This window comes from Oncorhynchus masou, chromosome 30, assembly GCF_036934945.1.
Source record: "Oncorhynchus masou masou isolate Uvic2021 chromosome 30, UVic_Omas_1.1, whole genome shotgun sequence".
NCBI lineage: Eukaryota > Metazoa > Chordata > Actinopteri > Salmoniformes > Salmonidae > Oncorhynchus > Oncorhynchus masou.
This window is the reverse complement of record NC_088241.1, coordinates 50,355,398-50,427,486: the sequence shown is the minus strand read 5'-3', so window position 1 is coordinate 50,427,486 and position 72,089 is coordinate 50,355,398. Positions and strand designations below refer to the sequence as shown.

At 40.7% G+C, this 72,089-nt stretch overlaps 2 protein-coding genes across 3 annotated transcripts; one reads left to right on the top strand and one right to left on the bottom strand.

Annotated features, from left to right (window-relative positions):
- Positions 1-18,818: 18,818 nt before the first annotated feature.
- On the bottom strand, positions 18,819-42,085 carry fbxo15 (F-box protein 15). 2 transcript variants are annotated; one of them, XM_064949242.1, is made up of 12 exons: positions 41,929-42,085; positions 41,461-41,637; positions 36,147-36,251; positions 35,972-36,044; positions 32,416-32,582; positions 23,181-23,381; positions 22,862-22,991; positions 22,496-22,578; positions 21,229-21,374; positions 21,007-21,047; positions 20,334-20,492; positions 18,819-20,212 (listed from the first exon to the last, which is right to left on the bottom strand). In XM_064949242.1, exons 1-12 carry the CDS (start codon positions 41,961-41,963, stop codon positions 20,102-20,104), a joined length of 1,428 nt encoding a protein of 475 aa, XP_064805314.1. In that variant the 5' UTR covers positions 41,964-42,085; the 3' UTR covers positions 18,819-20,101. The 2 variants fall into 2 exon arrangements, with proteins under 2 accessions (XP_064805314.1, XP_064805313.1); XM_064949241.1 differs by lacking the exon at positions 21,007-21,047 and adding an exon at positions 20,667-20,791.
- A 7,901-nt stretch (positions 42,086-49,986) lies between these two features.
- Positions 49,987-53,509, top strand: LOC135523172 (cerebellin-2-like). The gene is made up of 4 exons (XM_064949895.1): positions 49,987-50,295; positions 50,713-51,296; positions 52,083-52,202; positions 52,408-53,509. Exons 2-4 carry the CDS (start codon positions 51,003-51,005, stop codon positions 52,603-52,605), a joined length of 612 nt encoding a protein of 203 aa, XP_064805967.1. The 5' UTR covers positions 49,987-50,295; positions 50,713-51,002; the 3' UTR covers positions 52,606-53,509.
- The last annotated feature ends 18,580 nt before the right edge of the window (positions 53,510-72,089 follow it).

The following is a 72,089-nucleotide window of genomic DNA, read 5'->3' as shown; positions in this document are numbered from 1 at the left end:
TGCACACTAAGTGTTGGCTGTAGTGGTGTAAAGCTCGCTGCCATTGGACTCTGGAGCAGTGGAAACACGTTCTCTGGAGTGATCTGTAGTTGTTAGCCATTGAACAGTCTTATGGCAAGGGTACAGAAGCTGTTTAGGAGTCTGTTGGTTTGAGCCTTGATACACCACTACCTGTTGCCGGACGGGAGCAAGGAGAACAGTCCATGTCTCGGATGGCTGGAGTCTTTGGCAATATTTTGTTGCCTTTCTCAGACACCACCTGGCATGTAAGTCCTGGATGACTGGGAGATCATCCCCAGTGATGTGCTGGGCCATCCACACCACCCTCTGTAGGGCCTTTCAGTCAAGGGCAGTGCAGTTGCCATACCAGACGGTGATACAATCAATAAGAATGCTCTTAATGGTGCAGCTGCATAGGTTGTGAACTTGTGAACAGGGCAGTTTCAGATTTACTTTGAGACAAAGTTTAATTAATTCAGCCAGCATAAACAGCCTTTTATTTTTTTGTGTGTGTATGGTGGTTCAGCATAATGACTTCTTATCCACTGCCATAGATAGACAAATCTTTAAGTTGCACTGACGTGTTTTCTATTTACTTTTGTATAGATAGAGGATATTGTTGCTTTTTAGTGGTTATCATGTAAACCTCAAATCAAATGTTCTTAATGAAATAATGTTCATTTTAATATTTTGTTTAAAAAAATCCTCATTTAGAGTATCTGTTAATACTTTGGAGCTCATTTTGTGAGAAAAAAAGGGTCAGTTTTTCATTCCACCTCTAAAAAACAATATATTGGTAATCGGTGACTTTGCCTCCCTAAAATCGGTATCGGACCCAAAAATACCATATCTGTCGGACTCTAGTTTCAGAGAGTGGATGTGCAACTGCATTATCATACAGTAATACAATACAGTTTCCCTTTTCCTATATGTGCACTTTCACACTGTCTTCATAAAATACCAAATTGTGTTGAGATGTATTGTTCTGGAAATACACAAATTCTAATGATTTCATTATGTTGATGACTCATTCACACTCTAAATTGTGTGTTGGTAATATTCTTGATCTCCATGGCCACAGCTCCATTCCACCACGCACCTAATCTCTTGTTGTCAGAAATGAGGTAATGTGATACACAAGGCAGGGTCATTGCCATGACAACATTGGTGGAAGACTTGGCCAAAATATATTTACGTTTTTAATGTAAATTAGTGAAACGACACAGCGCAGTTTTTGTGTTTCACAAACAAAGGACAAAGTGGTTTAGCGGTTCAGCACATGCGACAAACTTCATTTTATGTTGGGGGAATACAGTATGTGACACATTTCATTGCATTTCAGAACCAAAATAGGAATTGTGTACTACTCCACTGGTTGGGGAGGATATGTATCAAAGCTGTGAGCTGCCAAACGTATCTGTCTTTGTTTGCTGTGTGACAGGTGCAAGCATGCAGAAATGTTCTCTCAGCCTCAGTGATCGCAGTCATCTCTAATGGGTGTCAGCACACAGGTGGCCCTACCACAGCCACAGATGTGATTAAAATGCAATCATCCCCTGCCAGCTAGGGCTGGGTGAGGCCCGGAGTGTGTGTGTGTTTGTGGGTGTGTTTACAGTATACAGTTAACAGGCTGCCCAAATGATGCACAACTATGCAGCACAACAAACTGCTGTAGGCACAAAACATACCTAAACTTCCCAGTTTATAACATTTTGAAATAATGCAGTTAATATATTGGTTGAAGTGCTGCAGGTGACAGAGACCTCAAGACACTAAAACAGCCAAATCAAAACATGTCAGTTCAGGTAAATATCTGAAATTCACCTGATGTGAAAAACATGTAACAAACTAGCATGATCATGAGATCAGGAAACTACTCCTCATAGTCCCTCTTCACTGTTGCCGTCAGAGTTTTACTGTCGATTTAACATAATTCAGCCTGACTACGGAGGGTTGCACTGGCACTTAGGTACTGTATCGTACATCACAGTAGCAAAACACACATGCTATGTCTGTCTCAGAGGTCTCGGGGGCCTAAAAATTGCACCTCACCCCCTATCTCTGTCTATCTCAGTATTATTATTGGTGCAGATCAATGGAGCTAGCCTCAGGCACAGACCTTTGGACAAAAACAATTGTTCAAGGAGACCCTCTACTGGAGAGACGTCTCTGCTGAGAAGAAGCCTGCCTTGAAGTCTCAGCACACAGACGGCAGTCAACCAATGTGTTTGCAGAGGTTATGGGAGAATATTGTTCTCTTTCTTTTTATAACCTCTACATACTGTTACCTTTATCTCATTTAGGCCATGCTGTACTTTAAGTATCATCATTTTTCCTGTAACTTACCTTGGTATGGATTTAGAATCTCACCAGTTGGTTCAGATGTGGCCATAATCGAATTGTTCTAAGTGGATTAAACAGTTAGAATGGGGATTTCTCCTGATGGAACAGCCAGCAGCTGCTCTGATTCAGACCTATTTCCATTTTAGTCTTATCCAGAGCAATTGGGGTTAAGTGCCTTGCTCAAGGGCACATGGACACATTTTTCACCTAGTCGGATCAGGGATTCAAACCAGCGGCCTTTCGGTTACTGGGCCAACACGCTTAACCACTAAGCTATCTGCCACACCAACAGACCTTACATGCGGATGATGATATGAATAATCTTCCTAAGAATTCAAAGAGAGTTTGATTTTTTGGGCTTAAGTGATAATGTACGGACTCTGATCTCTGTCAAATTCAATTCAATTCAATTTAAGGGATTTATTGGCATGGGAAACATATGTTTACATTGCCAAAGCAAGTGAAATAGATCAACAAAAGTGAAATGAACAATAAATTGCCAAAGCAAGTGAAATAGATAATAAACAAAAGTGAAATAAATAATAAAAAAGTAACAGTAAACATTACACTCCCAAAGGATCCAAAAGAATAAAGACATTTCAAATGTCATATTTGTGGAATTTCTTTCCTTTTTAATGCAATTAAGCCAATCAGTTGTGTTGTGACAAGGTACTTTAAAACATGAAAGTCAGTCAATACGGAACATTTCATGAACTTTGAAAGTTTCTTCAAGGGAAGTTGCAAAAACTATCAAGTGCTATAATGAAACTGGCTCTCATGAGGACCGCCACAGGAAAAGAAGACCCAGAGTTACCTCTGCTGCAGAGGATAAGTTCATTAGAGTTACCAGCCTCAGAAATTGCAGCCCAAATAAATGCTTCACAAAGTTCAAGTAACAGACACATGTCAACATCAACTGTTCAGAGGAGAATGTGTAAAATCAGGCATTCATGGTCAAAATGCTGCAAAGAAACCACTAATAAAGGACACAAATAAGAAGAGACTTGTTTGGGCCAAGAAACATGAGTAATGGACATTAGAACGGTGGAAATATGTCCTTTGGTCTGATGAGTCCAAATTTGAGATCTTTGGTTCCAACCGGCGTGTATTTGTGAGATGCAGAGTAGGGGAACGGATGGTCTCTGCATGTATTTTTCCCACTGTGAAGCATAGAGGAGGAGGTGTGATGATGTGGCGGTGCTTTGCTGGTGACACTGTCTGTGATTTATTTAGAATTCAAGACACACTTAACCAACGTGGCTACCACAGCATTCTGCAGCGATACGCCATCCCATCTGGTTTGCGCTTAGTGGGACTATAATTTGTTTTTCAACAGGACAATGACACAACACACCTCTAGGCTGTGTAAAGGCTATCTTACCAAGAAGGAGAGTGATGGAGTGCTGCATCAGATGACCTGGACTCCACAGTCACCCGACCATAACCCAAATGAGATCGTTTTGAATGAGTTCGACCGCAGAGTGAAAGAAAAGCAGCCAACAAGTGCTTAGCATATGTGGGAACTCCTTCAAGGCTGTTGGAAAAGCTTTCCAGGTGAAGCTGGTTGAGAAAATGCCAAGAGTGTGCAAAGCTGTCATCAAGGCAAAGGGTGGCTACATTGAAGAATCTAAAATCTATTTGATTTGTTTAACACTTTTTTGGTTACTACATGATTCCATATGTGTTATTTCATTGTTTTGATGTCTTCACTATTATTCTACCATGTAGAAAATTGTAAAAAAAAAAGAAAAAAAAAAAAAGAAAGAAAAACCTTTGAATGAGTACAGTAGGTGTGTCCAAACTTTTGACTGGTACCACTGTAGGTTGTATTTACAATGGTGTTTGTTCTTCACTGGTTGCCCTTTTCTTGTTGCAACAGTTAACAAATCTTGCTGCTGTCATTGCACACTGTGGTATTTCACCCAATAGATATGGGAGTTAATCAAAATTGTTTTTGTTTTCAAGTTCTTTGTGGCTCTGTGTAATCTGCAGGAAATGTGTCTCTAATATGGTCATACATTTGGCAGGAGGTTAGGAAGTGCAGCTCAGTTTCCACCTAATTTTGTGGGCAGTGTGCAAATAGCAGTGTACACATAGCCTGTCTTCTCTTGAGTGCCAGATCTGTCTTTGGCGGCCTTTTTCAAAAGCACTGTCTGTACATAGCCAAAGATATTCTTAATTTTGCATCAGTCACTATGGTCAGGTATTCTGCCACTGTGTACTCTCTGCTTAGGGCCAAATAGCATTCTAGTTTGCTCTGTGTTTTTGTAAATTCTTTCCAATGTGTCAAGTAATTATCTTTTTGTTTTCTCATTATTTGTTTGGGTCTGGTTCTGTTGCTATCCTGGGGCTCTGTGGGGTGTGTTTGTCTTTGTGAACAGCCCCAGGACCAGCTTGCTTAGGGGGCTCTTCTCGAGGTTCATTTCTCTGTAGGTGATGGCTTTGTTATGGAAGGTTTGGGAATCGCTTCCTTTTAGGTGGTTGTAGAATTTAATGACTCTTTTTTGGATTTTGATCATTAGCAGGTATAGGCCTAATTCTGTTCTGCATTATTTCGTTTTTTACATTGTACACAGAATATTTTAGCAGAATTCTGCAAGCAGAGTCTCAATTCATTGTTTGTCCCATTTTGTAAATTCTTGGTTGGTGAGCAGACCCCAGACCTCACAACCATAAAGGGCAATGTGTTCTACAACTGATTCAAGTATTTTTAGCCAGATCCTAATTGGTATGTTAAATGTTATGTTACTTTTGATGGCATAGAAGTCCCTTCTTGCCTTGTCTCTCAGATAGTGCACATCTTTATGGAAGTTACCTGTGGCGCTGATGTTTAGGCCGAGGTATGTATAGTTTTTGTGTGCTCGAGGGCAATAGTGTCTAGATGGAATGTGTATGTGTGGTCCTGGCAAATCTCTGTCTCTTACTCTGCCTCTCTTCCTGTCTCTCTCTCTCTGCCTATCCCCTCGCTCTCTTTCTGTGTCTCTGCATGCTCGCTCTCTCTCTTTCCTCTCAGAATGGCTGAGGCTGTGACAATGGCAGAGATTCAATTGCAGGCCAGAGTAACATATGTAATGTATTTATCTTCCCACTGCCACTCCAGACACGAAATGGAACTGCTGCTCATCCCTCAGAAAGCCGTCGGTGTTATCATCAATAACATACAAACAGACGCGAATACGTGCCATTACAGATTACAACGGCTCAATAATAATAATATCAGAATCCTGGGAGGTGTTCCAGGGACACACCATATGCATTCTAAGAACATAACATAAGCATTTCAGAAACACTACAGGTACATTCTAAGAACATAACATAAGCATTTCAGAAACACTACAGGTACATTCTAAGAACATAACATAAGCATTTCAGAAACACTACAGGTACATTCTAAGAACATAACATAAGCATTCTAGAAACACTACAGGTACATTCTAAGAACATAACATAAGCATTCTAGAAACACTACAGGTACATTCAAAGAACATAACATAAGCATTCTAGAAACACTACAGGTACATTCTAAGAACATAACATAAGAATTCTAGAAACAATACAGGTACATTCTAAGAACATAACATAAGCATTCTAGAAACACTACAGGTACATTCTAAGAACATAACATAAGAATTCTAGAAACACTACAGGTACATTCTAAGAACATATCATAAGCATTCTAGAAACACTACAGGTACATTCTAAGAACATATCATAAGCATTCTAGAAACGCCACAGGTACAGTCTAAGAACACGACATAGGTATTCTAAGAACTCATAGAGAGCAGCAGGGGAGAGAAGGGAAGGAGGCAGAGTGATGGTGGGTAACTGAAGTCCTACTAAAGATATTACAACCAGGTTGCCTGAGTTACGCTCAGTGTTATGTTATAGCCTACCTCTACGTCTTTAGAGGCGATGGATAAAGTGAATGTCTTACATTAAAAACACCCTTGCAGCTCTCACATACATCCCTCCCCCTTCCCTCCCTTCCCCTCATCCTGTGGAAGCCACAGGATGAGTAGAAGCTTTGATATAATGGGATTGCTCACACTCGTATGGCCTGATGCTGTGTTTATAAGCTGGGATAAATCTGGAATCACTTTGAGCATAATAAGCCTATTACAATAGAGAAGACCCAATCACCCCTGCACCTAGGGATCTGGATTGGAGAGGCAGAGGGAGGAGGGGAACGAGGTAGGGAGAAGAGGGAGAGAGACAGAGGAAGGAATAGAGAAGGGGGGCATGGACTCAGGGCAATGGGTTCAAATGCGGGGCAGAGAGGCTGCGAACTGTGATCTAGCAGCAGCACAAGCTGGGTTACTGCACTATACGTCAGAGACACGCTATTTCACAGGATGCAGTATTTCACAAAACACCAGCCAGTGGCAGAATGAATGGATGTACTTCAGAAGCACACTAGTTCAGACAACACAATATTACAGAACACTTTGTCATAATTGGAGAATGGGGAACTCCCCCGCTCTCTATGCTACTCCCTTATTATCATCTCCACAGTATTTAACGTACAGTATGATTGTGACCTCAGTGGCCTTCCCTTTAAAAAGTCCAGCTTGAGATTAGAGTGTGTGTCAATGGAGTCATTAACACAGTGTCTGTTGTCTGTACATTCATTAACACATTGTCTGCTGTCTGTACATTCATTAACACATTGTCTGCTGTCTGTACATTCATTAACACATTGTCTGTTGTCTGTACATTCATTAACACATTGTCTGCTGTCTGTACATTCATTAACACATTGTCTGCTGTCTGTACATTCATTAACACATTGTCTGTTGTCTGTACATTCATTAACACATTGTCTGCTGTCTGTACATTCATTAACACATTGTCTGCTGTCTGTACATTCATTAACACATTGTCTGTTGTCTGTACATTCATTAACACATTGTCTGCTGTCTGTACATTCATTAACACATTGTCTGTTGTCTGTACATTCATTAACACATTGTCTGCTGTCTGTACATTCATTAACACATTGTCTGCTGTCTGTACATTCATTAACACATTGTCTGTTGTCTGTACATTCATTAACACATTGTCTGCTGTCTGTACATTCATTAACACATTGTCTGCTGTCTGTACATTCATTAACACATGCCTAAAGTTTGGGATTATTTTTTAAATGCTGAATCAAGGTCTGGCCTAAATTAGACTAACGCTAATCAGACAATTCAAGATGAGACTTTTTAAGTCTTGAGAAGCATCTTTGACAGTGTCATAAAGCCACCTCAGACAACACACTGGGGAGCACAACATACAGAGTTACCGGGGTGCAATTATGAACATAATGCATTTTTTTTTCTCAGGTAGCATCTGGTCTCAAATGTGTTTCCCTCATACAGTTAGTGCCCTCTACCTGATAAGGAGTGAAACAGCTACCGTACTACTACTGCTATAAGCTTATTGATACAATAACAACACTGCCACACAAACACACACAGATACCCAACAAGACCACCACCCCCCCAACACACCTACACCACCATATACTAAAAAACATGTATATTCCTAATAGATTTCAAGTGTCTTGTATGCTGTCAATGAGGTGATGTGAATAGAAGAGATCGCAACTCCAGTCTCAGCTGGTCAGTCACCTGGGACAGAATTAGGGGCTAAAAATGGAAGCAATTTTCCTCTAAGATGAGTCAGTTGAGAGTCTCAGGGAGCTGGGTTTAATGATGCTCTAATGTGGATAAATTTACCCATTTCAATGGGAGGCCATGGAGGGGATAATTTTTTAAATTATAATCGGTGGTTAAGTTAATTTGATCCTGAAGTAAGGCCACAATCAGACATACAGTATGTCACTGAAGAACTTATGTCTGTCGGGAGGGAGGGAGGGAGGGAGGGAGGGAGGGAGGGAGGGAGGGAGGGAGGGAGGGGGAGGGAGGGAGGGAGGGAGGGAGGGAGGGAGGGAGGGAGGGAGGGAGGGAGGGAGGGACTGGGACAAAAATTCTGCCCTGGACTGCACTGGCTGTGCTGGACCCAGCAACATCCTAGGGTAACACTTTATTTAATGGTCCATAATAAAACATTTATATCACATTTTTAAATGTTAGCATGCTAGTTATTCACACATGTGTATATATATATATATATTTCCTTATAAATATTGTGTTGTGTGCTAATTCTTTTACTAGGTACTACTTGAATGTTTTCCAATGGCATGGCCATCTTTTTGTGAGAAATTACACTGGTCACTCAAAACATTTATAAAGTATAAATAGCACTCACTTTAGATTAGGGACTGCAAAAATACTTTACCAATGATTAGTAAATAGTTTATTAATGTGGGAGTAATGATTAATAAATGGTGAACACTATTTATAAATGTCTTAAATGTTTTTTTACAGACTCTTAACATTAAGTTACCCATCCTAGTTGTGACAGGATAAACACATATTAGACAAATAAGAAAATCATAGAAATGATAAATGACCATTGGCTTTTTTAATACCTTAACAGCCTAACTACACATTTTAAATTATTGCCGTTCATGTGTTCCCCACTGCCCACTTAGCTAAGTGTATAAATATGAGTCTAAATATAATGCAATGGAAGAAAACAGAGAGAGAGAGAGAGAGAGAGAGAGAGAGAGAGAGAGAGAGAGAGAGAGACAGTTCTTCTAAAGTGGCCATTGGCTGTATCATGCAGCCAAAACATTAAGGAACTGTCTCTCTCTCTCTCTCTCTCTCTCTCTCTCTTTCTCTCTTTCTCTCCCTCTCGCTCCCTCTGTTTTCATCTATTGAATTCAATATAAAACCTTCTGTGTTTGTCATAGATCGATGCCAGAAATAGTTGATGTGGCTGCGGATAGATTTCCAGCATTGTGCTTCATTTGACATTGCTGCGAATGCAGATATTTCTGCCAAGATGTGATGGGCCTTTCAGTTATTGAAATAGGACGGAAAATGGTGGGACTTTCCAGCCCCCAACAGTGGAGGCTATGTAATGTAATCTGACACCAGAGTCACGTTACTACAGCTCATAAACTTAGACCCACTCGCTGGCTGAAGAGAGAGATTCAGAAGCGAATAAACATTGATAAAACAATTAAAATAAACAGACAGTCCCCGAATTGACCTTAAGCAGAGAATCATTTAGCAAGACTGCACTGTCTTTTGCAGCAGCAGCTGATGTGTCTGTGCTAAGCCTAGCATAATGTCTCGGCACAGACAGTCACAGTCGTTGCCCGCTGATCAGACAAATGCTCAAATATATTACTATCACAACAGACAAATTGCACAAAACTCATTAAAACAAAGTCTTAAGAGGCCCATAGGCCAATTCCGACCAGTCCACCCAACTAAAAGATGGTCCGGCATTTGCCAGATGGCCAATCCGCCTTGTCTGTGGGCCCATGGTCTTTGTTGGATTTTGAAGAGGGCAGGAATTTATTTATGTCCTTTTATTGCATTGTAAAGGTGAGGTGGGGTGGAAACAATGTGAATCACAAAAGGGCAAACTAATTAACGATGTAGAGAATTAATTGTTCCTGGTCATTGATCCCTTGTTCTGAATCTTGCTCTGGTTGGCATACCATTCCAAAATGCTGTCTTCATGCAATTCAATTGAAACAGAAGAAAAGTAATTAAAAACTGCAATCATCCATCATCAAATATTTTTTGTCTAGGACAAAACGACTTCAGCAAAGATGAGTTTCGTCTTCTTTCTATGATAATAGTCATAATAAGCAATGGTCTTCTCTCACAATGACCTACCAACGAGAGCCTTCTACTGGGTTTGAGCAAAAGTGCATTTTACTGTGCAACGGTGTTCAACTATGAATTAATGAATCACATTTTGTTTTCGTGTCAAATCGGCAGTTGGTAACTCATCCCTTATGGGATTAATTGACACATAAACAAACTATAGACCTGTTTGACGTGGACATTTTAACCAGGTAGTATGTACTGTATTGTAAAGCAAGTTCGACAAACATAAGCTTTCACTGCTTGTATTGTGAATGCATGTTGGGACTGGACATCATGCAGTACAGATATATTCAAGTTCCCCTCCTTTTGCTGCAATGTGCTCATAGGTCTATATCACTCAAAACCATTGGAGCCAGTGACTCACATAAACCATCATATCACCCCTGGGAAGACACTATGCAGTTCAGTGACATCCAATGAAAAGATCCATCTCCACTAGTTAGTGATTTCGTTGACTGGCCAAGATGACTGTGAGTGGCATATAATAGGCAGAGTGTTCTTGTGAGGCCATTACTACATCTCATTGTCCTTGAGATCCTGGATTTAGCTCATCAATTGCGGTGAAAGATTGCACATTTCAAAGGGTTTGATGTTTGAAGCGACACTAGATTGGTGGTGAAGGTCGTAGCGGTGGAATGGTGGTGTACCGTACCTTAAATTGACTATACTATTACCATAGATTTAGCATGAATTGTATGCCATTTAATAAAGGAAAGGATCTCTATGATTGATCAATTGGATGAAAGCTTGTATTGGTATAGTAGTAGCAGAACTGTATATGGAAAGACAAGGCCGTGAGTTTTTCCAGACCAAGTCAGAAACTCTGGGACCTTCAGTGAGGATTTGTTCCAAGTCAGGTCACATGGTCATGGAAAAACTAAGGGTCCAATAATAGAATTGGTTCTAATACAGTTAAACCCAGGGATTGTGTTTGAAAGTCCATCCGCAACACACCAGATGCCCACACACTGTGGGTGCCTCCAAAATGGCATCCTATTCGCCTGGTCAAAAGCAGTGCACTATATAGGGATTAGGTTGCAATGGCTGTTACTGGTTCCAATGACTGACCTGAGGTCATAATTCTAACTCAACTAGTAGACTGAATCTTCAGTCAGCATTAAACACGGTTTTCATCTGAAAGGAATTGCATAATGGTTAGCAATGTAATTGGGGTAATAGCTATTAGCATTCAGGTATATGGGGATGATAAGGCTTAAACAATGACAGAATAAAAAAAACGAATCAGAAACTTGAATACTCAAATGTGTAACAAGCAAAAAAGCTTATAGGGATTCAGTCCTGTGGGCTCTCAAAGATTAACAAAAAGATTGGAATCACAAAAACCATACACAAATAAAGACCAGTATTGATTAGTTGCATTCTGCTAGTTTAATGTGACTTTAGTTGAAACTTTATTCACAAAACTGCCCTTGTTTCTTTGCTCACATTCTGGGCTCTATTTTCAGCTGGGATTATGGTAGCGCTTAGTGTCAAACGCACGTTAGTTTGCAAGTTCGTTATGTATAAACTTTCCAGCCCTAACACCAAAGTTGGCAATGTACCTGTCCTATATCAGCTCGCAGGCGTTGAGGTGTGTCCTTAAAAACGTGCGCCAATAATTCAGTGAGCACAACTAGGGACATTTAAAACCGACCAAAATCTTAGGGATAACGCAATTGGTTATGGCACTGATTTTGCCAGCGGAGACCCACACAGTAGCCTTATGTAGGCTACATCACCAATGTTTTATTAAAATATCACGAGCAGAAAACATTCAACAGAGATTGTGCTTTTTATATAGGTCGTTCTCATTAGAACATCACAATACGGTGCAGAGCGTTCGATTTGGCTGCTGGAGGGCAACGAGACCCCAGCTCCACTAAAACCATTGACAACTGTCAAGACCTGGTTACGAACTCGGGTCTCCGGTGGGAGAAACAGTCACTTAGCAAACTGAGCCATTAATAGTCGGCAGAACCCAGAAGATGAGGCAGACACAGCAGTACTTGAGACGGTGTTTTAATAAAGTAAAAAGGAAAGTTCAGGCAAAAATATAAATCCACAACATCAAAAGTAATTCCAAGAGAAAAAGGAAATCCTCCAAGTCAAAAGGTAAATCCACCAGGTGGTAGGTACAGCAGAAAAAAAAGCCTCAATTTTTTTTTAAAGAAAAACCAAAACAGAGTACCACAAGCGAGTCCAACTGGCGCAACAACTGTTCACAGCATCACTGGGGCTGTGTGCTAACATTCAAACACAGAGCAAAGAACTGAGGAAAACTACGGGTTTAAATACATTCAAGGGAAACGAGGCACAGGTGCAAATAATAACTGGAATCAAGGGAAAACAAAAGGGTCAAAATGCACAATGGGGGCATCTAGTGGCCAAAACCGGAACAATCCTGGCTAAATCCTGACAGACAACTACTATTTTCAAGGGATTGTTTAATAAATGTTAACTATTTGGTTTAATATCATCACCTCTTGAAGAGCTGTCAGAACTACACATTTCCAATTATTCCATGTTTAGCTCTATCATCTGTGTTATACAGCAAGTAACTGCATGCTTTCATGATCAGTAAACATCAATTGATCATGTAATTTATGATAGGTGAGGGAAGCCTATCCATTTGGCATGTAGCTAGCTAGATAGTAAAGCAAACATGTCATTTAGCTTGCTTCATCAGAGATTAGTCTTTTGGAAAGAGCTTGACATCGTCAAGTCCTCGTCATGGTTAAGTTGTCAGTCGGACATCTGTCATCACCATTACAGATGACATGAAAATCAGAAAATATTTGGATATAGCCCTGTAGTTTATCCCCTGACAGTTACCTTAACTAGCCATATTGATGTGATCTGTTATTAGAGAGCTAGCCAATTTACTGCGGTCAAACTACCCTGGAAATGAAAAAAAATCTGTCAAGCCATCTGCCCTATCAAATTTGCATGCAAGCAGAATATGCTTGACATGGAGAGACGCTCCAATATCTGAACCTCTCAAGAGATTTAGTGTCAACACACGCTAGTGAATTGTGATATGATGATGTGATATGTTCATACCCAGTAACTTCATTCAAAAAGTGAGACAAATTGATTTGACTTGATTCACTTCAATTGGATGTTTGAGTGATATAAAATAAAAGTGAACCATACCTGCCGAGTGGTTTAGGTTAATTTCCCAGGCTCTGCCTGTCAAGCGCATTTGCCGATGTACTGTTAGTTGATGTTTACTTTGCAAGCTACTGGTAGAAACTTTGTACAGTTGACTAAACATAGTGGTAATTAGACCCAATGCACCTTTTTCTCCAAACAACGTAGGCCAACCTAGCGGGGTTAGCTAACATTATCCCCTTTTCAACATTGTTTTTAAAGAGTGTTTAATTCCCATAGCTTTTGCTGACAGACATGATAGTCTACTTCGACTGATGGACAAAGTCAAATTGGCACTGCGGTCAACCTAAATGGAAACCTCGGTAAAGCCATCTGCACTGTAGAATTTGCATGAACATTATGGTATTATGGGAAATGCTTAACAAGGAGAGACGCTCCGATCTCTCAACCTCTTCTAAACAGATTTAGTGTCGCCAGTGAATTGTGTGATGTGATATGTTTATACCCAGTAAGTTCATTCAAAAAGTGAGACAAATTGTATTGACTTACTCAATTTGTTTTATTTTTTGGTTCGGTAGCAATGCACAGCATACGCGGAAGTATATGCCTTCAGACGGAAGTACAGTTGAAGTCACAAATTTACAGACACCTTAGCCAAATAGATTTAAACTCAGTTTTTCACAATTCCTGACATTTAATCCTGATAAAAATTCCCTGTCTTTGGTCAGTTAGGATCACCACTTTATTTTAAGAATGTGAAATGTCAGAATAATAGAAGGGAGAATGATTTATTTCAGCTTTTATTTATTTCATCACATCCCCAGGGTGCTTTGCTGCAGTAGGGAATGGTGCACTTCCCCGAATGCACTGTATATACACTGAGTGTACAAAATATTAAGAACACCTTCCAAATATTGAGTTGCACCCCCCTCATACCCTCAGAACAGCCTCAATTTGTTGGGGCATGAACTCTACAAGGTGTCAAGCGTTCCACAGGGATGCTGGGCCATGTTGACTCCAATGCTTCCCGCAATTATGTCAAGTTGGCTGGATGTCCTTTGGGTTGCAGACCATTCTTGATACACATGGGAAACTGTTGAGTGTGAAAAAATAAACAGCAGCTCTTGACTCTCTCAAACCAGTGCGCCCAGCCCCTACCACCATACCCCATTCAAAGGCACTTAAATCTTTTGTCTTGCCCATTCACCTTCTGAATGGCACACATACAGAATCCATGTCAGCAAACTCAATGGATTAATAGAGAACAACTACTCATCTGTCTATGTTATGGACTAGAAATATTTTTACTGTACCATTTTTAAAAAGATTGGCCTCTAAACTACTTACATCACATACACGATAATGGCATTTGCAGTGCCTTAAGAAAGTATTCATAGACATTGATGTATTGAACATTTTGTTGTGTTACCACCTGAATTAAATCCATAAAAAAAAAAAAATTGGACCCACCTACACACAAAACACCATGATGACAAAGTGAAAACATGTTTTAGACATCTTTTCAAATGTATTGAAAAAGAAACACAGAAAATATTAATTTACATAAGTATCACCCTTGAGTCAATACGTTGTAGAAGCACATTTGGCAGTGATTACAGCTGAGTCTGTCTGGTTAAGTCTCTAAGAGCTTTTCACACCTGGATTGTGCAACATTTACCCATTATTATTTTCAACATTGTTCAAGCTCTGTCAAATTGGTTGTTGATCATTGTTAGACAAACATTTTCAGGTCTTGCCATAGATTTTCAAGTAGATTTAAGTCAAAACTGTAACTTGGCCACTCAGGAACATTCAATGTCCTCTTGGTAAGCAACTCCAGTGTAAATTTGGCCTTGTATTTTAGGTTAGTGTCCTGCTGAAAGGTGAATTCATCTAACAGTGTCTGGTAGAAAGCTGCCTGAACAAGGTATTCCTCTAGGATTTTGCCTGTGCTTAGATCAATTCCATTTATTTTTTGTCCTGAAAAACTCCCCAGTCCTTAACGACTGCAAGCATACCCATAACATGATGCAGCCACCACTATGCTTGAAAATATTGGGAGGGGTACTCAGTAATGTGTTGTATTGGATTTGACCCAAACACTTTTATTCAGGACAAAAAGAGAATTGCTTGGTGACATTTTTTTGCAGTATTACTTTAGTGCCTTGTTGCAAACAGGATGCATGTTTTGGAATATTTCTATTCTGTACCAGCCTTCTTTTCGCTCTGTCAATTACGTTAGTATTGTGGAGCAACTACCATGTTGTTGATCCATCCTCTGTTTTCTCCTATCACATTCATTAAATTGTAACTGTTTTAAAGTCACCATTGGCCTCATGGTGAAATCCCTGAGGGATTTCCTTCCTCTCTTGCAAATGAGTTGGGAAGGATGCCTCTATCATTGTAGTGATTGGGTGTATTGATACACCACCCAAAGTGTAATCAATAACTTCACCATGCTCAACAGAACATTCAATGTCAGTTTAAATGTTTTTACCCATCTACCAATAGGTGTCCTTCTTTGCGAGGCATTGGAAAACCTCCCTGGTCTTTGTGGTTGAATCTGGATTTGAAATTCAGTGCTGGACTGAGGGACCTCAGATAATTGCATGTGTGGGGTACATTATTATTGCGCACATAGTGAGTCCATTTAACTTATTATGTCTTGTAAAGCACATTTTTACTCCTGAACTTATTTAGGCTTGCCATAACAAAGGGGTTGAATACTAATTGACTCAAGCCATCCGTTTTTTTGTAATGAATTAGTATTTAAAAAAATAAATAAAACACAATTCCACTCTGACATTATGGGGTATTGTGTGTAGGCCAGTGACCCCCCAAAAAATCTAAATTGAATCTATTTTAAATTCAGGTTATAACACACCAAAATGTGGAAAAAGTCAAGGGCTGTGAATACTTTCTGAAGGCACTGTATATTTTGGAGCAGTAATAGCGAGTAGGCGTTCCACTTGCTCTTTATATTGGACCGTTTCCAGCTCACGTGAAAAGTTTGGGGATGTGCATAAAACCCTCCACAGTCTACGTAGTTTTAGGCCTAAAATTATATGCCCACGGGAAGCAATTATGGTGCCTGTAACTTTATTTAGACATAGGCTATTTCAAACCAGTTGTTTTATTTTATTCTAATTTGATTAGGATTATTTGCTGTCTTTAGGTTTTATCATAAATTGCCTGGATTGATGCGCCAACGATTAATAATGACACATTTATAACATTAATGTGCACCAGTTTTATTAAATGATCCTTTCAACTACTACTACTAGTTTTATTGTATTAGCCATCAATTGTCCCATTAACAACCACCCATATTAGCAAACTTATTTAATTCCAAACTTCACATTTCTCTGGTATAAGCTACTTATTGTAATGAATGATATCAGTAAAATGCCTGCAATAAGTGGTCGGTATGGTCGGTGTTGATAATTTTCGTTTAGTCTTATCAATAGTGAATTCAATCTTGCTTTTGACAACGTTAGGCATGTCCATGGCTCAGACATAATGCACTTTACAGTAGGCCAATATTCGTGTGAATGCTATGTTATCAATATATTTCCATATGGAAGCCATGCAATTACTGTTCAAAAACATTTAACATGTTTTGCAAATATGGGATACATTTTGTTTCTGTAGGCTATTTAACAAACTAAACTACAACGGACTAACATTCAAATAGGAGTTGATGACAATGCAATACATAAAAGACCGTAAATACACAACTTGAAGCAACCACATATTTAGCCATGGAGCACGTCCCGATTGGCCCGTGAGGCGTCAAGCCTCGACACACCTTCAACTTGCTTACACACTTACCTTGTTTATTCAAGTTGCTGCGCCCCTAATTCTGGTTGTGAAAATAACACAAGTATTTGACACACCCCTGAAGCTATAGCGACCGCCAGAGCTTAAAACTTGACCAAACCGGCCCCACGCGTGCATCGGCCACCTTGCCATTTTTGTCTATCCCCACCAGACGCATTCATGCAGATTAAAATACCAAAACCAACTGAGAAGCAACTCTTATTAACTTTGGGACAGGTCGGAACACACAAAACATTCATGGACATTTAGCTAGCTTACTGTATATAGCTAATTTGTCCTGGGAGATAAACAGTGGGTTGTTATTTTACCTGAAATGCATATGGTCCTTTTTTTTCGCTGGATCTTTGTAAGCAGTTTGGATGAAACAATGAAATAACGCTTGGACATGTAATGTGGCCGGTCTAGTCAGCATGTTAGATTTACCATTACATTGGGTTTGTTCAAATAGAACCCCCCATGTCTGAACCATGGTAACTTAGTCTGGCACTTGTATTGAAATATAATATCATTTAGCATGAAACATTCAGCAAGTATTCCAACAGGGCTATGATATTATCTGCTGTCACCATGACAAACACATTGTGCCTCCCACAAAGGACAAGAAACACACAAACACATAACAGATGAAGTATTTTTAAAGATCTTTTGGGGCATTGGTAGGGCTGTGGCTGTCACGAAATTGTCGGCAGGGGATTGTCAAGCAAACAACTGGTCTGTCTCAGGTAATTGACCTGTTAATTAACATAAAGACATTTAGCCTCTCCTGGCTTCCACACATAGCCTACAAGCCATTTTAAAATGACTATGCCAAATTGTTGTGGGCTACACTAGTTCATTTATCTGACAAGATTTGCTTATAATTCTGTGGCATTATTTTATATTATGAAGAATACAATTAAACAAAGCTGAATAAAATAGGACATTTTCTCCAAACAATTTGAGGGAGTGTCACATGCGTCTATTGTGTGTTGAGCGGTTAACAAAGAAACAGGTCCTCCTATCTGCTTCATTTAGAGTTACTAATGTAACTTTAGTTGTACAAACGTTGGGCTATATGTTTTGATTTATAATACATTGTACTTCTTCATGATGAGACTAATGATGATTTGAAAAAAGTTGCTTGAAAGGCATGAGCTCTGCTGTTTTTTGTGCAGGCTGTACACACTCCAATAGTCACTTATTCACAATTTGACAAGCACTTGAAAATGCCTCGAAGTTCAGCTTTACCGACAAAGACATGGTTCCACCAGTGGTGGTATACACACCCCACTTTGGGTGGAGTCTCCTCCTTCTCGCTAAACATTGTATCTTTATTGCTAGGCAGGAAACTAAGTGATACGGGCAATAAACTGTTCCTTACCCCTTAACGTGACCTGGACACCCTTCATCGCTAATTCATGGCTCTCTCCCCTTATCAATGCCGGCCACATGTGATCGTTTTCCCTACACTCAGTACATTCCAAGCTTAATTGCACCTTAATATACCTTCCTCCTAACTTCTGGTGTAGACCCTAGACTATGGCACCCCTCATGTCTCTAGCATAACTAATGATTAATAATATTTGAAGTTTAGAAATCCAAATTCATCACCTCCATAGTACAAAAATCAACCTATTCTATTCTGTGCAAGAAATAAATATTCCAAACATAGTCTGGGGCAGTTGTGGGATGTGATAGTGGTTGTATTAATTTGGGATCTAACATCCCAAAAATATTTTTATGCAATGTGGCTGACACAACAGATCAGCACTTTTAGCTTAAAATGTTGATAAACTATTAGGCTCTCTCTTCACATTATATGTGCAGCAATGCACACATGGTAGTAGGCTATAAGCACAAATGTTCCACTAGCGGAAAACACCATTATCAAAAGTGACCACAAATGCAGTTATGAATGTAATGTTTTTAACTTTAGTTTTGATACAAACCCTATTAAAACATACAGGCCTATAGGCTAGGCTACTCTGTCATGTACTTCTAGAAGTAGTGGTTGGAGGAGTCAGGCGCAGAGAGCAGGGTAGTTGATATGTGGAATGTTTATTCCCAAAACCACAGTGTCGGTCAACGCCACACACACGGGCGCAATAAGACCCAATCCAAAACAACAAGACAAAACGGTTCGAGAACAAAATGCTTCCACAGAAATCACACACATTAAATAACAGAAAACAAGCCCGCACAAAAGCCCAAAAACAAAACAAGAAACAGGTGCAACTAATCAGACAAAACTAAATGAAACAGAAAAGGGGATCGGTGGCAGTTAGTAGGCCGGGGCTCGGCGGTCCGAACAGGAAGAGGCACCATTTTCAGCGAGATTCGTGACATACATGAGGTGTGCGACTATGACTCGAAACATAGGGGGCATCATTCAAAAGTAATAATTTAGAATTCACAAGTGATAGGCTAATATTGTCACTCATCAGACTATTCTTGATTTAATCTGGTCTTTACATATACTAAATAATACATGTGTGACATTTGTTTGGATTTAGAATGGACCATTATCATGCACCTGTATGGAAACAGGCAGCGGGAAAAAATATGTCATCTATGCACTTAAATAGGGAATGGAGGACACTTTTCCACGTGGTTTATTTTCAATTTAAGCAAAGTTCTTAATATTAAGAAAGTTGAGAAATAAATATAGTAGGCCTAGCTTATAGAAAGCTGATGGGATCCTCCTCTTTTAATTTGCTGTTTTCTCCCACAATTGCATAGCCTATAGAAATGTTGCGTAACATGAGCTGATGGGCTCTCATGAAGTGTTTGATTAGATTTTCGAAATATATTTGCATTGATGTCAGAGTGATTAGAGAGACAATGAGTGCTGAGTACCAGGCAGTTAGCAAGTTTGGTAGGCTACTAATGACCAGCAGCAGCATCAGAGCTTTGAGAAGCCTAATTACCGTGACTAAACAGTCACGTAGAATTTGACTGGCTTCATGACTCGTGTCCGCCGGTGTGGCGGTAATATGGTCACCACAACAGCTCTAGGCATAGGGAAATGTACCTTAAAAAAACTAGGTAGAGATCATATAGTACAAACTTACAGTACCCCCTAAACAGTCGCCTTAGTAGGCTCTCCCAAAGTGCTGGTTGACTTTGACTGTGCTGATGTAGACAACCAGATTAATAAGGAAGAACTGTCTCTGTTCCTCCAGCAGCACCACGTCCATCTGTACCTACACACAACCATATGAAATAATACATAAATTAGTATAATTATTATTCACTTTGGTAGAGAAACAAAAGTCACGGCGGCATCTGCCAATAACTGATAATTGAATCAAGCTAAAAATACACCTTTCCCTCTGCATCCTTGTACTTGATCAGGAAGTGCTGGCCCTGGTAGTCATAGGAGAAAGGCTCCTCATTGGCCAGCACCATGGAGACAGGCGTGCTGACACACCAGAAGGGTATCTGGGACTCATCCAGCAGAGTCAGGCTCATCATGCAGCAGTTCTACACACAGAGAGGAGAGAAGAGAGAAAAACACAGACAAATGCTGCTTTAGCTAAAAATAAGTGTTGATGGTTTATGCCATCTGTTATTTCATTGCTATGTCAACGTTAGGTAGGCCTTATGACAGGTGGTTGCTGTAAACTAAACAAGTGAGTCAGTGTTCCTTTCCTGTACCTTCACAGTCCCCTCCAGAGCATCAGACCTCCAGGGCAGGCTGACCCTGGCAGAGAGAGGGGTCTGCCGAGACTGGTTACTCCTGATGATGGCATTCAGCTGGATGAAACCTTCATTGATTTGACCTGTGATAACCACAAGGTTCACATCAAGACATCAACAGCCTATGGTCAAGTAGCTGTGTAGAGCAACTACAAGGCAGAGGAATGAAGACTTGACTCAGTAACTTGATCGAGGGCACACAGTACTGTAGGAAGTTTCAGTAGACATGATATTAAACAGTGTCACTAAGCTAAAAACAACCCAACTATCATTCTCCTCAGGAGCCCAGGCTTCTCACCTTCTGTTTGAACGCCTGGGGAATTTCTCCACAGTAAGAAGCTACAAAGGGGTAGAGTACGGTGTCTAGATGGAAAATGAATGCCAGCTCTTCCATTCAAATGTAAAATACAACACTTAAGCTCGCCAGACCTCCAATAGACGAGTCAATGAGACGAGATTTGGAAGGGCGGCCACGCGAGACTATGATAACCCTGAGCCCTGTGGACAGTGGTTTATTAACCTTTCCGGCAGAAGAGCTGAGGGAAGTGGCCAGACATGATCTCCGTCACAGTGTTGTGGAGGGTAATGTGTAGCGTGTAACCATGGAGACCGTAGTTTGGGTCCACGTCGTCAAAAAGAGGCCTGGTCTCTGGAATGGTGTAGGGGCTGGGAGAAAAAGTGATAGAGAGAGACAGAGACACAGACGAGAGAGAATTAATGTAAAACAGAGGCCTATAAGACCATTCCCACCTGTCACCAGGAGAGGGAGATAGCACACCATCTGCAAGTCTACAGCTCTGTCACATCAACCCAAAGAACCAACGTAGAAGCAGTGTGCAGTAGGCACAAATCATCTTAGACATTTCTTATTTTATTCGGATCCCCATTAGCTGTTGAAGCAGCAGCTGTTCTTCCTGGGGTCCACACAAAACATGACAAAATACAGACCACTAATAAAAAAAGAACAGCAACAGAAATATAAAACAAAATAACATTTTAAAAAATCATGGGAGTGCGTGTGTCTCTTCACAGTCCGCATTGTTCCTTGTGTTGTTGTTTTATATGTTTTATTTCCAATTTATTTTATTTCTTGCCTCGAGTTACTTTGCTCTATACAGTACCATGCGTTTCCCTGCCTCTGTTCTGGCTTGGGGACTGTGAAGAGACCCCTGATTGAGTGTCTTGTGGAGTATGTATGGGTTTTTGAGCTGTGTGTTAGCTGACTGAACATACAATTCGGTACATTCCTCACGTCAATACTACTTACAAAGCAGTGATGCAGTCAATCTCTCCTCCACTCTGTGCCAGGAGAGACTGTCATGCATGTTATTGACATTGGTCCTAAGTGTACATTTGAGGGCCAGAAGAAGTGACTGATTGTGTGCCATTAGTTTATCATTGTCAACAGCTGAACTCAAATTAGTTTATAGATGTTAAATATTGAAATTAACTATTTTCTTGACTCTCAAGAGTTTGAGGGTAGAGTGCCTAGAGTACACTTGGCAATGGGAACTGCAACAACACAAGCATTATATAGAAACTAACAGACTAATGTACTTTTAACAAATAAGCAGCAAAAATAATATATGAATAATGTATAACTCCGGGTTAAATAGTGGAACAAAGAATCTGACCCTTAGTCATTTTAGGGGACATCGGTCTTCAAAGACACTTTGAAGCAGCCAGCGGGCCATCTGTGGGTAATAAAGCTATGGAAAAAGGTGAATACAGAGAGTTGCGGCTGGCCTGGACCCGGGTGGGGGCGGGGGAAGCCAGGGGCTGCATACCAAACAGACGAGCCCAGGAGACTCCTTTCCAACAGCCTGTGGTAGTGGAAGGTGGCCATCACAAAGGCTATGGACGACTGGCCCTGTGGTGAGAAACGGGGTTTAGACGTCATCATTATTCAATCATTAAGATCATATTATTCCCCTCCTAATCATCATCCTCTTCCTGATCATCATAATTATTATCATCAGGGAATAGAGAAACACCATCATTACTCAATATCTTCCTTTCCCTCCGAATTATCCTCATCATCATTGGGGAATAGACCAATACCATCATTATCACCCTCGTTATCGTTCTCCTCTTCCATCATTATCAGCAACAGATCAACTCATCATCAGCACATACTGTGAATGTTGGCCTACCCTCCAGATGCCGATGACGATGCCTGGCGACAGCAGCACCAACTTGACCAGTCTGTCTCCACCAATCACCTGGCTGCTCTTAGAGATGGTGTCAATATCCAACTGAGCCATCAGAGACTTCCAGCCTGGCCTGAAGGGTGGAGGTGACAGAGGGGACAGAGGGGGAAGGGGAGAGGGCAGTTGAAAGACGAGAGCTCTTTTCACTCAAAGGACCAAAACCTCCCAAATATGATTTGATATTGGATGGCTAGAAACACGGGTGGTAGGAGATGGAGGGAACAAGAAAGAAATGGTGAGGAGGGAAAGAAAGCAAACTCACTTGATGGCGCTGGGACATTTGAGGGGAACTCTCTTGACACCGTGAAGCTGTATGGTAGAGAGTTGGTGGAAGGCGGGCCATGAACCGTTGGTCCAGCACAATGTCACTGACGAGTCACTGTAGTAGGTGTGGCTCTGTTCAAAAGTCCCCTCACAGACTGACCTGTCACACACTGTGATCTCCCAGGCCACATGCTGCTCTCTGAAACAGAGAACAAGAGGAGAACAATTTAATGAAGTGATACTGACATGGTTTTCATACATTTTAGTAGTTTTCAATACGGTATGTTGCCAAAACAAAGTTTATTGGTCACGTGCACATGGTGCAGTGAAATGCTTACTTGCTAACCCTCCTCCTCAACGATGCAGTACAATATCAATCAAGAATCAAATACCAAATAGAGAAGTCCAAATATAACAAGTAATAAAAAGAAGGAAAAAATAAAAAGTTATGAGAAGTACAGCATGTACATAATAGAATATACAAAGCATGATTCAGTGTCAAGTCACTAGATCTCGAGTCCGAGTCCTTAGCATTCCAGTCCAAGTCCGAGTCCTTTATGCTCGAATCATCAGTTCTTTGTTACTAGTCAAAGATGCATTTTGTAACGTAGAAAGTTGGATAAATGACTGTTTTGAACAGCTAATACAGTAGCCATCTGACATTTGCCGTTGTAGCTATAATGTTGAATAATGCAAGGGAGAGAGACTTTCTGACAACAAAGTCACTACTGGTTGAGTCTGGGTCCAAGCCATCACTGGTCGAGTCCGAGTCGAATCACGAATCCGAGTCAAGTCCGAATCTTGGACTCGAGTACTACAACAATGATATGATTTCTAAAATGTGTCAAATTATGATGACTGTTTCTGTATATGTTGTTCTGACTATGTCAGTATTACTTAATGGAAAACATATCTATCTTTCTGTAAACTGTTTATGACTGAGCCCATACAATGTAAGCCAAATAAATTCCCATTCTACCCTCATTGTTCAATAAAGCATTTGAAGGAAGAAACCAACCAATGTGTTTTTGGCTATTGAAATCACAGCACTGACAATGACCCACTAAAACTGAAATGACTTGCAGATAGCTGAAATTAAATCGCATGTATTAGGATACATTTCTGACCCAGTTCTTTCTACAAACACAGCCCAGGGATACCCCCACATGATGATGTATACGGTGTCTGCTGGCAGCAGCCCCATCATCCAACATAAATTAAATAACAGAATAAAACGAAGAACCCCAACAGCCAGGAAGCCCTGGGAGAATTCCATTGACTCTGTGTTGTTTTGTTCATCTGACTGTTGTCATATGAAATTATCATTACCTGGGTAAATCGCAACCTCCTGCATTGCAAGAACCCACAGGTCTCCAGAGGTAGTAGTCTGGGCAGGTGGAGATGTAGGGAGGGGTGGGGGTCAAGTCATTTATTTAAGCAGAAACACAATTATTTCTCCATATGCTGCAGCCACTGCCATGGAACTCTGAAGTTGAGTGCCAGCGTTGCTTCTAATCAGAGGTTAAAAAAATAAATAAATAAGAGCTGAAAACAGCAGAGGAAATGCTAAGTGAGCTTTCACCCATGTGTGTTCTTATCAGTATTCCCCATAGCACGGATCTCATTTCAGACAGAAACTCCCTCCCTGTGCTTTAATAACTTGGTCATTAACAGAGAGGAGAAAAACAAATGGAAGCGGATTGATCTCAGATTGTTATGAAAACGTTTCTGTAGTTAGAAACATATAAGATTAGCATTCCCACAACATTTTGTTGAAATAAAATTTGATCTGAGAAATTAAGCTCATTGATTGCACCCAAATTGAAACAGCACCATCTAGTGGTCAAAATCTGGTAATATCAGGATGAAGGATGTGATAACTTCAATGACAAATCTCTCTGAATAAGGAATAAATAAACTGAGAATACTTTACATAGGATGAAGAAACAATACCCAGAACCGCAACTCCATACTCCACGTCAGTCATAGAGAACTGATACTATATAGTCACTGTTGGGGTGGGATTGGTGTGGGGCGGGGCGTGGCGTGGGTCCTTGGGTGGCTTTTGACCATGTCTTTGGATTCCTCATGTCTTACTCATTGTTAGAAAAAATGTTTGGTCCAAATCTGATTATTTAATTGATTATGGCCAATCTGGATGCAATCATTTATCGTCATTTCTCAGATCAAATAATATTTCAACTAAATAATGTTGCAGGAACAATTTCAGAACAATCTGAGATGGTGGGAGTCGAAATCCTCTTTCTTGTGCTTTTCGAGGTGGAACGACCAAGGCGTTTTATATTTCGGAGGCTCGTATCATCTCCATTAGGGGTGTGCCGACATGGCCATAGACGTATTCGTAATTGGATCTGTAAATTGACAGTTGATAGTCAGATTGGATATGCCTAAATAGATGTTGTCAAAATACCTAAATAGACGTTGTCAAAATCCCCCCCTGCATGTTTATAGACCAAACAACTGCAGATTAGGAGCAGCACGCGGAGGGATGTCTGTGTCCTAAACTTGCAGTGGGCAGACAAGCTTGCTGTCACTTAGTCAGCCTGTGCAGTTCACATTTTTACCCTACCCGCTTGTTAGATATTATGCACATTGATAGCTTGGTAGGCTAGCAAACGTCCTTCGCCATTTGATTTATCATAGCATCAGGCTAATACAAGGCAGCAGCAATCTAAATGATCAGACCGAAACAAGTGAGAAGTGAACGGATTCAGGTGAAGTTATGAAGAGAAGTGAGTGAACTGAGAAATACACCTTCGCTCTACCCAATCAAAGCAGCAGGATCAATGTACAGCCCGCCCTTCTCTTTACAAACAACTCAACTGCTTAGTTTGCCTATTTAGTCCACATAGCACCTCGCACTTGATTGAAAGACGCACGCTGGCACCCGAAATACCTTTACTCGTTGTCTGACTATTCAGCACAACCCTAATCCCCATGCTTTAACCTGAACCCCGAATAACAGGGAAGCGCTTCAAAATACACCGTTTTTAACTTGGCAGAGAGAATATGAGATTACCTTGACAGCGCTGAATGAAGCCTGGAAATCCCACGGTGTTATAGCTATGTAAATACTTGGGATGCACGATATAAAAATCTGTGAACATATCGGAATCGGCCGATATTAGCTAAAAATGTCAACATCAGTATCGGCCCGATGTCTATTTTAAAGCCGATGCGCAAAACCGATGTCAAAGCTGACGTGCATACCTATATAAACATAGGTACATTAAGTAATAACGGCATGTAAAATTTTGCGCTACACTTGCAACACAGCATTCCTAACCTAGCCCACAATGTCTGCTGTGTGGATCGAGCAGTCATCAAGTCGAGCAGTTATTTGAAAGAGTTTCAGCGAGACAACTCATTGCCCTTGACAATCAGCCGTTCTCTGTCGTGGGAGATGTTGGCTTTCGCCGACTGGTCGAGCCCCGATACACATGTTGCCCTTCCGGAGTTACACAGTAATAGCGTCACTGCTATTATCTTCACGACATACAATGGAACACCGTTTGGGTCTTTGCGTGTCAAAAAAGACACGTCAAATAACACTATTTGAAGCGTTAAATAAGCTTTTAATTTGACACATCAAATAACACATTTCTATTATAGAATGTTGTGCGTCATGAATTTGCACGTGCAAGCCAAGCTATTTGTTCGACTACAACATCTGGGGTAGCTAGCTTTAGCTTGGTACCTAGCTAGCACCAATACAACCAGCTTGAAAACAATGACCAGTAGAAACTGCAGTCATTTTCATTATTCTTAGCCATGATTTAGGAATCGTTGTAAGTATTAGCTAGGTAGCCATTAGCTAGGTTGTTCACCTATTGAAATTGAACTTCAGTTCATGAAAATAAATAGCTAGCCAGCTACTTAACCCTGTTGCCCAAAACTAATGTTATAAGCAGCCAGCTAGCTTCATCTGGCTAGTGATGCTCGACAAGACCGGGTTAGGTGTTGTGAAGCTAGCCACAATAAGGATTAGGCACAATAGTGGAATTTGCAGTTTGCCTTCAAAATAAAAGTACCTCTGTGAAAGTGATGCAGAAGGTTACATTTGGTGGAATCGTGCTATATTTAGACTAGATAATGCTAAACAAGGTTGGAATGTGAAGCAATGAAAAGGGGTAACAGTCTACTCAATACCCACAATATTTTTTTCCAACATCTTCCTCAGAGTTAACAGACTCAGAGTTAACATCCACGCAGTATTGCTTTTCCTCGGGAATGGTGTTCAATACACATAGGTTGACAATAAATGTGGCTAAAGTCACAGTTGTTTCAGAGTCCCACAATAAGAGCTACGATGCTAATGTTCTCTGTGTGTCAGAGAGTAGACTGATAACCCATGTCATTGATCCACAATCCATAGGTAAGGCTGTACAGTGAAATAAGTATGCCCCCAATGCAATTCTAAAGTATAATACATCCAGTGTGATTTCAACTGATTTTTGGCAAATTAAAAAAAAGTATTCTGTTGATTTTATATAACATTCCAACCTCGTTAGCATGATCTATTCAATTATGGCATAATTCGACCATTTGTATTCATTTGCGTCACTGTCAATAACACACTTTTATTTCGAAGGCTAACCGCAAAGTCCACTATTGTGGCTAATCCTTATTGTGGCTAGCTTCACATAGATGGGTCTGACCACCATTAATCAAATAAGAACTGTCTTATAAATTAGGGTTATTTTAGATGAAGACACCTAGCTATATAATTAGCTAGCTAACTATAGCTACTGAAACAGATTGTCGTTTTGCTATGTTTTGGGGGAAGAACATTCTTTGCATCCATGAGAGCTAGCTAGCTTTTTTTTATGACCAGCACTGTAGGTGCATGAACTTTACCAACATCATAGCATACGTATCTATGAATTGTTGTGACATATGAAATACGAGTGCTAGTGTAATCAACGTGTAATAACTACGTAAAACATTTATGAAAGCGTTAAAATATTATGTGACGTGCAGTCATATTCAGGTCCTGATTGGTCAACAAGCTTATTTAAATAGCAGACCCAAACGGCGTTCCGTAGTATGAGAAACGACTGAACAAATGAACAACGAAACAGCACAGCAAGTAAGTGAAAGAAATAGGCTTTGATTATGTTTTACTGGTAATGTGGGCATACGTAAATACCAACAAAATAACTTTTTGGTCAGTGTGGTGTGTGTAACCTTGATTTAACTAGGCAAGTCAGTTAAGAACAAATTATTATTTACAATGACAGCCTACACAGGCCAAACCCGGACGACTCTGGACCAATTGTGCACCGCCCTATTCACGGCCGGATGTGATACAGTCTGGATTCGAACCAGGGACTGTAGTGACACCTCTTGCACTGAGATGCAGTGCCTTTGACTGCTGCGTCCATGTGTGTTTTAACTATTTAACTGAACTAGAATGCTTAAAAGGCCGCTAAAATGTTTGTTTTTTTGGTAAGGAAAATATTGGATATTGGTATTGGCCAAAAATGTCATATCGGTGCAGGCATAGAAAATAGCAGCCAAATAACTGGTTGATGTGTAATAAGTTCTTAAAGGCCCAGTGCAGTCAAAAATGTGATTTTTCTTTATGTTTTATATATATTTCCACACTATGAGGTTGAATAATCCTGTGAAGTTGTGAAAATTATGATAATGCCCCTTTTTTTGTTAGAGCTATTTAAAAAGACTGCCTGAAATTGCAGCCTGTTTTGGAGGGATGGAGTTTTGGTATGCCTGGTGATACAGTAAATTAGTTAATACCAATAAGACAATTCCAAACCCCTCTGCCAATAACAGCTAGTTTTCAATTTTCCCCTCCTCACTCAAAACACTCCCAGACAGTCCGAGCAACATTTTTGCTCGAGAAATTACTCCTTGCTCAGCCAAAGCATTTTTTTTTTTTTTAAAGCAATCACAGTAAGGTACAGTTAAACTTCCCTTATTAATAGGCGATTATTAGAGACAGGCTTCTATTTTCTTAATCACACAGCTTTTGCTCATTTGCATAGTTAAAACTGCAATATGTAACTTTTTGGGTGACCTGACCAAATTCACATACATCTATTCACATACACATTTCTAGCATTCTCATTGAAAGCAAGTCTCAGAAGTGGTAGATCTGTTCTATGTATTTTTATGCTTCTATGTTTAAGTTTAGTTTTACTTTCAATTTTGTACACCAGCTTCAAACAGCTGAAAATACACCATTTCTGGTTATGGAAAATATATTTCAGTGGGTTTAGATGGTACAATGATTCTACACTATATTTCCTTGTTTTGTCACAAACAGAAATTAGGCAAACTATTAGATTTTTTGCAACCAGGAAATAGCAGAGCGATTTCTGCATAGTGCATCTTTAATTGTTTAATTCCAGCATTCACTTCCAGCATTTTAATACATTTCTTCATTTCCAGCACTAATGTGTTATCATTTACACACTGTAACCACATTTACAACCACAATTACATATCGTAGAAAAACAAATCCAGAAAGATGTGATTGAAATGCAGACAGATAATTTGTTCATTTGACATGGTGGGATCGATTTGTCTCTGTACAATTAATAATGTCATCAAATGAAGGTGGAAAAACCATTATGCGCAACTATTGATATAACAGCCATCATATTGAAGTCAACTTGGAGTCACGCGACAATATGGTGTGTGGTCTTCCCATTACAACTCAGGATATGCAGTATATTAGGCTACAGATTAAATAAGTGATGAACTTCACAGGGAGTGTGGGAGAAAGATGTACATATAGGGAGAAACCTAATACTGTACCACAAGAGAAAGATACATTTGCCATTCTGGTAAAATGCATTGTCTATTATATAGGACAGGAGGCCAGAGTAAGGCCATGAGAGCATAGGACAGCTGGACAAACCAAGGTCAGAGGGACATACAAAGGAGGGGGTCAGCCAAATGACCAACGGATGGACTATAGACATAGGGCATATATTTTTAGGACATGAAGAGAAGAGACACAGTCTATGAGTCCTAATAAGGACAGACATACCAAAGAACACACCAGGCTGAACGTAAGGGGGCCCATAGCATAAGATGGGCATGTATTATTTTTGGGACATGAAGACGTCCTGCCACTATTATAACTTAACTGAAAGCAGATATGGGTGTTATCGAGCTGAACAAGCAGGATGCACAGATTGGGATATAATGGTGGCAGATGGACTGAGGGAAGTAACTTCATTTGCATGTGGGATGGACTCACATGTTGTATGTGTATATATCAAAGCCAGTGCTCTGGAAAAGTGTGTGTTCCGCGGACCATCTAGGCTTCTGATATGTTTTGTATTAAAAGCCTATATTGAATTCACAAGTTCTTGTAAGTGTTACATTTTGTTACGATTATCCACGACAGGAGGTGAAAGTGCAAGGTGATGAGGTTGATGCTCATTTCCAATAAATATTGAGGATCTTATTCTGGTGACATGATGATCGATGCTTGACTACCGTTTGACAAATACAAATATTCTCCCCCTTATCCGGAATAATAATAATCTCAACATGTAGACTGTATCTGCGAGCTGTTGGCTAGAGTGCACGTAAGACTAGAGTAGGCACATTTGCGACAAACCTATCGGTAGAGATGAAAATGCGATGGAAACACATTGAACTTTAGAATTTTATTCAGTCCATGAAAATGAAAAAGTACATTGTGTGTGCACTAGGACATCACATGCTGATTTTTTATCCACAACCTGAAACACACCACTGGTGGGAAAATGCACATATTTTCTATGTGGATTTTAGGATATTCGCATGAAAATCTGTCACCAATTGGATGGAACCCTAGCTTGTGTCGCATTTATTTTGTCTTAATATTCCTCTATATCCTTGACAGGATAATTATTTTCCTCTTTCGCTACATCCGCAATAACATCTGCTAAACATGTGTATGTGTCAAAAACATATTTTTTTTACTTTCGCCACTAGAGGTCAATCAGCTGATGTCTGGGGGTTTGTACCACAATCTATGGTCTGTACTCCCGAAGTAGACTCTTTTTGTGCTAGGTGATTTCAGCTGTTAGCAGCCAATGGCTGGAAACTACAAGTGTCATGGAACTTACAAATGTAGATCCTTCAAAACAGGGAAACAGATCCCAATCAAAGGTGTTATCATGTGCTCCACTAAGGCAGTTATTTATCTTATAAAAATGATGTGGGCGAGCGCAAATTAAAAGTACGAATCTTGGAGCACCATTAGGTGCAAAACTCGATTTACCCAGTTGCGGCCCACTTTTTAGAAGCGAACCACTCGATTTCGTCCCTGCGTTATATCGGTATTGAACATGTCACCCTCCCCGGGAGCAGGGGTGACCACGACAATTATTTGCTAAACGAGAGGCTGTCTGGATCTTTAATTTTCAGACCCTTGCTCCCTTCGGTCTCAACGTAGACTTTGATCTGAAGCCATTCATTTAAAAATATATATATTTTACCTTTATTTAACTAGGCAAGTCAGTTCTCACTCTTATGTTCTACAAACTAATAGTTTGTAGGTCTATGTAGCCAAATTGTATCTATGATCGTATGCTATCCATTCATGTTTTTTGTATGTTATTCTTATATCTGAGAATTAACCAATGATATCAGGCCACACCTGGCCATGATTACAGACACGTTTCCTTTGACACTATATAAACTAGTGACCCGCAGTGTTTGTCATTAAACCCTGACGAAGATGTTGGATATTAGGTTAGTGTGCGGCTCTCCTTTTCTTTTTCAAGCAGCCAATGGTTAGCAGCTTCCTACTCGCGATAAAAATGGATGACTGCCTTCATTTTTTGGAGTCATTACTGAATTATTTAATGTAACAAATAAAAACATTAAACCTTGTAAACAATTCATGGTAATTCAATGGTAACGTCGTAAACAATTAATTTAGACCCAGGCGTGTATTTTCTACAGCGTGCTGTTGGCCAGCTATTAAAAGGGACAGGTGGCTATTTGAGACTGCGATTAAAACAAGTTTCACAGTACTTCAATCGTTAGCCAGAAATGATTTGATATTGAGATAAAAAAAACGGCTGCATTGGACCTTCAACAAAGGTATTGCATAGTCCAAACATGACATTATTATCATTCTGGCTCGGGAGTTTCAAATAGTATGTTCTGACAATACTGGTATTGGAGTCTGTTTGTTTCTGTACCTACAGTGTAGCCCCAGCTACTGAGCCAGTTCAGTTACTAACCTGAGGACTTTCTCTGTGTGGCTGGGAAGACCTGTGAAGGGATTGATGGTTCTCAGCTCCTTCAACCACTTGGTGTGGTTATAGCCAGCTACGGTCCTAAAGTACAGCCTTCTCCAGTAGCCCCCTGGTCTCTCCTGAACTTTCATCACACTCAACTTCTCCACAACCTAAATGGAGGAGCAGACACATGATAATACATTTGGTTCATAATGCTATATTAGTACATACAAGCATACAGTATTCACTTACATACTAAATCATGAACTATTCACATACTCAATACATTGAGGGGGAAAAAAACTGCTGTATTATGTATATACACTGTGTGTACAAAACATTAGGAACACCTGCTCTTTCCATGACAGACTGATCAGGTGAATCAAAACCAATTTTATTGGTCACATACTAGGGTTGCACATTTTGGGGAATATTCTGAGGTGGAAACTTTCCGTGGGAATTAACAGGAATATACGCAAATTAATATTAATACCATTTAAATGTAGATGTTTTTTTGCATTGGATATATTTACCATATCATATGGAGACAGAAACATAAACATTTTACCTTATCTTAATAAGTAGACGTCATTGCAAATGATTAAATCCTTCCAAATGGAAAATAAATAAATACATGTAGTTACTAATTGAACTTTAATTGAATGGAAGGATTTCACTGAACAACAAAATAAAAGGGAATATTGAATGATCCCCAATGATCCATCGCATCTCCCAAAAACATTTTCAAGATAAAATTATAATCTATAAACTAAGCTTTGGTTGTCTTCTATGTCTTCTCCCTGAACTTCCTCAATGTCCACCTCTTGAACATCAGACTCTGAGGCCTCATCTTCACTGTCACTTTCCAATCTTGTTGAGGATGGCTCATTGTCCGGCTAAAAAAAAAACTCAAATTTGCCCGGACGGCCACCAATTTTCAACCCTTGTATTGGTCAGCTTGTTGCATGCTTTGGTGTGTGTTCCCAAACAAGGACCAGTTGCACTCTGAGGCAGCTGATGTTGGTGGGATTTGGAGGATGATGATCGATGCAACAGAGGAATAAGTCTTAGATCCACAAAGTCCCTTCCACCAGGTGTTATGATATGTTGGCACGACTGCCATATTGCATCTCAATCCCAAAGCCCTTGCTTGGAAGTGTACTTCGCCAGACTGCCAAGAACCTTGCCCTCATCCAGGCCAAGGTGGCGAGACACGGTAGTGATGACACCATAGGCCTTGATCTCCGCACCTGACAGGATGCTCTTGCCAGCATACGTGGGGTCCAACATGTACGCTGCGGCGTATATGGGCTTCAGGCAAAAGTCTTCACACTTTTTGATACATTTCAGAACTGCAGTTTCCTCTGCTTGGAGCAACGGTGAAGTGGTCAGGGCAGGACCGATTTCTTCTCTTACATTTGCACACTCAAAATTAATGTGGAAAACCACACTACAGACTGATCCAACTTTGATGTAATGTCCTTAAAACAAGTCAAAATGAGGCTCAGTAGTGTGTGTGGCCTCCACGTGCCTGTATGACCTCCCTGCAACGCCTGGGCATGCTCCTGATGAGGTGGCAGATGGTCTTCTGAGCGTCTGCCAAATGACTTAAATGTAAATGTAAATGGATCTCCTCCCAGACCTGGACTAAAGCATCCGAAATGCCACCCCACACCATGACTGACCCACCGCCAAACCGGTCATGCTGGAGGATGTTACAGGCAGCAGAACGTTCTCCACGACGTCTCCAGACTCCAGTCACATGTGCTCAGTGTGAACCTGCTTTCATCTGTGAAGAGCACAGGGCACCAGTGGCGAATTTGCCAATCTTGGTGTTCTCTGGCAAATGCCAAACGTCCTGCATGGTGTTGTGCTGTAAGCACAACCCTCACCTGTGAACGTCGGGCCCTCATATCATCCTCATGGAGTCTGTTTCTGACCGTTTGAGCAGACACATGCACATTTGTGGCCTGCTGGAGGTCATTATGTAGGGCTCTGGCAGTGCTCCTCCTGCTCCTCCTTGCACAAAGGCGGAGGTAGCGGTCCTGCTGCTGGGTTGTTGCCCTCCTACGGCCTCCTCCACGTCTCCTGATGTACTGGCCTGTCTCCTGGTAGCGCCTCCATGCTCTGGACACTACGCTGACAGACACAGCAAACTTTCTTGCCACAGCTCGCATTGATGTGCCATCCTGGATGAGCTGCACTTCCTGAGCCACTTGTGTGGGTTGTAGACTCCGTCTCATGCTACCACTAGAGTGAAAGCACCGCCAGCATTCAAAAGTGACCAAAACATCAGCCAGAAAGCATAGGAACTGAGAAGTGGTCTGTGGTCACCACCTGCAGAATCACTCCTTTATTGGGGGTGTCTTGCGAATTGCCAAAAATTTTCACCTGTTGTCTTCCCATTTGCACAACAGCATGTGAAAATTATTGTCAATCAGTGTTGCTTCCTAAGTGGACAGTTTGATTTCACAGAAGTGTGATTGACTTGGAGTTACATTGTGTTGTTTAAGTCTTCCCTTTATTTTTGTTGAGCAGTGTACATATGAGATGAGTAATGCGAGATATGTAAACATTCTTAAAGTGACTAGTGTTCCATTTATTAAAGTGGCCAATGATATCAAGTGTGTAGGTAGGCAGCCGCCTCCCTGTGCTAGTGATGGCTGTTTAACAGTGTGATGGCCTTGAGATATAAGCTGTTTTCAATCAACCGGTCCCAGCTTTGATGCACCTGTACTGACCTCGGCTTCTGGATGGAAGTGGGGTGAATAGGCAGTGGCTCGGGTGGATATTGTCCTTGATGATCTTTTTTGGCTTCCTGTGATCGGGTGTTGTAGGTGTCCAGTGGAGGGCAGGTAGTTTCCCAGGTGAAAGCAGGTAGAATCCAGGTGAAAGCTATGATCCCTTATTGATATCACTTGTTAAATCCACTTCAAATCAGTGTAGATGAAGGGGAGGAGACAGGTTAAAGAAATATTTTTAAGCCTTGAGACAATTGAGACATGGATTGTGTATGTGTGCCATTCAGAGGGTGAATGGGCAAGGCAAAATATTTGAACAAGGGATGGTGGTAGGTGATAGGTGCATCGGATTGAGTGTGTCAAGAACTGGCGCACCAGATTGTGTGTCAAGAAGCGCAATGCTGCTGGGTTTCACGCTCAACAGTTTCCTGTGTGTTTCAAGAATGGTCCACCACCAAAAGGACATCCAGCCAACTTGACACTACTGTGGGAAGCATTGGAGTCAACATGGGCCAGCACCCCTGTAGAATGCTTTCGACACCTTGTAGAGACCATACCCCTAAAAATTGGGCTGTTCTGAGGGCAAAAGGGTGTGCAACTCAACGGTAGGAAGGTGTTCCTAATGTATTGTACACTCAGTGTAGATTGGGTATGTAAATTTTTCATGTTGTAAAGTAAATAAGTAGTGTGTAATATGTATGCTGTGCATGTTTGTATCTGCTTCTTGTATTTGAATTCACACTGCTTTGCAAGCTTGCCCTCTACTTTGTCCCTAGTGGGATAATTAAAAGTGTTATTCAATTGAAATTATACTGAACCTCGTCCATGTGCTTGGCCTTCAATTTCTTACTCTCCCCATATTTTGCAGAATAGATTTTACGCCACATTGCACTGCAAGAAAATTAGACAACATATTCAACTATTATGTGATTGAATAGGGTCGATAGATAGTGAAGAACAGTCTTACTGCCTCCGGATATAAAGTATCCTTACTTGTTTTTGGCCAGCTTATATAATAGCTTGTTGACGTAGCCAATGCAGTAGAGAGAAGATGCATCCAGGTTCCACAGGATCTTCATTAGGATCTCAGGTGGCAGTCTAATAGAACACAAATTACAATAAGGCTGGGTCAAAAAAAGGCATGAACTGGACACTTGCTAGCTGTCTCCTTGCCTAAATAAATATACTTTTATACCAATACTTGATATAGTCTAAAACAGCAATGCAAAATTGTCAAAGTTTTCCATACAACCCAGAATATTTAATAACATTACATTTGAACTTACTCTACTGGTTTGTCCTTCAGCCGCTTGAAATTTGAGACAAAATATCCACAGGAAAGTCTTGCTCACCCAACATTTAGAGTGCCGGTACTGCCGTTTTAAATGTATATAACCAGGCACATGCTCAAAACCATGTAAACACATGCAGACTTTGGTTACATGCATGCGCTGCCTGTACTTCTGTCTTGCGCATGCGCCTTTGGTCAGGAGCAAACAAATATTGATTATCACACAGAGAGATGCGTATTCATGTCGGGTTAATAACACTTTCCTGTGCATATTTTGTAAAAAAATTCGACCAAAACCACAGACAATAGGCAAAGTAGGTTCAAATGAAGTTTATTCAACATTCTGACTTGTAAAGGGACTGCTTGGAATTTTTTTAGGGAAATGAGTCAGTAGTAATTTGAATGCATCACCACGTTTCGTACCTAGCGGTCTCCAAGTCCACACAGCCAAACACGTTGTACTCAGGATACTTACAGCTAACACATTAATACAAACACAGACTGGATAGATTTGTCAACTGTTTATGAACACCATTTTGAATAATTAAATAAAATACTGTATAAAATACATTTATTCTAATTTCAATTCTAACCGTGGGACTTGGAGACAGTAGCAACTCTGCCCTTTCTCTCTGCAGATTACAGAACAGGACATGGATCATAGGAAACAGGTGGAGGTGCATTCTTGTCATACCTGCAACCAATCAGAGCATGCAAACAATTAATTCAAATGGACTAAAGCTCACACTTCCAAAGCACATGATGATTACTGTAATGCACAAGGCACCTACACTCTGTTACACATTAATTAAGTGTCAAAGTAGTTTGCTAGCTACTGTAACAAATGATGGAGAAGATGGCGGGAAGAGGATGTGGAACTTAAATCGGATAGCGGTGGAAATGAGGAAGAAAGGACTTTTGTACAAAATAATGGTAAAAGAAGCTAAATTGAAGGGGGAAAGGAAACTAGTGTTGATAATAACCCATCATATATCTGGTACGACTACATTTTCTGGGAATATTGGTGCCAAAACGTGGTGAATCCGTTGAAAATATGAAAGCTCTGGGTAAAGTAAAGTTGGTGAAGATCACAAAAATTGTTTTGATTTTTTTTGTTGGGTCTCAGGCAAGTTTGTGATTATGATGTGTCATGTTTTGAGCTACAGAAAAGAGCACCTGTCAAGGGAGTAATTTCTGGAGTCTTGAAAGAAAATTGACAGTAATGTACTGAAGAATATTCTTGGAAGTGGTCAATGAACATAGGATGAATTGTTTGGTTAATGGCAGTCCCACCTGACCCCAGTGAACTATGTCCTATCCAGTCAGAGCTTTTCTATCCAGGTCTTTGCAATGTCATCATTTTAAAATGTTTGGACATGTAGAAAGTGTCCCCAGTAAGAAGAAAGCCCGAGATGTGAGAAAGATCACTTTGAAGGGGTTTCCGAATGTGTAGCAGAAGATAACAGTCAAGGAGCAAGGTGTTGTAACTGTAGTGGAGAACATGTGGCGACATTCTTGGAATAACTGAATTGGGTGAAAGAGACTGAGGTTGCCAAACTCAGGGCAGTTGAGTCTCCTATGCAGAGGCGGTCAAAAGGGTAGAAAGAATGAGTATCTCTGAAGTTCTGGTGGTAGTGAATAACGAGCAAGACCCAAAAATAATTAATGTGAAGAAAGTGGACTGTCTCTCTTTTATAGTGATGAATCAATTGCAGCTGAAATATTTCTGGATTAAAAGGTTTCACATCTGAGGAAAGGATGGTCATGGCTCACATCAACACCATTATCCCAGAAACCCTAGACCCACTCCAATTTGCTTACCGCCCAAACAGATCCACAGATGATGCCATCTTTATTGCACTCCACACTGCCCTTTCCCACCTGGACAAAAGGATCACCTACGTGACAATGCTATTCATTGACTACAGCTCAGCGTTCAAAAACATAGTACCCTCAAAGCTTATTACTAAGCTAAGGATCCTGGGACTAAACACCTCCCTCTGCAACTGGATCCTGGATTTCCTGACGGGGCGCCCCCAGGTGGTGAGGGTAGATAGCAACAAATCTGCCACGCTGATCCTCAACACTGGAGCCCCTCAGGGGTGTGTGTTCATGCCCCTTCTGTACTCCCTGTTCACCCACGACTGCGTGACCAGGTAAGACTCCAACATCATCATTATGTTTGCAGACGACACAACAGTGGTAGGCTTGAACACCGACAACAACGAGACAGCCTATAAGGAGGAGGTCAGAGACCTGGCTGGGTGGTGCCAGAATAACAACCTATCCCTCAACGTAACCAAGACTAAGGAGATGATTGTGGACTACAGGAAAAGGAGGACTGAGCACGCCCCCATTCTCATCGACGGGGCTGTAGTGGAGCAGGTTGAGAGCTTCAAGTTCCTTTGTGTCCACATCACCAACAAACTAGAGTGGTCCAAACACACCAAGACAATCGCAGAGAGGACACGACAAAGCCTATTCCCCCTCAGGAAACTAAAAAGATTTGTCATGGGTCCTGAGATCCTCAAAAGGTTCTACAGCTGCAACATCAAGAGCATTCTGACTGGTTGCATCACTGCCTGGTACGGCAACTGCTCAGCCTCCGACCGCAAGGGACTACAGAGGGAAGTGCGTACGGCCCACTACATCACCGGGGCTAAGCTGCCTGCCATCCAGGACCTCTATACCAGGCGGTGTCAGAGGAAGGACATAAAAATTGTCAAAGACCCCCACGCATTCCAGTCATAAACTGTTCTCTCTATTACTGGAGCACCAAGTCTAGGATCAAAAGGCTTCAACAGGTTTTAAGCCATACGACTCCTGAACAGGTAATTAAATGGCTACCTGGACAATTTGCATTGTGTGCCTCCTCCCCAACCCCTCTTTACACTGCTACTACTCTCTGTTTACCATATATGCACAGTCACTTTAATTAAACATTCATGTACATACTACCTCAATTAGCCCGACTAACCGGTGCCCCCACACATTGTCTACCCAAACTATCTGCATTGTGTCCCACCACCCACCAACCCCTCTTTTATGCTACTGCTTCTCTCTGCTTATCATATATGCATAGTCACTTTAACCATACCTACCGTTGAAGTCAGAAGTTTACATACACCTTAGCCAAATACATTTAAACTAAGTTTTTCACAATTCCTGACATTTAATCAAGAGTAAAAATTCCCTGCCTTAGGTCAGCTAGGATCACCACTTTATTTGAAGAGTGTGAAATGTCAGAATAATAATAGAGAATGATTTCTTTCAGCTATGATTCCTTTCATCACATTCCCAGTGGGTCAGAAGATTACCTACACTCAATTAGTATTTGGTAGCATTGCCTTTAAATTGTTTACATTTGGTCAAACGTTTTGGGTTGCCTTCCACAAGCTTCCAGAAATAAGTTGGGTGAATTTTGGTCCATTCCTCCTGACAGAGCTGGTTAATGGAGTCAGGTTTGTAGGCCTCCTTGCACGCACATGCTTTTTCAGTTCTGCCCACAAATTTTCTATAGGACTGAGGTCAGGGCTTTGTGATGGCCACTCCAATACCTTGACTTTGTTGTCCTTAAGCCATTTTGCCACAACTTTGGAAGTATGCTTGGGGTCATTGTCCATTTGGAAGACCCATTTGTTACCAAGCTTTAACTTCTTGACTGATGTCTTGAGATGTTGCTTCAATATATCCACGTAATTTTCCTTCCTCATGATGCGCCATCTATTTTGTGAAGTGCACCAGTCCCTCCTGCAGCAAAGCACCCACACAACATGATGCTGCCAGCCCCGTGCTTCATGGTTGGGATGGTGTTCTTCTGATTGCAAGCCTCCGCCTTTTTCCTCCAAACATAACGATGGTCATTACGGCCAAACAGTTCTATTTTTGTTTCATCAGACCAGAGGACATTTCCTTTCAGGTTATGTCAATATAGGACTTGTTTTACTGTGTATATAGATACCCGTTTCCTCCAGCATCTTCACAAGGTCCTTTGCTGTTGTTCTGGGATTGATTTGCACTTCTTCATCTCTAGGACACAGAACGCGTCTCCTTCCTGATGGGGTTCATACTTGTGTACTATTGTTTGTGCAGATGAACGTAGTACCTTCAGGCGTTTGGAAATTGCTCCCATGCATGAACCAGACTTCTGGAGGTCAATTTTCTTCTGAGGTCTTGGCTGAGTTATTTTGATTTTCACATGATGTCAAGCAAAGAGGCATTGAATCTGAAGGTAGGCCTTGAAATACATCCACAGGTACACCTCCAATTGACTCAAATGATGCCAATTAGCCTATCAGAAGCTTCTAAAGCCATGACATCATTTTCTGAAATGTTCCAAGCTTTTAAAGGGACAGTCAACTTAGTGCATGTAAACTTCTGACACACTGGAATTGTGATAGATTATTTAATTTATATAATTCACTGTGTCAATTGTTGAAAAAATTACTTAGGACATGTACTTTATGCATGACACAACCACCTTGCCAAAACTAGTTTGTTCACAAGACATTTGTAGAGTGGTTGAAAAACGAGTTTTAATGAATCCAACCTAAGTGTATGTAAACTTCCGACTTCAACTGTACATGTACATACTACCTCAATTAGCCTGACTAACCAGTGACTGTATACAGCCTCGTTATTGTTATAGCCTCGCTACTGTTATAGCCTTGCTACTGTTATTATTCACTGTCTTTTTACTGTTGTTTTTATTTCCTTACTTATCTATTGTTCACCTGATACCCATTTTTTACTTAAAAATTGCACTGTTGGTTAGGGCCTGTAAGTAAGCCTTTTACTGTTAGGGAAAGACTACCAGTACCTGTGTACAGTGAAGGCTGTTGAGGGGATGTTGGCTCATAATGGCTGGAACAGAGCAAATGGAATGGCATCAAACACATGGAAACCATGTGTTTGGTGTATTTGATACCATTCCACCTATTCCGCTCCCGCCATTACCCAGAGTCCGTCCTCCCCAGTTAAGGTGCCACCAAACTCCTTTGTCAGCAACCCACTTACTGCTCTATGTGGTTCTGGGTGCATCCAGCTGGCCTTGCACTGGCAGCATGTCTAGTAGACCTTGGTAGCAGAGAAGTGAGTCTTTTTGTTGGTACCCTGCTTGGTACTGGAGAGCTGGGTACAGTGGCCTTTTTCTGTGTCAGTGGCACACGTTTTGCATTGTTGGTAGCCAAGCATCTAGAAAGACACAGATGTAAGACATTTAGCTAGTTAACCAGCTAACTAACTAGCAAACTAGACAACTGGTATCTAGCTAGCTTTACATTAGTTATATGCATAATGCACCACAAGTAAGTTCGCTCGAAAGCAAACTGACAAAAAAAGTCAACAAAGGTGTTTCTCTGTAACTAGCTAACTTTAGCTAGCTACGTAAGCGAACTGTAATTAACTACAGTACTACGTTAGTAAGTTAGCTAGCTAAGGTAGTCTGAACAGCGTTTGTTGACACTCGGTCCACGCTATACCCACCTTTGAGGGCTCGTGCCCGGGGATTTTGTGGTCATGATTTTCTTATTTTAGGACGTCTGCACTTCTTTTCGCCTGTAGGTCCTCTACCCTCGGTTGGCGGTGCCTTCATCCAAGCCCTCTCTGGAACTGCGGAAAAGTTGTCGAGCTTCGTCCAGTAGTCATGGTTACAGATAGGCTGCACGCATAGAAACAGGAATTAGAATACTAGAATGAAAGGCTTTTTATGGTTCTCCTATTGTCAGCCATGTTGGTCAGGTAGATGGTCAAACATGGTTTGCTGGCGCTGAGATATTGTGTAAAACAATAAATGTGAAGAATGTATCTTCACTGTATGTGTGTTAGCTAGCCAGACAGTTATAGAGGAATGATTCCATTAATGTTTCAAATGAACTGCTAATATTCCAACATTCCATTCAAACAATGCAGTCAATCCACAACCATACACTGGCTGAAATCAGTTGATGTTAGGACAAGTTGTTAATGCATCAAGTACTTAATATTGTATCATATAATAGCACTCACAGCTTTCCAAGAAAACAAAATCTGAGACATTGATGGTCTGTTTCCATATATTTTAGAGGCTATTTATACAGCACATTTGTATAAAACCCATATAAACTGTATTTATAATTATATGACAATATTTTAGGTCGACTATAATTCCATGACACCATTTCTGATACATCACATGCCTTACTTTTATTTTTCTGCATAAGTAAAAGCAGGAAATGCATCACCTATGCCTCTACCATTCCTTCCAATTAGACTGTTTTTTGATTTCTCCCTGACCAAGATGGCTGCCATTTTCATCCCCATTATGGAGCTTACAGGGTTTATGACATATCCCTCTAGTAATTTAATAGGATCTCTATTGTGGCATGTCTAAAGTTTTGAACACACTGCCTCCTAGGGGTTTGGCATTTCTTGACCTGCAGACAAATATGTTTTGAGTACAGTATACTGCAATTCACTTGGTATAAGTCTATAGTGAATCCCATTCCCAAATCTTCAAAAAATTACCCAGAGTGCCACTGAACTATAGAGGCATACGTTTATTAAGTATGGTTTATAAATTATATTCATCCATCCTCAACAATAGGCTAATTACATTTCTGGAGGACCAAAACATTCTGGCAGAAGAATAAAATGTTTTTTGTAAATCCAGAGCCTGTATAGATCATATCTTCTTGGTCTGTTCAACAATCAGAAATAGATTACATGAAGAGAAGCATACTTTTGCATGTTTCATTGATTTCCATAAAGCTGTTGATTGTGTAAATAGGGATCTTTTAACCTATAGTTTGTTAAAGACAGGGGTTGATGAGAAATTTTATCAAGCAATCCAGTCTTTTTACAAAGTACCAATTGCTTGTGTGCGTGTTACTGAATATAGTACAGATTGGTTTCCCACACCCTCGGGTGAAAAACAAGGAGACACCTTATCATCGACTTTGTTTGCTTTGATTATAAATTATTTGGCAAAATAAGTTAAACAGTTAAATATTGGAGTAAGATATGATGATGAAATGCTAAGTATCCTTTTATATGCTGATGATATTATTTTGATGGCAGAAACAGAACAAGACCTGCAGAACGTGTTATTATGTGCAGTCAATTGGTGTAAAAGATAGAGACTCGTGATTAACCAGACAAAAACACGGATAATGCATTTAGAAAACCAGCTACTAAGAGAAGTGTTTTTCAGTTTTGTTTTGGTGGAGACACTTTGGAGTTTACTAACATTTATAAATATTTGGGTATTTTTATTGATTAACATATTACCTTACGCCAACATCTGTCCTGGCCGACTCAGCAAGTCAAGCTCTTGGGGGAGTTATAGCAAAAACTAAACCACTCAAAGATATAGGTTATGCTGCATATTCCAAACTGTGTCAGACATGCGTGTGTCCTGTTCTGGACTATTCAGCACGAGTGTGGGGTGCTAAGAGGTGTTTTAAAAATGAACATGTTCATAACAGAGCAGTACGTTACTTTTTAGGTGTTCACAGGTTTGCACCTATACTTGCAATAACAGGGGACATGGGCTGGGAACCCTGTGAGGTGAGATGGAAGGTGTGTATGGTGAGACTTTGGAATAGACTGTTGGATATGCCAACTGCCAGAATAGCTAGTAAAGTTTTTCAATGGGATCTATCCATAGGGCGAGCCTGAGAAACTGAAATGTCTGACCTTTTTCAACAGTCTGACTGTGAACATCTGTATGAAAACCAAATTAAGGGAGACATAGATATGAATTTTTTTTAAACTGTTGATGCAATATAAAAAAATAATGGGTGGAGGAGATGAATCATAAACCCAAATGGATAACTTTTTGTTTGATGAAGGGTGAATTTGTGTGTGAGAGATATATTACATCTAGCCTACCTAAAAACAAGAGATCGCTATGTGCACAGGTAAGATCAGGGATATTGCCTCTGCGTATTGAAACAGGTAAGATCAGAGATATTGCCCCTGCATATTAAAATAGGTAAGATCAGGGATATTGTCTCTGCTTATTGAAACAGGTAAGATCAGAGATATTGCCCCTGCATGTTAAAATAGGTAAGATCAGGGATATTGTCTCTGCGTATTGAAACAGGTAAGATCAGGGATATTGTCTCTGCTTATTGAAACAGGTAAGATCAGAGATATTGCCCCTACATATTGAAACAGGTAAGATCAGGGATATTGTCTCTGCTTATTGAAACAGGTAAGATCAGGGATAATTTCTCTGCTTATTGAAATAGGTAAGATCAGGGATATTGTCTCTGCGTATTGAAACAGGTAAGATCAGGGATAATTTCTCTGCTTATTGAAATAGGTAAGATCAGGGATATTGTCTCTGCTTATTGAAACAGGCCGGTATTGTGGTGAAATGGAAGAGGAAAGACTATGTAACTATTGTGAATTTGAATAAATAGAGAATGAAACTAATTTGATCCTTTATTGCCCTTTCTACCACGATATGCACTTGATCTTATTCCAGATATACCCTGGCATTATGTGGCTGAGTGATGAGGAGAAATTTAAAAGTTTTATTGTCCATTGTGTATTTCTGTTAGCAGAATATTTACATAAAGCATAGAATAAAGGAAAAGGGCTACCTATAATTAAATAGTACAATTATTTACCTTCTATATTGTTAATGGAGTGTGCATATAGATTGTGTATATGCTTGTCTCCCTTATGAATCTTCTCTTTGTGTCAGACTGGGTTCAAGTGACTTCTGTTTCTTTTTTTTCTGTATTTATTTGTCTGTTTATGGTATGGTCAGTTGAAGTTGGAAGCTTACATACGCCTTAGCCAAATACATTTAAACTCAGTTTTTCACAATTCCTGATATTTAATCCTAGTAAAAAACTCCCTGTCTTAGGTCAGTTAGGATCACCACTTTATTTTAAGAATGTGACGTGTCAGAATAATATTAGAAAGAATTGTTGATTTCAGCTTTGATTTCTTTCATCACATTCCCAGTGTGTCAGAAGTTTACATACACTCAAAGTATTTGGTAGCATTGCCTTTAAATTGTTTAACTTGGGTGTCAAACATTTCGGGTAGACTTCGACAAGCTTCCCACAATAAGTTGGGTGAATTTTTCCTTCCTTCTGACAGAGCTGGTTTGTAGGCATTGCAAGTATACACACCATAGGACCACGCAGCCGTCATACCACTCAGGAAGGAGCTGCGTTCTGTCTCCTAGAGATGAATGTCCTTCGGTGCGAAAAGTGCAAATCAATCCCAGAACAACAGCAAAGGACCTTGTGAAGATGCTGGAGGAAACAGGAACAAAAATATCTATATCCACAGAAAAGCGAGTCCTATATCGACATAACCTGAAAGGCCACTTGGCAAGGAAGAAGCCACTGCTCCAACCGCCATGGGGACAAAGATCGTACTTTTTGGAGAAATGTCCTCAGGTCTGATGAAACAAAAATAGAACTGTTAGGTCATAATGACCATTGTAATGTTTGGAGGTAAAAGGGGGAGGCTTGCAAGCTGAAGAACACCATCCCAACCGTGAAGCATGGGGGTGGCAGCATCATGTTGTGGGGGTGTTTTGATGCAGGAGGGACTGGTGCACTTCACAAAATAGATGGCATCACGAGGCAGGAAAATTATGTGGATATTTTAAAGCAACATCTCAAGACATCATTTAAAGCTTGGTCACAAATGGGCCTTCCAAATTGACAATGACCCCAAGCATACTTCCAAAGTTGTGGCAAAATGACTTGAGGACCAAAAAGTGAAGGTATTGGAGTGGCCATCACAGAGCCCAGACCTCAATCATATAGAACATTTGTGGGTAGAACTGAAAAAGCATGTGCGAGCAAGAGGGCCTACAAACCTGACTCAGTTACACAAGCTCTGTCAGGAGGAATGGGCCAAAATTCACCCAACTTGTTGTGGGAAGCTTGTGGAAGGCTCACTGAAATGTTTGACCTTACTTAAACAATTTAAATGCAATACTACCAAATACTAATTGAGTGTATAAACCTCTGACCCACTGGGGATGTGATGAAAGAACTAAAAGCTGAAATGATACATTCTCACCCCTAATATTCTGACATTTCACATTCTTAAAATAAAGTGGTGATCTTACATTTTTACTAGGATGAAATGTCAAGAATTGTGAAAAACGGAGTTTAAATGTATTTGGCTAAGGCATATGTAAACTTCCGCCATCAACTGTGTAATTTTGAAACAATTACAGAGAATAGCTACTTGGTTGCATTCTCTCAACTGGTAAAGTGGGAGGCACACACACACACACGCACACGCATACGTATGCACACACGCACACACACACACTTCTGGGTTAACATGAGATTGAGAATTTGTGTGTTTTAAACAACCTGCAGCTGTCTCCAACTCAGCCAATTCACTGTGAGAGTACACACACAAAGGAAAGATCTGAAAGAGTGGTCAGGGAGGAGGGAGTGGGGGAGAGAGACGAAGAGAGGGAGATAAAACAGCTGGTGAACAAATGTGTACAAGTGCCAAGATTCATATCCATCCATACCCCATGCCTTATAGTTTAGTTTTGATGAGGGATTCCTACAGATATCAGGGAGAGATAGATAACAATAGAGAGTGTGAAAGAGAGGGGATGGGGGGGGTTGTGGCTAGGCACTATTGGAAACAGTTCACTTTTAAATGAAAGCAAAGCAAGCAACCTCCAGTGCAGGCCAGGGATGTGTATCTCTCAAGGTTAACAATATAGCACTCAGCGGGTAAGCTAGGTGTCAAAGGTCGAACTACTGCAGAGGAACCTGGGAAATGACTCTTATTTTGCTACGGTGTCTCATTGATGTGGGGTTCAGAAGGGCGAAGCAACACAATGGAAACCTTATCTCTTTTTCCTTTGTTTTTCCTTTGAGGATGCTTTTGGACTCACAGGTTTAAATGGAACCTCTTTGGCCTCGTTGGACAGGCGCGCACACACACACATACGCCTTGTTCTCTCTAATGCACTGAACATGGCATTTGGCATCTCTGGAGGATAGAGTAGTGAGGTACTCTGTAGAGTGGTAGGTATATTTCCTTATATGCTCTGATCTACAGACAAATATATATATCCAAATAGAGCCAAGGTAACTAGAGGAATGAACAAATGAACATCCATTCATCTTTGCCACAGCAGCACTCATCATAACTATCACAACCCTGATTGCTTAATCAACGCCTATCTCATCAAATCCCTCCACCAGGGGAAATCCCACCACCACCATGGTTTCTAATCTTTCTGGATTTACTAAGCCGAATGCGTTTTACATTACGCCTATAGATAAACAATGGCAGCCAGCCGCCAGCAGCAGAACTGACTGACTGATGCTAAGTCTCTTTTCATTAGAGCAGATGTCTGTGCTCTCAGACAGACATGCCAGCACACGGCGAAGGGTCGGGATCCCCCTAGCACTGGGAGCTGGTCTGCTCTGCTAGCTGTCACTGCAGATAGCTGTAACATCCCCCCTACTGCCAGTCCCTTCGCCTCATTACAGAGCCTTGGTCCATGGCGGGCCCCTTTCAGGGCAGAGGCAGCCTCTGGTAATGGGAGTACCAGCCCCCCCACCCCCCCCCCATTTCCCCATGCCTCTGCTTGACATTTGATGTCTGTTGCTCTAGCTTGGTGTCCTTCTGCAGGCCTGCGGGTCGGTCTTAGCCCTGGAGTGTCTGATGGCTTGCTCCTGCATGGGTTGTCACTCACTGACACTGTGATGTTTGTCAAATGAAGTGGGAAGGAGGGAAGAGGGGAGTAAGAAAGGGAAGGATGGAGCGTGCATGTTGGGTAGCTGTAATTAAGATGTCTATATAGCTACAAGTGCATAATAATGTCTGGTGTTTTACTACTGCAAGGCAAGTGGGTCACTAGAATGTGACATGGATAACTGGTGCATGTTAACTGTTTAATGTCATTCTGTGTTATCTAAGAATATATGGTTTCATTCCAACACAGATTAACAAAATGCAGTGTGATAGGCTATTTGTTGAATTGTATACCGTGGATGTTTGGCCTATCACTGCTATATATACTGTGTACTGTATGTAGACAATTGCTTCCACACATATTATCAGTCAGGAGATTTGTACTACACCCAGGCTACACTGTTGAACATGTTTATTCCCTTCATGACAGTTTGAATAGTGGTCGGATGAGCGGTTGTAAAAGCACAGATGTTTCAATGTAAAGGAACATGCATGTGGAATATAAAGTAAGGCTTCCAGTGTGTTGATGGTTATGATGTCAAGAGATGTCAGATTTCGTCTAGCGTTTCAAAATGTTCTATGATGTCATTACGGATGGGTGGATCAGGGTGGATGGATGCACAGATCAATTTAAATGAATGAATAAATAAATGGATGAACAGATTAATAGATGGACAGATGCCAATGCCGGATGGATAGATAGATGAAATTCCAGCACAACCTCCGGTCAGAAAATCTAGTTTTAATTGCATTTAAAATATGGATGAAAACCTAACAGAACCTTAATGATACACCTACCCCCCCATCCCCTCTCACTCCTCTGGGATAATCAGTGGAGTCAAATGTATCATGGTATATGAATCTGAACTCCTTGCATAATCTGGCCAATTAGCAAAGTTTAGAGCGAGTGGAGTGACAGCTCATTACAAAGTTTAAGTGAAAGTTCAGCAGTTCTGAGGAAGTTCTCAGATCCATCAGAGACAAGGAGCCATGATAGGGACCCTTCCACAGAGTTCTTCAGAGGTTTTATGACATGTTTGGGCAGGGCCGGACAGAGATGGTAGGAGTGGGCAAAGGTGAGGTATATATATATAGGATGTATACTAATACATTGTATATAGGGTCCAGAGTTTTCCTGGTCCGGGGTGGGAAAACCCTTGGCCCTTGGAGTGGGGGATTCTATGTATTAACTGTTTTATGCCAAATGAATAAACTGAAATCACACATGTTGCTGTACTGCACATTTTTTTTATGGGAGACGCATAAATGGAACTGAATCCCGACCTCTCAGCCCTCCAGCTAATATAATCAATAGTATCAGATATGCACAATATCAATATTAATAGACAGCATAACTATTAAATAAATGTAAGGTTGCAAAGGAATAGCTTACTGAAATTCCACCACTGCTATACTCCCACTGCTTTAATTAATGACACAACCTAGTGACAATGAAAGACTGCAAGGTGCTGCTCACTTCCACCTAATGATTTTGCCTTAGAAACACAAGCATTTTTAATAAAAACAACAGGATATTATGGTAGTTTGAAAATTGTCCTCATTAGTCAAACACAAATTCACCATGCACCTGTGGTGAGAAAAAAAAAAGAGCTGACAGTACCGCCTTTATACCGCTGGGTGTCGCACAAGTATCAATGTGGCTCCTGTAAAACTGCCAGTTTTGAGCTCAAATTAGTGACATACATATCCAATTATAGGAACAGCGCAAAAAGCAATGATATCCGCTGTTCTGCCACTTTCATCTCTGATTAAGCGCGCGAGAAGAGAAGGGGGGATGGCGGGGTATAAATTGCGGGTGCAGATTGGGAGGCAGCCATGAACTCCGCTGTCCCGTGAGGGCCACTGATGTGTAGTCTCACAACATTCAACTGGTTATGTAAACAAGCGAATCAATCAATACGTGTGCTTATTCTACTGTTCTAGCCTACTAGTGAGTGAGGTGCCCTTATACGCAGTACCTACGACATTACTACTGGACTTGTACTTCAATAAAAAGGATGGGCGTAAGTCGCCTTTGAAAGGGAAACGAGGGGCGATCCCCTATTCAGCACAGGATGCGAGCCCACCACTCAGTTCACTCTGCGCGCTGCTTCCTATGCGGAATGAGAGACTGACTCCACGCTATGGATAGGCCTATTACAGGTAACGTCCAGACGTCTTTGCGGGAAAACATATATTTGGGTTTTTGATAGTGTAAAGGAGTAAGCTAGTATAAGAGTGACCAAATTAAACTTGAGGGGAAGAACAATTTAATAAATAATTGCTCACAAAGATTGTTTTTAGGATTTCCAAATTGCATGAGTATTTAACGTTCATTTAATAATGGGAGGTGATACATCTGAGTAATATTTACTAATTTGAAAACTATAGCCTAAATTCAATAGCCTATATTTGACGCACATACTAGATAGGCTACCTTAGAATTCCGTGCATATTACGCACGAGTTTTTGTATGGTACTATGGGTCCCAATTAATCATTTTTAGCACTCATTTTAGTATATCTTAAACACCTAATAGTCTGTCATACATCAATTGATATTTGTTTCTTAAAACACCAGGAAACACCACCACACCGTCTGTTTGAAGACCAGCCTAATATCAACTGAGACGCACAGGAGGAAGGGGGTGTGAGAACGAGAGAGCGTGTCTGTGCGTGTGCTAAAAGTGTGTGCGTGTGTCAAAGTGTGTGTGTTAGAGAGAGAGCGAGAGAGAGAGAGAGAGAGAGAGAAGGGGAAAGAGAGAGAGGAAAGGAGTAAGGTTGGTCCAGGTGATCGCGTCCTATCAAACCTCCAAGGAGCTGCCGTGTAGGATCAGTGTGCACAGGAAGGATCAGAGTTCCGACCAGACCATGGTGGTGCCAGCCCGCTGCCCGGGCCCCTGTGCCATGCTGGCGCTCAGCCTCTTTATGGGATACGGCGTGGTGCTCTGCGTCGCCGGCCAGAATGACACGGAACCCATCGTACTAGAGGGGAAATGCCTGGTGGTCTGCGACTCCAACCCTTCCTCGGACAGCGGGGTGACCTCTTCGCTCGGGATATCCGTCCGGTCCGCGGGCGCCAAGGTGGCTTTCTCTGCTGTGCGCGGAACGAATCACGAGCCCTCCGACATGAGCAACACGTCTATGACCATCTACTTTGACCAGGTCAGCCGTCCCGGGAATTTGCATATGCAAATATTGTCCCTATCTGGACAGATACTTATTTTAGAGATTGATAACATGTTTAATGTATATTTTTTCTGATGCGGCATACAGAATAATGTTTTAATGCAAATGGGTTATGATAACTTGACCTGGGTTGCGTTTATGCGTTGGGCGATTTCTTTCTCTCAAAAACTTGAGAGCAGTTTTGGGGAGCCTCTGCAAGAAAATGTTGCAGTATGATAACGGGAACATTGTGATCGTTGTGCGTAATTACCCCAAATATGCATAAAAGCTGCAGCTTGATGCAAATGTTGTGATTTGAAAATACGTAGGCTATTGTACTTATAGTCTGTCTTGTGTAGGTTTAAGGGACGCGCAAGCACTGCGGCGCAACAATAGATGTGACTGCTGCTGTAAATGCTCCAACCATCAAGTGGAGTATTTTTACGCCCAGCTGGTGCGCTGGAGCATTATGGACAGTATTATGTTAATTGATGGCCCCACCCCCCCTCTCCGACAAACTAACGTGTATAGATTGAAATCAATGATTCGACCACTACGTTTATCGACTTCAACAAAAAAAAATATTGTCCAATTGGAAAACTGAAAGTGACAGTCGAGCAACAATAATTACAAGTAATGTGCGTCGCGCCTTTACAGGACCGCTCTATTACGCAGTGTGAAAGTGCTTGGTAATTTGGCTAGTTTAACCCTCGCGGTGTCTCAGTCTGTTATATGGTGACTCTGGGTTCTACACGTGCTTTATCTTGTCGCTTTGTGTTGCAGGCTTTAGTGAACATCGGCAACCATTTCGATCTCAAAGCGAGTGTCTTCCAGGCGCCAAGGAGGGGAATATACAGCTTCGGCTTTCATGTGGTCAAGGTTTACAACAGACAAACCATACAGGTAAGACCAATGGTCAACATTTGCTTTACTATGATCGCTATTCAAGGTTTTCTGATGGTTGGCCTAGTTGGGCTATAGTGTATTGTTGTAGGCTATGCCACGGAGAAGCCGTCCCAAATGGGTGCATTATTTGTTGTAATTAGAGTAGGCCAACCGTACGATGTAACAGGTCTGAATTCTGCGCGTGCTGTTTCCGTTACCCCAGGTCAACCTGATGCAGAACGACTACCCGGTCATATCAGCTTTCGCCGGTGACCAGGACGTTACGCGGGAGGCCGCGAGCAACGGCGTTCTTCTGCAACTGGAGCGCGAGGACCGGGTGTATCTGAAGCTGGAACGGGGCACACTCATGGGCGGATGGAAATATTCCACTTTCTCAGGCTTCCTAGTGTTTCCACTATAATTTAATATGCGATCACGGAAATCGCAAACGTGACTCCTCTACGGTTGAGGAACGATAAAGACAAAAATGTGCTCTTTTATTTGAACTAAACTGTCAGAGGAGGAAGAAGACAGACACATATGTGTACATACACACACTATACAGTATCTATTTAATTCAAACATGAACGTTTCCTTGGAGTTTATACATCCAAATCCATCGACCAAACCCAATCTGGAAGGATAACCAAATCGATCGCTCCGTGATGTATAGGCTACCACTTGTCGATTATTTGGATTTTATCACTTGGGAATCAATTAACTTTTGTCAACAGACAGACGAGTCAGTGTACCTCTGTGTACCCGGACTACTGAAAAGATGAGAAGAAGGTTATATGAATCGAAGAACTAAAAGTCCCGAGCTAGTCTACATGTATCTTCCAATGCTCTAGTTTGTGTTTGTATAGCCTTTGGCATAGAACTAGGGTTTCCGTCAAGTGAGGTGTGTGGAATTATAACGGACGTCCAAGAGAAGAAGAGTGCTTTCACGCCCAAAGCATTTTTTGCACGAACGGAAGAATGTTTTTGTTTTGTGCTGTCTATGGTGTTCCATTTTGGATGCTGAACATATTGAAAACAAGCCAACTGTAGGCTGCCTAACTATCCAGAGATGACATAAAAAGAGAAAAAAGGCAACATATTTCAGCCAATGGAGACATCTATAGAAACTCTTTTACAAAAAACATTTATCGAATTTATAAAGTACATATTCACATTATGGTGTGTTCTACTCTACATTTCGAATCTGCGTAGCTTTGACTGATTTAGTGTCCAGTGACGTTGCTCACAAATGTACATTGTGAAAATAACAACAGAAAAAAATCCCTATATATGATGTCCCGCCTAATAAAAAATATTGTATTGTATACGCGTATCTATTCACTTTTATTCTATACCATTTTGAGCTTGCAAATAAAACAGGTTCGAAAAGACATCAGGTCTGAAGTAAGTTAATACATTTACGTTCAAAGTCAAAGTTATCGTGACAGAATAAAGTGCTGGACAGCGAACGTCCTTCTCAGACCTGTAGCTCACTATAGATTGGCGCTGTCCATGGTCCTCATCTAGCAGCCGCTTGAACTGAATGCAATGCTATGCTCGTCACGACACACTGAAGCCCACACCAAACCCCATTCAACTCTCGTTGTTGAAAATAGTATATAGATCGCTATCAACTTTTCATGTTTCTTTATTCTAAGATCAAAGCAGAGAAATAACATGACAATACAATAGCATATTGATATGGTCAAAAACGCTCTATTTTGATGTGAGTAGTGATAGTTATTCACATACTGTAATTATCTTAGCCAAATAATTATGCAATGCAGAAACAATGAGATATTGTTTTGGGCCTGCTGTAGAAAAACAACCCTCCAGCACGCACACGAACACACATACACACACACACACACACACACACACACACACACACACACACACACACACACACACACACACACACACACACACACACACACACACACACACACAGAGAGAGAGAGAGAGATCAAGGTTGTTTTTCAGCCACGATGTACAGGGATACATTCCTATTACATCTTCACAGTTGAACAATCAATAGTAGATCAATGAAGCCTACTCTATTTATAGAGCTTTGATTTAATCAAGATACTGCATGGGAGCATCACAAATGTTCAGATATGTCATGTGCTAAACGATGCTATCAAATATGTACCCCAAACAAGTCCACATAATTAAACATGCATTGTGGTACATAGAAACCAAGGAAACAGGAACTGAAGGATATGTAAATGTCTGATCTATGTCCAGTGTGTGTGTGTGTGTGTGTGTGTGTGTGTGTGTGTGTGTGTGTGTGTGTGTGTGTGTGTGTGTGTGTGTGTGTGTGTGTGTGTGTGTGTGTGTGTGTGTGTGTGTGTGTGTGTGTGTGTGATAGCAAGTATATTAATAGATGCTATAACTAATGGTGCCTAGATGCTGTATATAGGCCTATACCATGCAGGTCTGATTGGCATTCATTCTTTGATCTAGGTTAAAGGGGAACAAAATAAAACAAACATTGATATAGATTGAAGATATTGGCCATGAATGAAACAGATAGTAGAACAAAGGGAATTTGTGTGGTGTAGTTAAAGTGTAGCCTAATAAGAAAATAAGGGAGATGGTAAGTACATCTATACCTGTCACTGTTGGTTTCCTCTGGGCTGCATGGCCAGGTGCAGTGTAGTTGTCAGCCAGGCTGGGATGTGGATCAATGGAATACTTAAGTTTGATCTTTGCATTGGAGACTAGGTCTCTGTCTGATTACGAGACCAAACCCACTTTTTTGACTGTTGCTACAAGATATTAAACAAGTCATGGGTTGTTTTGAATTGTTATAAAATTAGTACATTGTTTTAAACAGCTAAAAGTTGTGTTGATGCTATCAGGCATCTATTGTATTATAAACTGTAGATTGTGATGCTTTATCTGGTCTCATACATTTACATTGAGAACAGTGAAACACCATTTTGATAATGATGTAGGTGGGCACTGCACTGTAAGCCAAGCAGTCATGACAACAGCAAGATGGCTGACTTTAGGAGGTGGAAAATGTGATTGGTTGAGATCTACTCTGCTCAAGAGAATGCTGAAATGTTCTTATGCAGACATATTTTCTCGACTTGTCAATACAATATTGATTGAAGTTCATTAGCTCACCAAGATCTCCTAACTATGGATACTTTATATTCAGCTATCAACAATGGCACAAAATACTGAGATTGTATAGCCTATTATTCAGAAAATCTTCTAAATTTGAATGTCCAAAAAATCCAAGATGGCAGCAGGATTGGCCGTGGCAGTGGAACCTAGCTGGCAACTGCCTAGCGGATTAGTGTCTTAACTAGTTCAATCCAGTTTTTATATTCAACATACCACACACTAGGCAGGTTTCAATTGACCCAGATTTATTAGACAAAAGCAAAGTCGCAAACAAATAAATAATTGTGACATGTGTAATGGAAGCAGCAGCTGTAGGAGAAATGTTCTAAAGATCAACAACATTTTTATCTGTTACAAAGCGGTGCATTTTTATTTTGTCAAACTTTCTTTATAACAACAAATGATGATGGAAACATTTCATTCTGAGTGCTTACTGATTTCTAAATCTATTTTTCAACTATAAAACGTAATGTTTCTTTGCGGGACAAGGATTATCTGGTCTTTCAAGAATGCCTGGATTGCTTTGCCTGGTTTTTCTGGTTGGCTGGATGCGAGATTCGCCATCCAATTATTTCAGATCTGACGGAATGCAAGTTTCACCATGGCGCTGACTGTGGCAGTTATTATAATTATTAGAGTATGGCAAATATAAGTAAATTCTTGCATTCTGTCCATGCTGGCTTTTGTGGTCTACCTGAGACATGAAACAGGTGAGAGGGCATACATTCTGTCACCAATTTATCGAGGCGCAGTTTTCCAAATTTTTATTCCACACTAGGTTTTTAGCAAAACAATTTTTTTTATGTGTGATGTCATTACGTCCAGCTGTTATTATCGAGACAAGACAGTTCAACGGAAAAGCACTGGACAAGTTCATGGAAACGTAGCTAGTGTGTGAAGGCAACAGGCACTTTGTGTAAGCTAACACTACCTACACATCAGCGTGGATATCGACATCCATTGGTTTCTACTAGTTACCATAGCCACAACGTCAAAATTGGCTATATTGTAAAATAATAATAAAAACAAAAATAAGCATTTTGGCCTTAATTTAAGGTTAAGCATAAGGTTATCAGGGTGGTTAAGGTTAGGGTTAAGGTTAGGTTTAAAATCTCATTTTAAGAAGATACATTTTAGACTTTGTGGCTGTGGTAAGTAGTTACGACCGCATACGTTTTGCGGAAACGAGACCAAAATCTTCTAATTAGACTCCAACAGCTGAGAGCAGAGCAGAGAGGCCTGCTATTACTTCTGCAGATGCCAGGCCATGGATAATGTAGCATAGAGTAAAATGGCTCTGGCAACCAACATACCACTCACCACTTCACTCTCTCTCAACAGCTTATTTGGAGAGCATTTTAAAAAGCCCTATAAACTTTTGATTAAGCCCATACTGACTCAAACGGTCTATTTTTGGACCATTTATTTTCCTAATTATGTCTGTATCTCATTCTCTTATCTTGTCATGGCTTGATTACTCAGAAATGATTCTACATTGTTGGTGGTCAAATGATCCCAATCCATAGAGGCAGACACAAATAAATACAACTAGAAGTAGGGTTTGTGTACCCTTACGAAAAAAGATTGCAGTCAGAGTGCAGTATAACTGCAGTACACTTCATTATAACTGCAGTCAGAGTGCAGTATAACTGCAGTATGTGACAAATACTGCATCCAAAATAAGTTCACATAAATTCCACAATCTGATGCTAGCACATGATGAATCCTAAACACCGTTTGGCACGACAGGTGCCAGATGAGTGTATTTGATGTTACCAATATATGGCTTTGATGAACGTTAGCCATCTAGCTGACATGTACATCTTTATGCCCTTATGGGTGTGAACCATGGTTAAAGTAGCCTATTTCGTGTTTTCCACATATATCAACAACATTTATCAAAGATGTGAAATGATAACACCACCATGTGTCCACCCCAATAGTACCATCAATCCCTGTGTATGGGGACACTTTTATGGATGTACAGATGGCAGTATATTGTTCTTTGTGGGCCTGATATAAATAAGGATAAAACTGGTACCACCCATTAAAAAACACTGAGCTAATATGGCCTTTTAGTGTTTAAAGACGTCTTTGTTTCAGAGTTAGTCTCTTGGAGGCAGGCATGCTTCTTGTTAAATATCCTTTGTGGCCTCGTCTTTGGGCTCGTGTTTCATTTAAACAGCTCACCCAGCAGGATCGTAGACTTCAATGTGGGCCCTCACGGCACGCAGCACTGCAATACTTTATGCATTACAGTCTAAATGACATATTAGAGTCATCAGAGGCATATTATCTGTGGGTTCAGCCTGTCGTAATGGATGTCAGTTGCAGTTATTCATTAAACTGTAGGTTTGGTGAGGAGTCTTAAACTCACACATATATAGACACACACACACACTCGCTCCCCTCAGAGAGACACAGCTGTAATTTCTACCCAGTCAGGCTTGAACAAAATGCCACATATCTAAACATTTGAAAACTCCCAGAGAAAAAAAACAAATTAAATCGATTACAGCAATCAGATATTGAAGTCCTCTGGTGTTGACTTGAAGGCTGTCACCCAGAGAGCATCATAACTGTAACTAATATTAAACAGCATTGGAGTTTACACATCTAATTTAATTGCTTCAGCTTGCAGTTAATGGTAAATGTAGCAAAACGAAGTAAATATTCTGGGAGAAAACAGTGGAGTATCTTTGCTTCGTCCTGACCAAAGTTTTGATCTTTACAGCTGAAATAAATGCATTCATTGATTATCATTCTCCTCCCTTAACAACAGTGCTACAACTGTGGAGTATACAGGTGATTAACTACTGACAACTTAATGAAAACCATAACAAGTAAATACCATGGAACAAAGTTTGATTTCTTTGGCAATCACCATTAGTCTTCGGATTTCCTTAAAATAAATAAAAACTTAGTGACTTCAGGTTTTGAGTCCTGCCTAAGGGTAAGGCACAATAAACACAGTTGGAACATACTGTATACTGCTCTGTGCATTTGTCGCTTTGCTGAAAAACCTTGTGGACCTCATGAATCAACTTACACAATTAGATTGTGAGGGGCTCTTTGCTGCCCCTTTACAGAATGTAATCTGGTTCTCTGCAGAGTCCTCTGAATATTGAAGGACCAAACTGTGTCTAGAACAATGACAACCCATCAGAAATCCTATTTTAGTAGTTTTCTATAGTTTGAAGCTATTAGACACACACAAATGCCACAGATTGGCAAATTATCCCTCTGTCTCTCTGAATTTGGCAGAAGGAGTTTGCATCCCCCCACTGGGCACAGACATCATTTCAACGTCCATTCCACGTTCGTTCAAAATAATTTCATTGAAATGACATGGAAACAATGTTGATTCAACCAGTTTGTGGCCCAGTGAGCAGGATTTGTTTGTTCTAATGTCCCTCAAGGGGAACAGTAAAGAAAAACTTAAACATCACAATCACAAGAGACCAACTAACAATGTACAGTATAATTTTATTTAACAATGAACAGCTAAGTAAATACATGTAGTCACAGCAACTAAAATCCCTCACACAAAATGTCTCCTCTTCCACTCATTTTCTCAGCTATCCATTTGTGGCTAAATTTGCCCTTAGTGTGATTCTGGGTGAGAATAATCCTTTCACAGCATTATTTTTATTTTAGTCTGCTTTCAGGCAACCCTAGCGGCACTTCCGTCTGGGTTGAAACAATGCTTAGTCCCACACTCAATCTAATATCTAATGTGGAGGCAAGTTAAAAAGGAAATGCATACTGAATGTCAAGCTTTATCGCTAGCCGTAATGGCCCCGCCCTCTTTATATCATATTAAAACCTCCTTCCATAGGTTTCTCTCCAGACAAGCTCTGTTAATTTCATAGTCCTGCAGTAATGGCATAGCAATAGGAACATAACCACCTGTGCCCTTCGCTTCCCCTCGTTAGGAATAAAACAAACCAATGCTTTGACAAGGGAGGGAGGGAAAGTGGCAGGGAGGAAAAGAGGGCCTCATCAAGGTGAATCATGCCTTTCTATTCAAACATTTCTATTATTTAATCACATATTAGTGCTAAGACCCCTCATACATCTTATCAAGATTATAGTTTAAGCAACAAAAAGGTCAGAGCTGATGAAACACCAAGTGGAAATTTTGTCTTACTCTAATGAAACACACTTGGGATTTTTCCAAGTCCTCCCTACTGTGCTGTGGGACATTGATTCATTTATTGATAGCACCTGTTCATAACTATTAGATGTGCTGCATCTGTAGCTTCTATCCCTTCTCTTGAAGGGGGTTCAAGACCCCTGCGTTAACTGCCATGGCCGCCTGATGACCTGGCCAATTTACACTTGAATGAGAAGACACGGTTGCAAACCGGGAGAATACACAGAGAGGATAGATAGAATGCACGCACGCACGCACAGCAAGCACTGCACAGTGGCTGGTTAATAATGCATCTGTTTGCCTAATAAGTAAAGAGACTCATATTACAGACCCAAACATCAGACAGACACCCGCCTCTGTGGATGGACCCCTGTGTCAATCAGCTCCCTGAAGAGATGGAGAGAAGGAGACCGAAGAGAGAAAGATTGAGAGGAAATAGAGAGAGATGGGAAGTCTGTTTATTCCTTCTGTCTTTCCTCCCAACTCTGCAATATCCATACTGCTGAAATGTGCAATTCCCCAAAGATGCATCCCCCTCTCCCCTACCCCGCATCCCTCCTACTTATAGAGACAGTACAGTAGACTATGCAAAGCTAGGCAATGCAAGCCAATCTCATATGAGGAACTTCCATGATGATGAGAGTCTCCAATATATCATCTGTCTACACATTAGATTCAGTCAGTGTCCCAGCCCCACAGCCTAACCAATTTAACCAGATTCATTAGAATGGGAAACACTGTGCATCAGCACTACTCTAGCACTACTGTAGCAATAGGTGGATGACATAAATACACTGCGATGTGAGCTGGGAGATGCTCTGACACAGAGGTGGGTGTCATACTTACAGCATGTACTATCCTTTGATTGTTCCGTGGTTGCCATGGCGCTGAGGTGCGGTGAGGCTGCCTAGGAAGATAACTCCTGTACATTTGTAAGTATTTTATCCATTTTTAAAAAGCTTTTTTTTTCAATAATTTTTGTTTGTTTTTGATAACTTGTTGAGGGTTGACCTAAAATATCTGGTGATAACCCACGTAGTTGCGGGACTAGTGATGGCAAGTCCATTTATGTGGCTTGGCTAGCTAGCTAACTATTTGAACGATACAGCAACACAGAGCCATCTTTCCACCTGCCCCAGTTTCTGGAAGGAGGTTGAAAGCGGTGTGCGGGATGAGAAACTACAAGCTTGCCTTTGAAGGGGACTGTTCCTTATACTACCAAGGTGTGGTGGTCTTTTCTGGCACTTTTGCAGCCGCTGAAGCCTCATCCAGGTTGGTGCTACATTTTTGGGAATTGACAATCCAGCCTATGCACAATGTTGAGCTGAATATCGTAGACATCCAAGTGTCTGGTGAAGAGCTCCTGTGGCCTGACTAACATTTCTCCCTGGCTGCACCATCATTTGAATAGGAAGATAGTACACAAAGGCCACAGAGGGACCAAACCAACAGTTGATTTAAAGCTAGCTCATGGATGTCCATAAATATTCAATATTACAGAGGTTTGTGCCAGTTTAAGTTCAATAACATAGTAATGTTGTTCTTTATGCTGGGTATGTTTATTTATGAATAAGTAATTATTTCATTTTAAATGTAGCTAGTAGGCTACACGGGCAGAATTTGAAAAGTGGTGTGCATTTCTAAGACATAGACTGAAGAGTTTGGGACTGTGAGAAACTGCCACTATCCAAGCAGTATCTCCTTTAACAAGCAGCAAAACTAAACTAGCAGAAACACAATGAATATTTATTTGAGATTTGCAGGTTTGACAGAGTCATTGTAACATGCATGACTATATACTCACACTGAATGTACAATCATCATAGTTAAAGCAACACCAGTAAATGAATAACAACTACTCACATACACATAACTGGTCATTTAAAGCAGAAGTCTACCTTACAATACATATGTTACTTCAACCACATACAGTGCCTTCAGAAAGCAGAAAACACACCTTTTTCCACGTTTTGTTGTGTTACAAAATGGGATTAATATGGATTTAATAGTCAAATTTGGTCAACAATCTACATAAAATTGTCTGCAATGTCAAAGTGGAAGAAAAATTCTAACATTTATTAAGAATTAATGAAAAATAAAAGACAAATTAATCTTGATTTTATAAGTATTAACTCCCTGAGACAATACAAGTTATTTTATTTATTTAACCAGACAAGTCAGTTAAGAACAAATTCTTATTTTCAATGATGGCCTGGGAACAGTGGGTTAACTGCCTGTTCAGGGGCAGAATGACAGATTTGTACCTTGTCAGCTCTAACCACTAGGCTACCCTGCCGCCCCAACAGAAACAGCATATTTCTGGGTAAGTTTTCTAAGAGATTTGCACACCTGGATTGTACAATATTTGCCCATTATTCTTTTAAAAATTCTTCAAGTTCTGTCGTGTTGGTTGTTGATCATTGCTAGAAAGCCATTTTCATGTCTTGCCATAGATCCTCAAGCCGTCAAAACAGTAACTAGGAAACATTCAATATCTTATTGGTAAGCTTGAACATATGAAGAGTGATACTCAGTCATGTGTTGTTTTGGATTTGCCCCAAACATAATGCTTTGTATTCAGGTCAAAAAGTACAGTTCTTTGACACATTTGTTCAGTTTTGCTTAAGTGCCTTGTTGAAAACAGGATGCATATTTTTGGAATATTTTTATTCTGTAGATGCTTCCTTCTTTTCACTCTCTCATGTAGGTTAGTATTGTAGAGTAACTGTTGTTACTATAATGTTGTTGATCCATCCTAATTTTCCTCATATCACAACCATTGAACTCTGTAACTGTTTTAAAATCACCATTGGCTTCATGGTGAAATCCTTGAAAGGTTTCCCCCCTCTCCGGCAACTAAGTTAAGAAGGACACCTGTATCTTCGTACTGACTCTGTATTGTTGCACCATCCAACGCCTAATTAATAACTTCACCATGCTCAAAGGGATATTCAGCGTCTGCTTTATTTTTTGTATTTTTTTTACACATCTACCAATCGGTTCCCAATCAAAACCTCCCTGGTCTTTGTGGTTGAATCTGTGCTTGAAATTCACTACTCGATTGAGGCACCTTACAATTATCTGTATGTGTGGGGTGCAGAGATGGGGTAGTCATTCAAAAATTATTTTAACCACTATTATTGAATATAGAATGAGTCCATTTAACCTATGTGTTTAATTGAGCACATTTTTACTCCTGAACATATTTTGGTTTGCCATAACAAAGGGGTTAATTTTTTTAATTAATTTCTCAAATTTTCTACAAACAAAACACATTTTTGGCATCATGGTGTAATGTATCGGTGACTGAAATTCTTAGGCTGTAACACAACAAACTATGTGAAAAAAGTAAAGGGGTGTGAATACTTTCTGAAGCCACTGTAAATCATGCATTCATGTCAGTGCCAAAATTGGGCCAAACATTCAACTACTTATGTCAATGAGAGATATTGGGGTTACACGGTTGTATCATTTATTCTATTTAGCCAGGATAGTCCACATAGTAACACATGTTTTTCAGGGAGTCAATTTACAAACCAGCCCTGAGTTGTCCGAAAACAAACATCAAGCTATTGAAGATGTCTAGACGATCCATCATTGATCAGAGCAGTCTCTCTGCCAACCAGTAAAAATACAAGTTTGAACATGTCAAGTCCAACCTCAGTTCATCATATCACCAACATATGAGGTGAGTAGCATAAAGCTTGCCGGAAGGATTGCCTTACATTCACTGGAGTCAGAATAGCCTGGGGCTCCACATCCGACTTGGAGGAGCGCTACAGGCATGGTAAAGGGCAAAATAAAGAACAGATACTTCTATGGAGGCTTCCGTTTCATCTACAATCAATCCACTGCAGAGAAAGAATGGGAAATACATTTTTCAGATTCAAATATCAACTGCCCGTTTCGCCAGTTTCTTTCACACCCCTATCTGATGCTGTACTTAAGCAATAAGGCACGGGGAGGGGGGGGGTATATGGCCAATATACCACAACTAAGGGTTGTTCTTAAGCATGTCGCAACGCGGAGTGGCTGGATACAGTCCTTATCCGTGGTATATTGGCCATATACCACAAACCCTGAGGTGCCTTATTGCTATTATAAACTGGTTACCAATGTAATTAGAGCAGTAAAATAAATGTTTCGTCATACCCGTGGTATACGGTCTGATATACCACAGCTGTCAGCCAATCAACATTCAGGTCTCCAACTACCCAGTTTATAATGTGAATTATGGCTTCATATCTCGGATAAGTAAGAAAGCATCTGTGTTAGCTTCCTGTCGTTACAGCAAGCACACACATTTTTTTGGTCTGTCCCAGACAGTGTGTTATGGCTAAGCATGCCGGTTTTAAAGGATGCATTGGATTTGTTGTGTTGCAGGGTGGATCAATGCCAGGCATGCTGATGAGCAGTGGAAAGGTGTAGCCAGAGGCAATGTGATAATGGCCAACACATGCAGAATCACACCACCAGCCATGAGAGTCTATGGGGAACCTTATGCACGTCTGCACATCCAGTATAGATAGACTGCAGGCATGCATGAAGTGAGAACTCACAGAAGCACACAGACACGCACACACACATGCCTATAGGAAAGCCAAAACCCACACACACACACACCATACACACTGCACATGACAATGAGTTGCACGGAGGATCACACACACACACACACACACACACACACACACACACACACACACACACACACACACACACACACACACACACACACACACACACACACACACACACACACACACACACACACACACACACACACACACACACACACACACACACACACACTCTGTCCCAGGTGTTTCCATCACTCGTGTGATTTAATAATGTACAAAGAACAAGATAGAAAGACAGACAGGCCTCGTCGGTGCCTCCCTCCCCTCACCCCTAGACTGCTGATATGTATAGCCCTTAACATTATTTTTAATATGAGATCTGATATCCCAACTTCTCACCACAATTGTCTCTCTTCAGCTAACTACAATCCCCCTGTAAATCCCATCTGGAGAATATAAAAACATGCAAACAGGCCAAATTGGCTTCCAGGAGAGCTAAAATCAGCCTTCTGAGGGAGGAATGAATCTGTTGCAGTTAAAGGGGTCAAAGGGGAGCCCTCAGTCTGATAAATTACTGATATGCTGTGTTCCCTGGATATATGACCTGACTTCATGATGAATGGAGGATTCATGGAGGATTCATCCTGCCATAGCTATGTTCTTACAAACCCCTGCCTGCAAACACACACACACACACACACACACACACACACACACACACACACACACACACACACACACACACACACACACACACACACACACACACACACACACACACACACACTACTTCTGAACACTGGAAGCATGTTGACTATATTAAATACTGAATCATACTGAATGTAAATTCTGTTGAATTGAGCCCTAGCTATCTGGGATACATAGAATGTATCATATTGAAAATCCTAAACGACCTTTTACGACGACAAGTTAGCAGAGTAGCAGGGTGCTTAGGAAAGCCATATTTTATAACTAGGGGAGTAGAGTCTGATGTGTGTTGAAGATAGCACATTTAGCCAATCAAAGTCTCTATCCCCTTCTCTTCCATCCGTCCTGCCCCAGTTTTGGTGAGCTCCCCCATCTGGTTTGACAATCTGTTTTGATGAAAATCATCAGTTGTTTTTACAGCGCTCTCGTCTCCTCTCTCTGCTTGCGTCTCCCCGCTTGAAGTTTCCCTGAGTTCTCTTCTCTGAAGCGGGATGAAGCTCAGCAACGATCACAGTCTTCTCCAACGTCAACATCAACAGTGTGTGTGTTTTAGTGTGTGTGTGTTTTACTGTGGTGTGTACGCACGCTTGTGATCCCTGGGGGAAAGTGTCCTATAAGATCCAATAGTCCAAGGCAGTTTTCATAGATGATTAAGAGGAAGATTAGTCTCTTCTGTCTGTGAACATGATTTTTATGTCTGCTAATTTTCAAAAGCTAGTTTTGAAAATGGTTCCCCTCCTTGGTCTTCTGCCAGTCAAGCTAACATCATTGTCGATATGATATCTAGAGTATCCTGCCATGATTAACACACATTTTTCTACTCACACGCCCCTCTCCCTTAATCATATCACATTATATGTCCGTATCGCTGTTGGGAGTGTCAGTCAAGTTGGGTTATGCTCTCATTAAATTTAAATCAGTAAAGAATAACCTCATGTCAGATTCACCAGCTTGATATTTAAACTGATAAGATAACTTGCTAGGAATATGTGTGTACACATCATACTGTATAATTGCTGGAGTTGTTTATCCTGAATGTCTACTGGATATATGAAAATACTGCAGATACATTTTCAGTGCACTGACAAACCATGAGGGAGCAGAAAGTTGAACAGCACGGGTTAACTGAGTATTATATACCTGTTCTCTCTGTCATTGAAGGGAACGATTTAAATATGAGATGGAGGTAAAGTTTTACGAGCGAATTGCTCTCGCTGTTTGATGTCAGAGGTGTGGGAGTAAACATTGTTTAGAGAGACGGAGGAGAGGGAGTCGGGGAAGTTCACTTCCCTCTCTTTATTTCTCTCTTTGTCTCTCTCCCTCTATCTCTATGGAATAACAGTGACTACCTCTGCAAAGTCTGTCAACAATTGCCACTATATCTTCTGACATCTAAGATATGATGAGCGTCTTGACACTCACCCTCAAGACACATTCCTTCTTTTTTTTTCATTTGGAATTGTAAATATTCCTTTGTGTCCTGCTTTTCTGCTCCTGCCTTTTATATCCTAAAGTTCAGGTTTTTAAATGCAAAGATGCTGTGGATTTCTTCTCACAGAGTGTAGCCTCATCCCTTCCTCCTTCCCTCCCTCTCCCCACCGCCCCGATTTCTTTCTTCCTCCTCTTTCTCTCGCTCTCTCTCCTGCTAGTCCTCCAGATGACGCCTGTGTCTTAACTCTCTCTTTATTCCCTCTTCCCCCTCTCTGCACACATCACTTTTCCTTCTGACTTTACTTCACAGGAGTTTAAGAGAACTAGCTTGACTTTTTTGTCTTTTATCTTAGTGTGCAGTGTGACATGTGCGTGTGTGCTGTGTGTGTCCTAGGATGTACCCAGCTAGCACATTTGGTTCCATGGAAGTTGTGGGAACATGTGTTTTTGGTTTCACATTGGTTGTGGGAATGAAGCCATATGTTTCCTGACCGGCCATTTAAAAGATTACATTCTGACAACAGAAGTGAACATTTTGCCTGTTCTGGGAATGTTTATTTTTAGGTTGCAGGAAGAATCTGAGAACGTTTTACTCTGATTCCTTACTTTTTGTCGCGGGACGTTTCATTAACACTCTAAGAACGGAAATTATAGGTTATTTGGAGGTTTTTGAATAACTTCCTTCAAACATTTACAGAATGTTTCAATAAGACTTTTAATACCACTGCTAGCTTATTTTGGGTTTAAAAAATTCAGCTCCAAGCACAAACGGAAATACATTTCCTTACGCATTAGGAATTTCCTTAGGCAAATAAGAAACATTCATTTTTTATTGTGGCAAGGCGTCAGAGAGATTTGAATCTATGAACTTCTGTTCTCTATCCATGGAATTAGTGCACTGTGCCACAAGGATGGAGCTAGCATAACTTGTTTTTATTACGCTTATAAAGCTGTTAATTTTGGTCTATACAAACAAACCCCAATTCAAAGAAAAAAAGCACTCGTTAATATCAGGATTGGTCAATTAGTGGCTGGTGCCAACACACCTGAACACACTTAACAGGATAGAGTATAGAGAGAGTTTTGTTTATGCTGAGAACGGAATGTATATGTTTTAAAATAACATTATTGTAACAGTCTCTGAACATAACTAAATTTTTCTTGTGATTTCTATGGACCATGAGGAAACCTGTAGGAAATATTATGCTGAAGTATTGAAATTCTGACAGAGGAACATTGTCTTTTAATGTTCTTGGAACAATTAGAGAACATGACTTTACATAGAAGAACAATTTCCCACAGAAGACCAATGTTTCTTAACATTCTCTGAACTATTTGAGAACATTCCCAATGCCAAAGAAATTGGAGAACGTTACGAGAACATTACAATTGTTTCGATTAAATGTAACCATGTTTGAACTTTTAGGAAACTTTTGTTTAATGTAAATGAAATACCAAGAAATCGTTTTTTTCCCAAGTTGATTAAATATGCTCAGAGTGTTCCAAAGCCAAGCAACTATCCTGCGCCACTCCCAGAAAGATGCAAAAAATATCCATAGGACAGCCATGCTCCCACCAAGCTCTAAGAATCATATAGTTCTCAGAACGTTATGTGCTAGCTGGGTAGTCAGCTGTATTAAGGAGACATAGCAGAGTCTCCCCACTGCCACGCTCCAACAGCACACAATCTCACAATTCCCCACCTGTCAGCGAAGATACACACACATGTACTTAGATGTAGACACACACACATCGTACACATAACCGCAATCTATACAGTATCTCTCTCTCTCTCACACACACACACACACACACACACACACACACACACACACACACACACACACACACACACACACACACACACACACACACACACACACACACACACACACACATACACACACACACACACACACTCTGTCCCAGGTGTTTCCATCACTCGCGTGATTTAATAATGTACAAAGAACAAGATCGAAAGACAGCCAGGCCTAGTCGGTGCCTCCCTCCCCTCACCCCTAGACTGCTGATATTTATAGCCATTAACATTATTTTTAATATGAGATCTGATCCCCCACTTCTCACCACTGTTGTCTCTCTTCAGCTAACAACAATCCCCCTGCAAATCCCATCTCGAGAATATAAGAACATGCAAACAGGCCAAATTGGCTTCCAGGAGAGCTAAAAATCAATCTAAACTGAAAATTGCAGGAGAGAAGCCTTGGGATGTTTTGGAGGAAGAGAGATGAAGAGATGAAGGGATGGAGAGGGGGGAATGAGCTAAACCAAGGCTGTTTTGGGTAATGTGAGTGTGAAATGCCACAGCATCACTTACTGAATGATTGAAGACAATCTAAGTGTAGCTGGTGAAGAGCATCTAATGGATACACACTGATTAAGCTCTAGTCGTCTAGATTTATCGTGTTCATATTTACATTACACTGTATGCCCGTACTGTATTTTGGTACAACATCTGTGTTATGGCTTTGAGCGCTTTATGTACTTTATGATTATATGAGTTGTTGTGAAGTTGTCTGACACACCTTGAGATTTGCAAGATAGATGGGTAAACATTGTAATTTCCCGTGCTTAAATCGCTAGGCATTTATGATTGATTTATTGTCAAATTAAATCATGGCAAAGTTAGTCTTTGAATGTTTAAGTTTGCTCACTGCACACTTGGTGCTCGAAGGCTGCACTGTGTGCTGGTTTTAATCCTTACATTTTAATCAGATTCTTAGTTATACTTGACTGACCAGGTAGCCAATGTGAGATCTCTGGCCAGTCAATGATATGGATAAATGATTTGCCTTGGAGGAAGGAAAACCAGCATGACTCTAGCCCTCTGAGACACCTACTTCAAGCTGTGTGGAGAAGAGAAAAGGAGAAGTTCATACATGCCAAGAAGTTGATCATATCTCTCTCTCTCTCTCTCTCTCTCTCTCTCTCTCTCTCATCATCTCCCTCTACCCCTCCACTTCTCTCTCTGTCTCTCCGTCACTCTCCCTCTCTCTCTCTGTCATCTCCTCTCTCACCGCCACTCTCCTTTCTGTCTTTCTTCCTGTCAACTTACCCCTCTCTCTCTCCTACTTAGTTAAGCTAAGTGATAGGCCGTGGCAAGGCCGATCCATTCAAAAGTGAGCCTCATCATTAGGGATCTCCAGAGAGCAGCTCTCAGAGCTCTACCTGCCCCCAGGGGAAGGATGACAGTTCGTCACAGCCCTCGGGGGTTACCTTCCACACAGAATATGGAAATCGAAGAAGGCGACCATAAATATGAATAGAATCAAATTAAATTATTTCAAACTCTTTCTTTTTTTTTGTTACCGATAATTATTACCTGAAAAAAGGGACGGGCGGGAAAAGAAAGAGATGGTGAACAAAAGTATTCACACCGTTTTGAACTGATAATGATTCATCATGGAGTGGAGGGTCTAGGTGTTTGAAAGTGGAAGCTGTCAGTGTTTGAGGATTGGCTTGAAAACAATGTAGAAATGGAGTGTCGTTCTTGAACTACGATCGCATTTGAGCATGGCATTTTGGAAAATAGTTTATATTTAAATGTATTTGGGTACATCTTCCCATTCTATAAATCAACTAAGGTAGCTTAATGACTTTGAATCATGTTGACCATGATAACTTTTAATCATGTTGACCATGATGACTTTGTGCCACCAGTAGCACACCAATGATGTTAACACCCGTGAGAATATTTAGGTAAATTAGGATTGCTCATATTGAAGGTCATACATCCTTTAAAAATAATTGACTAAAGTAATATGATTAATCATTTTGCTAACAGTGTTATTTCCTTTCATTCAAATTGACACAAAGTTACACTTTGGATTTAGACACACCCAAATGATCAATGACAACCTACAATTTATGACATAGTGAAAGAGTGTGATTAGCTAATAATTTTCTTTAATATGGAACCCTCCCCCGATAACAGTTTGCCACTGGAGAGAATGCTCAAGGTATATTACAATATATTATAACATGTATTACATATTTTCAATCAGTGATTTTCCAGGTAGTAACATCACTGACAACTGAGGGACATACATCATACCAGTAGAAAAGGTATTTTAAAAGCCTTCTATACAATATATTAACTACTTTTGTTCACTGTCTAGCTAACATTAAAAAAATAGATAGATATTTCTAAATCAGCAAAACATGTCACTACACCTCTGCATTCACCAGTGAGACAAGCCAATTTTCTATCCCCAAGTAGTTTTTACAATACTTACAAATAGACGTTTGCAGCATAAAATAGATACAGCACAGTACAGTACAGCCTTATTCTAAAATAGTTCCCCCCCCTCACATCTACACACAATACCTCATATTGACAAAACCAAAAAGTGTAGTTTTTTTGTTGCTAATTTATATATATATATTAAATGAAATATCACATTTACATAAGTATTCAGACCCCTTACTCAGTACTTTGTTAGAGTACCTTTGGCAGCGATTACAACCTTGAGTCTTCTTCGGTATGACGCTACAAGCTTGGCACACCTATATTTGAGGAGTTTCTCCAATTCTTCTCTTCAGATCCTCTCAAGATTGTCAGTTTGGATGGGGAGCGTCGCTGCAAGGATCTCTCTGTACTTTACTACGTTCATCTTTGCCTCGATCCTGACTAGTCTCCCAGTCCCTGCTGCGGAAAAACATCCCCACAGCATGATGCTACCACCACCATGCTTCACAGTAGGGATGCTGCCAGGTTTCCTCTAGACGTGACGCTTGGCATTCAGGCCCAAGAGTTCAATCTTGCTTCATCAGACGGGAGGATCTTGTTTCTCATGGTCTGAGAGTATTTAGCTGCCTTTTGGCAAACTCCAAGTGGGCTGTCGTGTGCCTTTAACAGAGGAGTGGCTTCCGTCTGGCCACTCTACCTTAAAGGCCTGCTTGGTAGAGTTCTGCAGAGATGGTTGTCCTTCTGGAAGGTTCTCCCATCTCCACAGAAGAACTCTAGAGCAACCATCGGGTTCTTTGTCACCTCCCTGACCAAGGCCCTTCTCTCCCGATTGCTCAGTTTGGCCAGACGGCCACGAGGAAGAGTTTTGGTGGTTCCAAACTTCTTCCATTTAAGAATGATGCAGGCCACTGGGTTCTTGGAGACCTTCAATGCTGCAGACATTTTTTGGTACACTTCCCCAGATCTGTGCCTCGACACAATCCTGTCTCGGAGCTCTATGGACAATTACTTCAACCTCATGGCTTGGTTTTTGATCTGACATGCACTGTCAACTGTGGAACCTTATTTAGACAGGTTTGTGCCTTTCCAAATCATGTCCAATCAATTGGATTTACCACAGGTGGACTCCAAGCAAGAAACAGCTCAAGGATGATCAATGGAATCAGGATGGACCGAAGGCACAGTGTGTTTTATTATAAAATAACAGGTTAAATAAACTGGAGAACTTATTATTTGTCATGTTTTTGTCATTTATAATGTTTTTACATGGAGCCAAAGTCAAGGGACAGCGGTTACTACCACAATTCAAGAATGACGCTGGAGTAAATGGAGTGAAACAGAATAATAGAGAAGCCGATCCCTCCCCTTTAACAAACTTGTATCGGTCCTGAAACAGAAACAGACAAACTCAAGGTTGACCGAGCACGACCACGGAAGGCAAAAACATATTGATTATTCCAATCCAGGACTCCAAAATCTAGGACAATCTAAACGTCTCAGAAAACAACATTACAGCGGGGGGGGGGGCATTGAAATGACTAAAATCAAATTGAAACTGTGCAGAAATGATAATGGGCCTACATTTATAGTCTTTTCACTCTGTCCAGCTTGCTAATAGTCATCGAAACAAATGTTAGACAGTCAGGGAGCATTGAAAATTCCAAAAGCGATGGATAGAGAACTAT

What these genes read in the sequence shown, in the direction of transcription:
- fbxo15 (XM_064949241.1), bottom strand. Translation starts at nt 41,963, where the DNA reads ATGACCACAAAATCCCCGGGCACGAGCCCTCAAAG. An exon ending in CCGGGCACGAGCCCTCAAAG is followed by an intron (nt 41,638 to 41,928) that starts GTGGGTATAGCG and finishes GTGTCTTTCTAG; the next exon opens with ATGCTTGGCTACCAACAATG. An exon ending in AGGCCAAGCACATGGACGAG is followed by an intron (nt 32,583 to 35,971) that starts GTTCAGTATAAT and finishes TCCTCCATTTAG; the next exon opens with GTTGTGGAGAAGTTGAGTGT.
- LOC135523172 (XM_064949895.1), top strand. Translation starts at nt 51,003, where the DNA reads ATGGTGGTGCCAGCCCGCTGCCCGGGCCCCTGTGCCATGCTGGCGCTC. An exon ending in TGACCATCTACTTTGACCAG is followed by an intron (nt 51,297 to 52,082) that starts GTCAGCCGTCCC and finishes TTTGTGTTGCAG; the next exon opens with GCTTTAGTGAACATCGGCAA. An exon ending in ACAACAGACAAACCATACAG is followed by an intron (nt 52,203 to 52,407) that starts GTAAGACCAATG and finishes CCGTTACCCCAG; the next exon opens with GTCAACCTGATGCAGAACGA.